This window comes from Gorilla gorilla, chromosome 4 (assembly GCF_029281585.2).
Source record: "Gorilla gorilla gorilla isolate KB3781 chromosome 4, NHGRI_mGorGor1-v2.1_pri, whole genome shotgun sequence".
In the NCBI taxonomy this organism is placed as follows: domain Eukaryota; kingdom Metazoa; phylum Chordata; class Mammalia; order Primates; family Hominidae; genus Gorilla; species Gorilla gorilla.
The window spans coordinates 188,280,568-188,352,656 of NC_073228.2; positions in this window are offsets into that span (position 1 = coordinate 188,280,568).

Genomic DNA, 72,089 nt, shown 5'->3' on the forward strand with positions numbered 1-72,089 from the left:
GAAGATATTTCCATGGTCATACAGATAGCGGTGTAGATATTTCCATGTTCGTACAGATAGCAGTGTAGGTATTTCCATGTTCATACAGATAGCGGTGTAGATATTTCCATGTTCATACAGATAACGGTGTAGATATTTCCATGTTCATGCAGATAGCGGTGTAGATATTTCCATGTTCATACAGTTAGCGGTGTAGATATTTCCATGTTCATACAGTTAGCGGTGTAGTTATTTCCATGTTCATACAGATGGCGGTGTAGATATTTACATGTTCATACAGATGGCGGTGTAGATATTTCCATGTTCATAGAGATGGCCGTGTAGATATTTCCATGATTATACAGATAGCAGTGTAGTTATTTCCATGTTTATAGAGATACCAGTGTGGATATTTCCATTGATATACAGATAGCTGTGTAGATATTTACATGTTCATACAGATAGCGGTGTAGATATTTAAATGTTCATACAGATACCGGTGTAGATATTTCCATGTTCATACAGATAGCGGTGTAGATATTTCCATGTTCATACAGATAGCGGTGTAGATATTTCCATGTTCATACAGATAGCGGTGTAGATATTTCCGTGTTCAAACAGTTAGCGGTGTAGGTATTTCCATGTTCATACAGATGGCGGTGTAGATATTTCCATGTTCATACAGATAGCGGTGTAGATATTTCCATGTTCATACCAATAGCGGTGTAGACATTTCCATGTTCATACATTTAGCGGTGTAAATATTTCCATGTTCATACAGATGGCGGTGAAGATATTTACATGTTCATACAGATGGCGGTGTAGATATTTCCATGTTTGTACGGATGGCAGTGTAGATATTTCCATGTTCATACAGGTGGCGGTGTAGATATTTCCATGTTTATACAGATAGCAGTGTAGTTATTTCCATGTTAATAGAGATAGCGGTGTAGATATTTCCATTGATATACAGATAGCTGTGTAGATATTTGCATGTTCATACAGAGAGCGGTGTAGATATTTCCATGTTCGTACAGATAGCGGTGTAGCTATTTCCATGTTCATACAGATAGCGGTGTAGATATTTCTATGTTCATACAGATAACGGTGTAGATATTTCCATGTTCATACAGACAGCGGTTTAGATATTTCCATGTTCATACAGTTAGCGGTGTAGATATTTCCATGTTCATACAGATGGCGGTGTAGATATTTACATGTTCATACAGATGGCGGTATAGATATTTCCATGTTCGTACAGATGGCGGTGTAGATATTTCCATGTTGATAGAGATGGCGGTGTAGATATTTACATGTTCATACAGATGGCGGTATAGATATTTCCATGTTCATACAGATGGCGGTGTAGATATTTCCATGTTCATAGAGATGGCGGTGTAGATATTTCCATGTTTATGCATATGGTGGTGTAGATATCTCCATGTTTATAGAGATGGCGGTCTAGATATTTCCATGTTTACAGAGATAGTGTTGTAGTTATTTCCAAGTTTATAGAGACAGCGTTGTAGATATTTCCATGTTTATACAGATAGTGGTGAAGATATTTCCATGTTTATACAGATAGCGGTGTAGATATTTCCATGTTTATACAGATAGCAGTGTAGATATTTCCATGTTTATAGAGATAGTGGTGTAGATAATTTCAATTTTATACAGAGAGCAGTGTAGATATTTCCAAGTTCATACAGATAGAGGTGTAGATATTTCCACGTTTATAGAGATGGCGGTGCAGATATTTCCATGTTCATACAGAGGACGGTGTAGATATTTCCATGTTTATAGGGATGGTGGTGTAGATATTTTCATGTTTACACAGATGGCGGTGTTGATATTTCCATGTTTACACAGATAGCTTTGTAGACATTTCCATGTTTACACAGATAGCGGTATGGATATTTCCATGTTTATGCAGATAGCAGTGTAGATATTTCCATGTTTGTACAGATAGCGGTGCGGATATTTCCATGTTTATTCAGATAGCGGTGCGGATATTTCCATGTTTATACAGATAGTTGGGCAGATATTTCCATGTTTATACAGATAGCGGTGTAGATATTTCAATCTTAATACAGATGGCGGTGTAGATATGTCCATGTTTGTACAGATGGCGGTGTAGATATTTCCATGTTCATACAGATGGCGGTGTAGATATTTCGAAGTTTATAGAGATAGCGCTGTAGTTATTTCCATATTTATAGAGAAATCTGTGGATATTTCCATGTATATTCAGATAGCTGTGTAGATAGATCCATGTTCATGCAGATAGCGGTGTAGATATTTCCATGTTCATCCAGATGCCGGTGTACATATATGCATGTTCATATAGATGGCGGTGAAGATATTTCCATGTTCATACAGATGGTGTTGTAGATATTTCCATGTTCATACAAATGGCGGTGTAGATATTTCCATGTTAATAGAGATGGCGGTGTAGATATTTCCATGTTCATACAAATGGCGGTGTAGATATTTCCATGTTCATAGAGATGGCGGTGTTATTTCCATATTTATAGAGATAGGAGTGTAGTTATTTCCATGTTTATAGAGATAGTAGTGTAGATATTTCCATTGATATACAGATAGCTGTGTAGATATTTCCATGTTCATAGAGTTAGCGGTGCAGATATTTCCATGTTCATACAGATAGCGGTGTAGATATTTCCATGATCATACAGATAGCGGTGTAGATATTTCCATGTTCATACAGATAGCGGTGTAGATATTTCCATGTTCATACAGATAGCGGTGTAGATATTTCCATGTTCATACAGTTAGCGGTTTAGATATTTCCATATTCATACAGATGGCGGTGTAGACATTTCCATGTTCATATATTTAGCGGTGTAGATATTTCCATGTTCATACAGATGCCGAAGATATTTCCATGGTCATACAGATAGCGGTGTAGATATTTCCATGTTCGTACAGATAGCGGTGTAGGTATTTCCATGTTCATACAGATAGCGGTGTAGATATTTCCATGTTCATACAGATAACGGTGTAGATATTTCCATGTTCATGCAGATAGCGGTGTAGATATTTCCATGTTCATACAGTTAGCGGTGTAGATATTTCCATGTTCATACAGTTAGCGGTGTAGATATTTCCATGTTCATACAGATGGCGGTGTAGATATTTACATGTTCATACAGATGGCGGTGTAGATATTTCCATGTTCATAGAGATGGCCGTGTAGATATTTCCATGATTATACAGATAGCAGTGTAGTTATTTCCATGTTTATAGAGATACCAGTGTGGATATTTCCATTGATATACAGATAGCTGTGTAGATATTTACATGTTCATACAGATAGCGGTGTATATATTTAAATGTTCATACAGATAGCGGTGTAGATATTTCCATGTTCATACAGATAGCGGTGTAGATATTTCCATGTTCATACAGATAGCGGTGTAGATATTTCCATGTTCATACAGATAGCGGTGTAGATATTTCCGTGTTCAAACAGTTAGCGGTGTAGATATTTCCATGTTCATACAGATGGTGGTGTAGATATTTCCATGTTCATACAGATAGCGGTGTAGATATTTCCATGTTCATACCAATAGCGGTGTAGACATTTCCATGTTCATACATTTAGCGGTGTAAATATTTCCATGTTCATACAGATGGCGGTGAAGATATTTACATGTTCATACAGATGGCGGTGTAGATATTTCCATGTTTGTACGGATGGCAGTGTAGATATTTCCATGTTCATACAGGTGGCGGTGTAGATATTTCCATGTTTATACAGATAGCAGTGTAGTTATTTCCATTTTAATAGAGATAGCGGTGTAGATATTTCCATTGATATACAGATAGCTGTGTAGATATTTGCATGTTCATACAGAGAGCGGTGTAGATATTTCCATGTTCGTACAGATAGCGGTGTAGCTATTTCCATGTTCATACAGATAGCGGTGTAGATATTTCTATGTTCATACAGATAACGGTGTAGATATTTCCATGTTCATACAGACAGCGGTTTAGATATTTCCATGTTCATACAGTTAGCGGTGTAGATATTTCCATGTTCATACAGATGGCGGTGTAGATATTTACATGTTGATAGAGATGGCGGTGTAGATATTTACATGTTCATACAGATGGCGGTATAGATATTTCCATGTTCGTACAGATGGCGGTGTAGATATTTAAATGTTCATAGAGATGGCGGTGTAGATATTTCCATGTTTATGCAGATGGTGGTGTAGATATTTCCATGTTTATAGAGATGGCGGTCTAGATATTTCCATGTTTACAGAGATAGTGGTGTAGTTATTTCCAAGTTTATAGAGACAGCGTTGTAGATATTTCCATGTTTATACAGATAGCGGTGAAGATATTTCCATGTTTATACAGATAGCGGTGTAGATATTTCCATGTTTATACAGATAGCAGTGTAGATATTTCCATGTTTATAGAGATAGTGGTGTAAATAATTTCAATTTTATACAGAGAGCAGTGTAGATATTTCCAAGTTCATACAGATAGAGGTGTAGATATTTCCACGTTTATAGAGATGGCGGTGCAGATATTTCCATGTTCATACAGAGGACGGTGTAGATATTTCCATGTTTATAGGGATGGCGGTGTAGATATTTTCATGTTTACACAGATGGCGGTGTAGATATTTCCATGTTTACACAGATAGCTTTGTAGACATTTCCATGTTTACACAGATAGCGGTGTGGATATTTCCATGTTTATGCAGATAGCAGTGTAGATATTTCCATGTTTATACAGATATCGGTGCGGATATTTCCATGTTTATTCAGAAAGCGGTGCGGATATTTCCATGTTTATACAGATAGTTGGGCAGATATTTCCATGTTTATACAGATAGCGGTGTAGATATTTCAATCTTAATACAGATGGCGGTGTAGATATGTCCATGTTTGTACAGATGGCGGTGTAGATATTTCCATGTTCATACAGATGGCGGTGTAGATATTTCGAAGTTTATAGAGATAGCGCTGTAGTTATTTCCATATTTATAGAGAAATCTGTATAGATATTTCCATGTATATTCAGATAGCTGTGCAGATAGATCCATGTTCATGCAGATAGCGGTGTAGATATTTCCATGTTCATCCAGATGCCGGTGTACATATATGCATGTTCATATAGATGGCGGTGAAGATATTTCCATGTTCATACAGATGGTGTTGTAGATATTTCCATGTTCATACAAATATCGGAGTAGATATTTCCATGTTCATAGAGATGGCGGTGTAGATATTTCCATGTTCATACAAATGGCGGTGTAGATATTTCCATGTTCATAGAGATGGCGGTGTTATTTCCATATTTATAGAGATAGCAGTGTAGTTATTTCCATGTTTATAGAGATAGTAGTGTAGATATTTCCATTGATATACAGATAGCTGTGTAGATATTTCCATGTTCATAGAGTTAGCGGTGCAGATATTTCCATGTTCATACAGATAGCGGTGTAGATATTTCCATGATCATACAGATAGCGGTGTAGATATTTCCATGTTCATACAGATAGCGGTGTAGATATTTCCATGTTCATACAGATAGCGGTGTAGATATTTCCATGTTCATACAGTTAGCGGTTTAGATATTTCCATATTCATACAGATGGCGGTGTAGACATTTCCATGTTCATATATTTAGCAGTGTAGATATTTCCATGTTCATACAGATGCCGAAGATATTTCCATGGTCATACAGATAGCGGTGTAGATATTTCCATGTTCGTACAGATAGCGGTGTAGGTATTTCCATGTTCATACAGATAGCGGTGTAGATATTTCCATGTTCATACAGATAACGGTGTAGATATTTCCATGTTCATGCAGATAGCGGTGTAGATATTTCCATGTTCATACAGTTAGCGGTGTAGATATTTCCATGTTCATACAGTTAGCGGTGTAGATATTTCCATGTTCATACAGATGGCGGTGTAGATATTTACATGTTCATACAGATGGCGGTGTAGTTATTTCCATGTTCATAGAGATGGCCGTGTAGATATTTCCATGATTATACAGATAGCAGTGTAGTTATTTCCATGTTTATAGAGATACCAGTGTGGATATTTCCATTGATATACAGATAGCTGTGTAGATATTTACATGTTCATACAGATAGCGGTGTAGATATTTAAATGTTCATACAGATAGCGGTGTAGATATTTCCATGTTCATACAGATAGCGGTGTAGATATTTCCATGTTCATACAGATAGCGGTGTAGATATTTCCATGTTCATACAGATGGCGGTGTAGATATTTCCATGTTCATACAGATAGCGGTGTAGATATTTCCATGTTCATACCAATAGCGGTGTAGACATTTCCATGTTCATACATTTAGCGGTGTAAATATTTCCATGTTCATACAGATGGCGGTGAAGATATTTACATGTTCATACAGATGGCGGTGTAGATATTTCCATGTTTGTACGGATGGCAGTGTAGATATTTCCATGTTCATACAGGTGGCGGTGTAGATATTTCCATGTTCATACAGATAGCAGTGTAGTTATTTCCATTTTAATAGAGATAGCGGTGTAGATATTTCCATTGATATACAGATAGCTGTGTAGATATTTGCATGTTCATACAGAGAGCGGTGTAGATATTTCCATGTTCGTACAGATAGCGGTGTAGCTATTTCCATGTTCATACAGATAGCGGTGTAGATATTTCTATGTTCATACAGATAACGGTGTAGATATTTCCATGTTCATACAGACAGCGGTTTAGATATTTCCATGTTCATACAGTTAGCGGTGTAGATATTTCCATGTTCATACAGATGGCGGTGTAGATATTTACATGTTGATAGAGATGGCGGTGTAGATATTTACATGTTCATACAGATGGCGGTATAGATATTTCCATGTTCGTACAGATGGCGGTGTAGATATTTAAATGTTCATAGAGATGGCGGTGTAGATATTTCCATGTTTATGCAGATGGTGGTGTAGATATTTCCATGTTTATAGAGATGGCGGTCTAGATATTTCCATGTTTACAGAGATAGTGGTGTAGTTATTTCCAAGTTTATAGAGACAGCGTTGTAGATATTTCCATGTTTATACAGATAGCGGTGAAGATATTTCCATGTTTATACAGATAGCGGTGTAGATATTTCCATGTTTATACAGATAGCAGTGTAGATATTTCCATGTTTATAGAGATAGTGGTGTAAATAATTTCAATTTTATACAGAGAGCAATGTAGATATTTCCAAGTTCATACAGATAGAGGTGTAGATATTTCCATGTTTCATAGAGATGGCGGTGCAGATATTTCCATGTTCATAGAGATGGCGGTGTTATTTCCATATTTATAGAGATAGCAGTGTAGTTATTTCCATGTTTATAGAGATAGTAGTGTAGATATTTCCATTGATATACAGATAGCTGTGTAGATATTTCCATGTTCATAGAGTTAGCGGTGCAGATATTTCCATGTTCATACAGATAGCGGTGTAGATATTTCCATGATCATACAGATAGCGGTGTAGATATTTCCATGTTCATACAGATAGCGGTGTAGATATTTCCATGTTCATACAGATAGCGGTGTAGATATTTCCATGTTCATACAGTTAGCGGTTTAGATATTTCCATATTCATACAGATGGCGGTGTAGACATTTCCATGTTCATATATTTAGCAGTGTAGATATTTCCATGTTCATACAGATGCCGAAGATATTTCCATGGTCATACAGATAGCGGTGTAGATATTTCCATGTTCGTACAGATAGCGGTGTAGGTATTTCCATGTTCATACAGATAGCGGTGTAGATATTTCCATGTTCATACAGATAACGGTGTAGATATTTCCATGTTCATGCAGATAGCGGTGTAGATATTTCCATGTTCATACAGTTAGCGGTGTAGATATTTCCATGTTCATACAGTTAGCGGTGTAGATATTTCCATGTTCATACAGATGGCGGTGTAGATATTTACATGTTCATACAGATGGCGGTGTAGTTATTTCCATGTTCATAGAGATGGCCGTGTAGATATTTCCATGATTATACAGATAGCAGTGTAGTTATTTCCATGTTTATAGAGATACCAGTGTGGATATTTCCATTGATATACAGATAGCTGTGTAGATATTTACATGTTCATACAGATAGCGGTGTAGATATTTAAATGTTCATACAGATAGCGGTGTAGATATTTCCATGTTCATACAGATAGCGGTGTAGATATTTCCATGTTCATACAGATAGCGGTGTAGATATTTCCATGTTCATACAGATGGCGGTGTAGATATTTCCATGTTCATACAGATAGCGGTGTAGATATTTCCATGTTCATACCAATAGCGGTGTAGACATTTCCATGTTCATACATTTAGCGGTGTAAATATTTCCATGTTCATACAGATGGCGGTGAAGATATTTACATGTTCATACAGATGGCGGTGTAGATATTTCCATGTTTGTACGGATGGCAGTGTAGATATTTCCATGTTCATACAGGTGGCGGTGTAGATATTTCCATGTTCATACAGATAGCAGTGTAGTTATTTCCATTTTAATAGAGATAGCGGTGTAGATATTTCCATTGATATACAGATAGCTGTGTAGATATTTGCATGTTCATACAGAGAGCGGTGTAGATATTTCCATGTTCGTACAGATAGCGGTGTAGCTATTTCCATGTTCATACAGATAGCGGTGTAGATATTTCTATGTTCATACAGATAACGGTGTAGATATTTCCATGTTCATACAGACAGCGGTTTAGATATTTCCATGTTCATACAGTTAGCGGTGTAGATATTTCCATGTTCATACAGATGGCGGTGTAGATATTTACATGTTGATAGAGATGGCGGTGTAGATATTTACATGTTCATACAGATGGCGGTATAGATATTTCCATGTTCGTACAGATGGCGGTGTAGATATTTAAATGTTCATAGAGATGGCGGTGTAGATATTTCCATGTTTATGCAGATGGTGGTGTAGATATTTCCATGTTTATAGAGATGGCGGTCTAGATATTTCCATGTTTACAGAGATAGTGGTGTAGTTATTTCCAAGTTTATAGAGACAGCGTTGTAGATATTTCCATGTTTATACAGATAGCGGTGAAGATATTTCCATGTTTATACAGATAGCGGTGTAGATATTTCCATGTTTATACAGATAGCAGTGTAGATATTTCCATGTTTATAGAGATAGTGGTGTAAATAATTTCAATTTTATACAGAGAGCAATGTAGATATTTCCAAGTTCATACAGATAGAGGTGTAGATATTTCCACGTTTATAGAGATGGCGGTGCAGATATTTCCATGTTCATACAGAGGACGGTGTAGATATTTCCATGTTTATAGGGATGGCGGTGTAGATATTTTCATGTTTACACAGATGGCGGTGTAGATATTTCCATGTTTACACAGATAGCTTTGTAGACATTTCCATGTTTACACAGATAGCGGTGTGGATATTTCCATGTTTATGCAGATAGCAGTGTAGATATTTCCATGTTTATACAGATATCGGTGCGGATATTTCCATGTTTATTCAGAAAGCGGTGCGGATATTTCCATGTTTATACAGATAGTTGGGCAGATATTTCCATGTTTATACAGATAGCGGTGTAGATATTTCAATCTTAATACAGATGGCGGTGTAGATATGTCCATGTTTGTACAGATGGCGGTGTAGATATTTCCATGTTCATACAGATGGCGGTGTAGATATTTCGAAGTTTATAGAGATAGCGCTGTAGTTATTTCCATATTTATAGGGAAATCTGTGTAGATATTTCCATGTATATTCAGATAGCTGTGCAGATAGATCCATGTTCATGCGGATAGCGGTGTAGATATTTCCATGTTCATCCAGATGCCGGTGTACATATATGCATGTTCATATAGATGGCGGTGAAGATATTTCCATGTTCATACAGATGGTGTTGTAGATATTTCCATGTTCATACAAATATCGGTGTAGATATTTCCATGTTCATAGAGATGGCGGTGTAGATATTTCCATGTTCATACAAATGGCGGTGTAGATATTTCCATGTTCATAGAGATGGCGGTGTTATTTCCATATTTATAGAGATAGCAGTGTAGTTATTTCCATGTTTATAGAGATAGTAGTGTAGATATTTCCATTGATATACAGATAGCTGTGTAGATATTTCCATGTTCATAGAGTTAGCGGTGCAGATATTTCCATGTTCATACAGATAGCGGTGTAGATATTTCCATGATCATACAGATAGCGGTGTAGATATTTCCATGTTCATACAGATAGCGGTGTAGATATTTCCATGTTCATACAGATAGCGGTGTAGATATTTCCATGTTCATACAGTTAGCGGTTTAGATATTTCCATATTCATACAGATGGCGGTGTAGACATTTCCATGTTCATATATTTAGCAGTGTAGATATTTCCATGTTCATACAGATGCCGAAGATATTTCCATGGTCATACAGATAGCGGTGTAGATATTTCCATGTTCGTACAGATAGCGGTGTAGGTATTTCCATGTTCATACAGATAGCGGTGTAGATATTTCCATGTTCATACAGATAACGGTGTAGATATTTCCATGTTCATGCAGATAGCGGTGTAGATATTTCCATGTTCATACAGTTAGCGGTGTAGATATTTCCATGTTCATACAGTTAGCGGTGTAGATATTTCCATGTTCATACAGATGGCGGTGTAGATATTTACATGTTCATACAGATGGCGGTGTAGATATTTCCATGTTCATAGAGATGGCCGTGTAGATATTTCCATGATTATACAGATAGCAGTGTAGTTATTTCCATGTTTATAGAGATACCAGTGTGGATATTTCCATTGATATACAGATAGCTGTGTAGATATTTACATGTTCATACAGATAGCGGTGTAGATATTTAAATGTTCATACAGATAGCGGTGTAGATATTTCCATGTTCATACAGATAGCGGTGTAGATATTTCCATGTTCATACAGATAGCGGTGTAGATATTTCCATGTTCATACAGATGGCGGTGTAGATATTTCCATGTTCATACAGATAGCGGTGTAGATATTTCCATGTTCATACCAATAGCGGTGTAGACATTTCCATGTTCATACATTTAGCGGTGTAAATATTTCCATGTTCATACAGATGGCGGTGAAGATATTTACATGTTCATACAGATGGCGGTGTAGATATTTCCATGTTTGTACGGATGGCAGTGTAGATATTTCCATGTTCATACAGGTGGCGGTGTAGATATTTCCATGTTTATACAGATAGCAGTGTAGTTATTTCCATTTTAATAGAGATAGCGGTGTAGATATTTCCATTGATATACAGATAGCTGTGTAGATATTTGCATGTTCATACAGAGAGCGGTGTAGATATTTCCATGTTCGTACAGATAGCGGTGTAGCTATTTCCATGTTCATACAGATAGCGGTGTAGATATTTCTATGTTCATACAGATAACGGTGTAGATATTTCCATGTTCATACAGACAGCGGTTTAGATATTTCCATGTTCATACAGTTAGCGGTGTAGATATTTCCATGTTCATACAGATGGCAGTGTAGATATTTCCATGTTGATAGAGATGGCGGTGTAGATATTTACATGTTCATACAGATGGCGGTATAGATATTTCCATGTTCGTACAGATGGCGGTGTAGATATTTAAATGTTCATAGAGATGGCGGTGTAGATATTTCCATGTTTATGCAGATGGTGGTGTAGATATTTCCATGTTTATAGAGATGGCGGTCTAGATATTTCCATGTTTACAGAGATAGTGGTGTAGTTATTTCCAAGTTTATAGAGACAGCGTTGTAGATATTTCCATGTTTATACAGATAGCGGTGAAGATATTTCCATGTTTATACAGATAGCGGTGTAGATATTTCCATGTTTATACAGATAGCAGTGTAGATATTTCCATGTTTATAGAGATAGTGGTGTAAATAATTTCAATTTTATACAGAGAGCAATGTAGATATTTCCAAGTTCATACAGATAGAGGTGTAGATATTTCCACGTTTATAGAGATGGCGGTGCAGATATTTCCATGTTCATACAGAGGACGGTGTAGATATTTCCATGTTTATAGGGATGGCGGTGTAGATATTTTCATGTTTACACAGATGGCGGTGTAGATATTTCCATGTTTACACAGATAGCTTTGTAGACATTTCCATGTTTACACAGATAGCGGTGTGGATATTTCCATGTTTATGCAGATAGCAGTGTAGATATTTCCATGTTTATACAGATATCGGTGCGGATATTTCCATGTTTATTCAGAAAGCGGTGCGGATATTTCCATGTTTATACAGATAGTTGGGCAGATATTTCCATGTTTATACAGATAGCGGTGTAGATATTTCAATCTTAATACAGATGGCGGTGTAGATATGTCCATGTTTGTACAGATGGCGGTGTAGATATTTCCATGTTCATACAGATGGCGGTGTAGATATTTCGAAGTTTATAGAGATAGCGCTGTAGTTATTTCCATATTTATAGGGAAATCTGTGTAGATATTTCCATGTATATTCAGATAGCTGTGCAGATAGATCCATGTTCATGCAGATAGCGGTGTAGATATTTCCATGTTCATCCAGATGCCGGTGTACATATATGCATGTTCATATAGATGGCGGTGAAGATATTTCCATGTTCATACAGATGGTGTTGTAGATATTTCCATGTTCATACAAATATCGGTGTAGATATTTCCATGTTCATAGAGATGGCGGTGTAGATATTTCCATGTTCATACAAATGGCGGTGTAGATATTTCCATGTTCATAGAGATGGCGGTGTTATTTCCATATTTATATAGATAGCAGTGTAGTTATTTCCATGTTTATAGAGATAGTAGTGTAGATATTTCCATTGATATACAGATAGCTGTGTAGATATTTCCATGTTCATAGAGTTAGCGGTGCAGATATTTCCATGTTCATACAGATAGCGGTGTAGATATTTCCATGATCATACAGATAGCGGTGTAGATATTTCCATGTTCATACAGATAGCGGTGTAGATATTTCCATGTTCATACAGATAGCGGTGTAGATATTTCCATGTTCATACAGTTAGCGGTTTAGATATTTCCATATTCATACAGATGGCGGTGTAGACATTTCCATGTTCATATATTTAGCAGTGTAGATATTTCCATGTTCATACAGATGCCGAAGATATTTCCATGGTCATACAGATAGCGGTGTAGATATTTCCATGTTCGTACAGATAGCGGTGTAGGTATTTCCATGTTCATACAGATAGCGGTGTAGATATTTCCATGTTCATACAGATAACGGTGTAGATATTTCCATGTTCATGCAGATAGCGGTGTAGATATTTCCATGTTCATACAGTTAGCGGTGTAGATATTTCCATGTTCATACAGTTAGCGGTGTAGATATTTCCATGTTCATACAGATGGCGGTGTAGATATTTACATGTTCATACAGATGGCGGTGTAGATATTTCCATGTTCATAGAGATGGCCGTGTAGATATTTCCATGATTATACAGATAGCAGTGTAGTTATTTCCATGTTTATAGAGATACCAGTGTGGATATTTCCATTGATATACAGATAGCTGTGTAGATATTTACATGTTCATACAGATAGCGGTGTAGATATTTAAATGTTCATACAGATAGCGGTGTAGATATTTCCATGTTCATACAGATAGCGGTGTAGATATTTCCATGTTCATACAGATAGCGGTGTAGATATTTCCATGTTCATACAGATGGCGGTGTAGATATTTCCATGTTCATACAGATAGCGGTGTAGATATTTCCATGTTCATACCGATAGCGGTGTAGACATTTCCATGTTCATACATTTAGCGGTGTAAATATTTCCATGTTCATACAGATGGCGGTGAAGATATTTACATGTTCATACAGATGGCGGTGTAGATATTTCCATGTTTGTACGGATGGCAGTGTAGATATTTCCATGTTCATACAGGTGGCGGTGTAGATATTTCCATGTTTATACAGATAGCAGTGTAGTTATTTCCATTTTAATAGAGATAGCGGTGTAGATATTTCCATTGATATACAGATAGCTGTGTAGATATTTGCATGTTCATACAGAGAGCGGTGTAGATATTTCCATGTTCGTACAGATAGCGGTGTAGCTATTTCCATGTTCATACAGATAGCGGTGTAGATATTTCTATGTTCATACAGATAACGGTGTAGATATTTCCATGTTCATACAGACAGCGGTTTAGATATTTCCATGTTCATACAGTTAGCGGTGTAGATATTTCCATGTTCATACAGATGGCGGTGTAGATATTTACATGTTGATAGAGATGGCGGTGTAGATATTTACATGTTCATACAGATGGCGGTATAGATATTTCCATGTTCGTACAGATGGCGGTGTAGATATTTAAATGTTCATAGAGATGGCGGTGTAGATATTTCCATGTTTATGCAGATGGTGGTGTAGATATTTCCATGTTTATAGAGATGGCGGTCTAGATATTTCCATGTTTACAGAGATAGTGGTGTAGTTATTTCCAAGTTTATAGAGACAGCGTTGTAGATATTTCCATGTTTATACAGATAGCGGTGAAGATATTTCCATGTTTATACAGATAGCGGTGTAGATATTTCCATGTTTATACAGATAGCAGTGTAGATATTTCCATGTTTATAGAGATAGTGGTGTAAATAATTTCAATTTTATACAGAGAGCAATGTAGATATTTCCAAGTTCATACAGATAGAGGTGTAGATATTTCCACGTTTATAGAGATGGCGGTGCAGATATTTCCATGTTCATACAGAGGACGGTGTAGATATTTCCATGTTTATAGGGATGGCGGTGTAGATATTTTCATGTTTACACAGATGGCGGTGTAGATATTTCCATGTTTACACAGATAGCTTTGTAGACATTTCCATGTTTACACAGATAGCGGTGTGGATATTTCCATGTTTATGCAGATAGCAGTGTAGATATTTCCATGTTTATACAGATATCGGTGCGGATATTTCCATGTTTATTCAGAAAGCGGTGCGGATATTTCCATGTTTATACAGATAGTTGGGCAGATATTTCCATGTTTATACAGATAGCGGTGTAGATATTTCAATCTTAATACAGATGGCGGTGTAGATATGTCCATGTTTGTACAGATGGCGGTGTAGATATTTCCATGTTCATACAGATGGCGGTGTAGATATTTCGAAGTTTATAGAGATAGCGCTGTAGTTATTTCCATATTTATAGGGAAATCTGTGTAGATATTTCCATGTATATTCAGATAGCTGTGCAGATAGATCCATGTTCATGCAGATAGCGGTGTAGATATTTCCATGTTCATCTAGATGCCGGTGTACATATATGCATGTTCATATAGATGGCGGTGAAGATATTTCCATGTTCATACAGATGGTGTTGTAGATATTTCCATGTTCATACAAATATCGGTGTAGATATTTCCATGTTCATAGAGATGGCGGTGTAGATATTTCCATGTTCATACAAATGGCGGTGTAGATATTTCCATGTTCATAGAGATGGCGGTGTTATTTCCATATTTATAGAGATAGCAGTGTAGTTATTTCCATGTTTATAGAGATAGTAGTGTAGATATTTCCATTGATATACAGATAGCTGTGTAGATATTTCCATGTTCATAGAGTTAGCGGTGCAGATATTTCCATGTTCATACAGATAGCGGTGTAGATATTTCCATGATCATACAGATAGCGGTGTAGATATTTCCATGTTCATACAGATAGCGGTGTAGATATTTCCATGTTCATACAGATAGCGGTGTAGATATTTCCATGTTCATACAGTTAGCGGTTTAGATATTTCCATATTCATACAGATGGCGGTGTAGACATTTCCATGTTCATATATTTAGCAGTGTAGATATTTCCATGTTCATACAGATGCCGAAGATATTTCCATGGTCATACAGATAGCGGTGTAGATATTTCCATGTTCGTACAGATAGCGGTGTAGGTATTTCCATGTTCATACAGATAGCGGTGTAGATATTTCCATGTTCATACAGATAACGGTGTAGATATTTCCATGTTCATGCAGATAGCGGTGTAGATATTTCCATGTTCATACAGTTAGCGGTGTAGATATTTCCATGTTCATACAGTTAGCGGTGTAGATATTTCCATGTTCATACAGATGGCGGTGTAGATATTTACATGTTCATACAGATGGCGGTGTAGTTATTTCCATGTTCATAGAGATGGCCGTGTAGATATTTCCATGATTATACAGATAGCAGTGTAGTTATTTCCATGTTTATAGAGATACCAGTGTGGATATTTCCATTGATATACAGATAGCTGTGTAGATATTTACATGTTCATACAGATAGCGGTGTAGATATTTAAATGTTCATACAGATAGCGGTGTAGATATTTCCATGTTCATACAGATAGCGGTGTAGATATTTCCATGTTCATACAGATAGCGGTGTAGATATTTCCATGTTCATACAGATGGCGGTGTAGATATTTCCATGTTCATACAGATAGCGGTGTAGATATTTCCATGTTCATACCAATAGCGGTGTAGACATTTCCATGTTCATACATTTAGCGGTGTAAATATTTCCATGTTCATACAGATGGCGGTGAAGATATTTACATGTTCATACAGATGGCGGTGTAGATATTTCCATGTTTGTACGGATGGCAGTGTAGATATTTCCATGTTCATACAGGTGGCGGTGTAGATATTTCCATGTTTATACAGATAGCAGTGTAGTTATTTCCATTTTAATAGAGATAGCGGTGTAGATATTTCCATTGATATACAGATAGCTGTGTAGATATTTGCATGTTCATACAGAGAGCGGTGTAGATATTTCCATGTTCGTACAGATAGCGGTGTAGCTATTTCCATGTTCATACAGATAGCGGTGTAGATATTTCTATGTTCATACAGATAACGGTGTAGATATTTCCATGTTCATACAGACAGCGGTTTAGATATTTCCATGTTCATACAGTTAGCGGTGTAGATATTTCCATGTTCATACAGATGGCAGTGTAGATATTTCCATGTTGATAGAGATGGCGGTGTAGATATTTACATGTTCATACAGATGGCGGTATAGATATTTCCATGTTCGTACAGATGGCGGTGTAGATATTTAAATGTTCATAGAGATGGCGGTGTAGATATTTCCATGTTTATGCAGATGGTGGTGTAGATATTTCCATGTTTATAGAGATGGCGGTCTAGATATTTCCATGTTTACAGAGATAGTGGTGTAGTTATTTCCAAGTTTATAGAGACAGCGTTGTAGATATTTCCATGTTTATACAGATAGCGGTGAAGATATTTCCATGTTTATACAGATAGCGGTGTAGATATTTCCATGTTTATACAGATAGCAGTGTAGATATTTCCATGTTTATAGAGATAGTGGTGTAAATAATTTCAATTTTATACAGAGAGCAATGTAGATATTTCCAAGTTCATACAGATAGAGGTGTAGATATTTCCACGTTTATAGAGATGGCGGTGCAGATATTTCCATGTTCATACAGAGGACGGTGTAGATATTTCCATGTTTATAGGGATGGCGGTGTAGATATTTTCATGTTTACACAGATGGCGGTGTAGATATTTCCATGTTTACACAGATAGCTTTGTAGACATTTCAATGTTTACACAGATAGCGGTGTGGATATTTCCATGTTTATGCAGATAGCAGTGTAGATATTTCCATGTTTATACAGATATCGGTGCGGATATTTCCATGTTTATTCAGAAAGCGGTGCGGATATTTCCATGTTTATACAGATAGTTGGGCAGATATTTCCATGTTTATACAGATAGCGGTGTAGATATTTCAATCTTAATACAGATGGCGGTGTAGATATGTCCATGTTTGTACAGATGGCGGTGTAGATATTTCCATGTTCATACAGATGGCGGTGTAGATATTTCGAAGTTTATAGAGATAGCGCTGTAGTTATTTCCATATTTATAGGGAAATCTGTGTAGATATTTCCATGTATATTCAGATAGCTGTGCAGATAGATCCATGTTCATGCAGATAGCGGTGTAGATATTTCCATGTTCATCCAGATGCCGGTGTACATATATGCATGTTCATATAGATGGCGGTGAAGATATTTCCATGTTCATACAGATGGTGTTGTAGATATTTCCATGTTCATACAAATATCGGTGTAGATATTTCCATGTTCATAGAGATGGCGGTGTAGATATTTCCATGTTCATACAAATGGCGGTGTAGATATTTCCATGTTCATAGAGATGGCGGTGTTATTTCCATATTTATAGAGATAGCAGTGTAGTTATTTCCATGTTTATAGAGATAGTAGTGTAGATATTTCCATTGATATACAGATAGCTGTGTAGATATTTCCATGTTCATAGAGTTAGCGGTGCAGATATTTCCATGTTCATACAGATAGCGGTGTAGATATTTCCATGATCATACAGATAGCGGTGTAGATATTTCCATGTTCATACAGATAGCGGTGTAGATATTTCCATGTTCATACAGATAGCGGTGTAGATATTTCCATGTTCATACAGTTAGCGGTTTAGATATTTCCATATTCATACAGATGGCGGTGTAGACATTTCCATGTTCATATATTTAGCAGTGTAGATATTTCCATGTTCATACAGATGCCGAAGATATTTCCATGGTCATACAGATAGCGGTGTAGATATTTCCATGTTCGTACAGATAGCGGTGTAGGTATTTCCATGTTCATACAGATAGCGGTGTAGATATTTCCATGTTCATACAGATAACGGTGTAGATATTTCCATGTTCATGCAGATAGCGGTGTAGATATTTCCATGTTCATACAGTTAGCGGTGTAGATATTTCCATGTTCATACAGTTAGCGGTGTAGATATTTCCATGTTCATACAGATGGCGGTGTAGATATTTACATGTTCATACAGATGGCGGTGTAGATATTTCCATGTTCATAGAGATGGCCGTGTAGATATTTCCATGATTATACAGATAGCAGTGTAGTTATTTCCATGTTTATAGAGATACCAGTGTGGATATTTCCATTGATATACAGATAGCTGTGTAGATATTTACATGTTCATACAGATAGCGGTGTAGATATTTAAATGTTCATACAGATAGCGGTGTAGATATTTCCATGTTCATACAGATAGCGGTGTAGATATTTCCATGTTCATACAGATAGCGGTGTAGATATTTCCATGTTCATACAGATGGCGGTGTAGATATTTCCATGTTCATACAGATAGCGGTGTAGATATTTCCATGTTCATACCGATAGCGGTGTAGACATTTCCATGTTCATACATTTAGCGGTGTAAATATTTCCATGTTCATACAGATGGCGGTGAAGATATTTACATGTTCATACAGATGGCGGTGTAGATATTTCCATGTTTGTACGGATGGCAGTGTAGATATTTCCATGTTCATACAGGTGGCGGTGTAGATATTTCCATGTTTATACAGATAGCAGTGTAGTTATTTCCATTTTAATAGAGATAGCGGTGTAGATATTTCCATTGATATACAGATAGCTGTGTAGATATTTGCATGTTCATACAGAGAGCGGTGTAGATATTTCCATGTTCGTACAGATAGCGGTGTAGCTATTTCCATGTTCATACAGATAGCGGTGTAGATATTTCTATGTTCATACAGATAACGGTGTAGATATTTCCATGTTCATACAGACAGCGGTTTAGATATTTCCATGTTCATACAGTTAGCGGTGTAGATATTTCCATGTTCATACAGATGGCGGTGTAGATATTTACATGTTGATAGAGATGGCGGTGTAGATATTTACATGTTCATACAGATGGCGGTATAGATATTTCCATGTTCGTACAGATGGCGGTGTAGATATTTAAATGTTCATAGAGATGGCGGTGTAGATATTTCCATGTTTATGCAGATGGTGGTGTAGATATTTCCATGTTTATAGAGATGGCGGTCTAGATATTTCCATGTTTACAGAGATAGTGGTGTAGTTATTTCCAAGTTTATAGAGACAGCGTTGTAGATATTTCCATGTTTATACAGATAGCGGTGAAGATATTTCCATGTTTATACAGATAGCGGTGTAGATATTTCCATGTTTATACAGATAGCAGTGTAGATATTTCCATGTTTATAGAGATAGTGGTGTAAATAATTTCAATTTTATACAGAGAGCAATGTAGATATTTCCAAGTTCATACAGATAGAGGTGTAGATATTTCCACGTTTATAGAGATGGCGGTGCAGATATTTCCATGTTCATACAGAGGACGGTGTAGATATTTCCATGTTTATAGGGATGGCGGTGTAGATATTTTCATGTTTACACAGATGGCGGTGTAGATATTTCCATGTTTACACAGATAGCTTTGTAGACATTTCCATGTTTACACAGATAGCGGTGTGGATATTTCCATGTTTATGCAGATAGCAGTGTAGATATTTCCATGTTTATACAGATATCGGTGCGGATATTTCCATGTTTATTCAGAAAGCGGTGCGGATATTTCCATGTTTATACAGATAGTTGGGCAGATATTTCCATGTTTATACAGATAGCGGTGTAGATATTTCAATCTTAATACAGATGGCGGTGTAGATATGTCCATGTTTGTACAGATGGCGGTGTAGATATTTCCATGTTCATACAGATGGCGGTGTAGATATTTCGAAGTTTATAGAGATAGCGCTGTAGTTATTTCCATATTTATAGGGAAATCTGTGTAGATATTTCCATGTATATTCAGATAGCTGTGCAGATAGATCCATGTTCATGCAGATAGCGGTGTAGATATTTACATGTTCATCCAGATGCCGGTGTACATATATGCATGTTCATATAGATGGCGGTGAAGATATTTCCATGTTCATACAGATGGTGTTGTAGATATTTCCATGTTCATACAAATATCGGTGTAGATATTTCCATGTTCATAGAGATGGCGGTGTAGATATTTCCATGTTCATGCAAATGGCGGTGTAGATATTTCCATGTTCATAGAGATGGCGGTGTTATTTCCATATTTATAGAGATAGCAGTGTAGTTATTTCCATGTTTATAGAGATAGTAGTGTAGATATTTCCATTGATATACAGATAGCTGTGTAGATATTTCCATGTTCATAGAGTTAGCGGTGCAGATATTTCCATGTTCATACAGATAGCGGTGTAGATATTTCCATGATCATACAGATAGCGGTGTAGATATTTCCATGTTCATACAGATAGCGGTGTAGATATTTCCATGTTCATAAAGATAGCGGTGTAGATATTTCCATGTTCATACAGTTAGCGGTTTAGATATTTCCATATTCATACAGATGGCGGTGTAGACATTTCCATGTTCATATATTTAGCAGTGTAGATATTTCCATGTTCATACAGATGCCGAAGATATTTCCATGGTCATACAGATAGCGGTGTAGATATTTCCATGTTCGTACAGATAGCGGTGTAGGTATTTCCATGTTCATACAGATAGCGGTGTAGATATTTCCATGTTCATACAGATAACGGTGTAGATATTTCCATGTTCATGCAGATAGCGGTGTAGATATTTCCATGTTCATACAGTTAGCGGTGTAGATATTTCCATGTTCATACAGTTAGCGGTGTAGATATTTCCATGTTCATACAGATGGCGGTGTAGATATTTACATGTTCATACAGATGGCGGTGTAGTTATTTCCATGTTCATAGAGATGGCCGTGTAGATATTTCCATGATTATACAGATAGCAGTGTAGTTATTTCCATGTTTATAGAGATACCAGTGTGGATATTTCCATTGATATACAGATAGCTGTGTAGATATTTACATGTTCATACAGATAGCGGTGTAGATATTTAAATGTTCATACAGATAGCGGTGTAGATATTTCCATGTTCATACAGATAGCGGTGTAGATATTTCCATGTTCATACAGATAGCGGTGTAGATATTTCCATGTTCATACAGATGGCGGTGTAGATATTTCCATGTTCATACAGATAGCGGTGTAGATATTTCCATGTTCATACCAATAGCGGTGTAGACATTTCCATGTTCATACATTTAGCGGTGTAAATATTTCCATCTTCATACAGATGGCGGTGAAGATATTTACATGTTCATACAGATGGCGGTGTAGATATTTCCATGTTTGTACGGATGGCAGTGTAGATATTTCCATGTTCATACAGGTGGCGGTGTAGATATTTCCATGTTTATACAGATAGCAGTGTAGTTATTTCCATTTTAATAGAGATAGCGGTGTAGATATTTCCATTGATATACAGATAGCTGTGTAGATATTTGCATGTTCATACAGAGAGCGGTGTAGATATTTCCATGTTCGTACAGATAGCGGTGTAGCTATTTCCATGTTCATACAGATAGCGGTGTAGATATTTCTATGTTCATACAGATAACGGTGTAGATATTTCCATGTTCATACAGACAGCGGTTTAGATATTTCCATGTTCATACAGTTAGCGGTGTAGATATTTCCATGTTCATACAGATGGCGGTGTAGATATTTACATGTTGATAGAGATGGCGGTGTAGATATTTACATGTTCATACAGATGGCGGTATAGATATTTCCATGTTCGTACAGATGGCGGTGTAGATATTTAAATGTTCATAGAGATGGCGGTGTAGATATTTCCATGTTTATGCAGATGGTGGTGTAGATATTTCCATGTTTATAGAGATGGCGGTCTAGATATTTCCATGTTTACAGAGATAGTGGTGTAGTTATTTCCAAGTTTATAGAGACAGGGTTGTAGATATTTCCATGTTTATACAGATAGCGGTGTAGATATTTCCATGTTTATACAGATAGCAGTGTAGATATTTCCATGTTTATAGAGATAGTGGTGTAAATAATTTCAATTTTATACAGAGAGCAGTGTAGATATTTCCAAGTTCATACAGATAGAGGTGTAGATATTTCCACGTTTATAAAGATGGCGGTGCAGATATTTCCATGTTCATACAGAGGACGGTGTAGATATTTCCATGTTTATAGGGATGGCGGTGTAGATATTTTCATGTTTACACAGATGGCGGTGTAGATATTTCCATGTTTACACAGATAGCTTTGTAGACATTTCCATGTTTACACAGATAGCGGTGTGGATATTTCCATGTTTATGCAGATAGCAGTGTAGATATTTCCATGTTTATACAGATATCGGTGCGGATATTTCCATGTTTATTCAGAAAGCGGTGCGGATATTTCCATGTTTATACAGATAGTTGGGCAGATATTTCCATGTTTATACAGATAGCGGTGTAGATATTTCAATCTTAATACAGATGGCGGTGTAGATATGTCCATGTTTGTACAGATGGCGGTGTAGATATTTCCATGTTCATACAGATGGCGGTGTAGATATTTCGAAGTTTATAGAGATAGCGCTGTAGTTATTTCCATATTTATAGAGAAATCTGTGTAGATATTTCCATGTATATTCAGATAGCTGTGCAGATAGATCCATGTTCATGCAGATAGCGGTGTAGATATTTCCATGTTCATCCAGATGCCGGTGTACATATATGCATGTTCATATAGATGGCGGTGAAGATATTTCCATGTTCATACAGATGGTGTTGTAGATATTTCCATGTTCATACAAATGGCGGTGTAGATATTTCCATGTTCATAGAGATGGCGGTGTAGATATTTCCATGTTCATACAAATGGCGGTGTAGATATTTCCATGTTCATAGAGATGGCGGTGTTATTTCCATATTTATAGAGATAGCAGTGTAGTTATTTCCATGTTTATAGAGATAGTAGTGTAGATATTTCCATTGATATACAGATAGCTGTGTAGATATTTCCATGTTCATAGAGTTAGCGGTGCAGATATTTCCATGTTCATACAGATAGCGGTGTAGATATTTCCATGATCATACAGATAGCGGTGTAGATATTTCCATGTTCATACAGATAGCGGTGTAGATATTTCCATGTTCATACAGATAGCGGTGTAGATATTTCCATGTTCATACAGTTAGCGGTTTAGATATTTCCATATTCATACAGATGGCGGTGTAGACATTTCCATGTTCATATATTTAGCAGTGTAGATATTTCCATGTTCATACAGATGCCGAAGATATTTCCATGGTCATACAGATAGCGGTGTAGATATTTCCATGTTCGTACAGATAGCGGTGTAGGTATTTCCATGTTCATACAGATAGCGGTGTAGATATTTCCATGTTCATACAGATAACGGTGTAGATATTTCCATGTTCATGCAGATAGCGGTGTAGATATTTCCATGTTCATACAGTTAGCGGTGTAGATATTTCCATGTTCATACAGTTAGCGGTGTAGATATTTCCATGTTCATACAGATGGCGGTGTAGATATTTACATGTTCATACAGATGGCGGTGTAGATATTTCCATGTTCATAGAGATGGCCGTGTAGATATTTCCATGATTATACAGATAGCAGTGTAGTTATTTCCATGTTTATAGAGATACCAGTGTGGATATTTCCATTGATATACAGATAGCTGTGTAGATATTTACATGTTCATACAGATAGCGGTGTAGATATTTAAATGTTCATACAGATAGCGGTGTAGATATTTCCATGTTCATACAGATAGCGGTGTAGATATTTCCATGTTCATACAGATAGCGGTGTAGATATTTCCATGTTCATACAGATGGCGGTGTAGATATTTCCATGTTCATACAGATAGCGGTGTAGATATTTCCATGTTCATACCGATAGCGGTGTAGACATTTCCATGTTCATACATTTAGCGGTGTAAATATTTCCATGTTCATACAGATGGCGGTGAAGATATTTACATGTTCATACAGATGGCGGTGTAGATATTTCCATGTTTGTACGGATGGCAGTGTAGATATTTCCATGTTCATACAGGTGGCGGTGTAGATATTTCCATGTTTATACAGATAGCAGTGTAGTTATTTCCATTTTAATAGAGATAGCGGTGTAGATATTTCCATTGATATACAGATAGCTGTGTAGATATTTGCATGTTCATACAGAGAGCGGTGTAGATATTTCCATGTTCGTACAGATAGCGGTGTAGCTATTTCCATGTTCATACAGATAGCGGTGTAGATATTTCTATGTTCATACAGATAACGGTGTAGATATTTCCATGTTCATACAGACAGCGGTTTAGATATTTCCATGTTCATACAGTTAGCGGTGTAGATATTTCCATGTTCATACAGATGGCGGTGTAGATATTTACATGTTGATAGAGATGGCGGTGTAGATATTTACATGTTCATACAGATGGCGGTATAGATATTTCCATGTTCGTACAGATGGCGGTGTAGATATTTAAATGTTCATAGAGATGGCGGTGTAGATATTTCCATGTTTATGCAGATGGTGGTGTAGATATTTCCATGTTTATAGAGATGGCGGTCTAGATATTTCCATGTTTACAGAGATAGTGGTGTAGTTATTTCCAAGTTTATAGAGACAGCGTTGTAGATATTTCCATGTTTATACAGATAGCGGTGAAGATATTTCCATGTTTATACAGATAGCGGTGAAGATATTTCCATGTTTATACAGATAGCGGTGTAGATATTTCCATGTTTATACAGATAGCAGTGTAGATATTTCCATGTTTATAGAGGTAGTGGTGTAAATAATTTCAATTTTATACAGAGAGCAATGTAGATATTTCCAAGTTCATACAGATAGAGGTGTAGATATTTCCACGTTTATAGAGATGGCGGTGCAGATATTTCCATGTTCATACAGAGGACGGTGTAGATATTTCCATGTTTATAGGGATGGCGGTGTAGATATTTTCATGTTTACACAGATGGCGGTGTAGATATTTCCATGTTTACACAGATAGCTTTGTAGACATTTCCATGTTTACACAGATAGCGGTGTGGATATTTCCATGTTTATGCAGATAGCAGTGTAGATATTTCCATGTTTATACAGATATCGGTGCGGATATTTCCATGTTTATTCAGAAAGCGGTGCGGATATTTCCATGTTTATACAGATAGTTGGGCAGATATTTCCATGTTTATACAGATAGCGGTGTAGATATTTCAATCTTAATACAGATGGCGGTGTAGATATGTCCATGTTTGTACAGATGGCGGTGTAGATATTTCCATGTTCATACAGATGGCGGTGTAGATATTTCGAAGTTTATAGAGATAGCGCTGTAGTTATTTCCATATTTATAGGGAAATCTGTGTAGATATTTCCATGTATATTCAGATATCTGTGCAGATAGATCCATGTTCATGCAGATAGCGGTGTAGATATTTCCATGTTCATCCAGATGCCGGTGTACATATATGCATGTTCATATAGATGGCGGTGAAGATATTTCCATGTTCATACAGATGGTGTTGTAGATATTTCCATGTTCATACAAATATCGGTGTAGATATTTCCATGTTCATAGAGATGGCGGTGTAGATATTTCCATGTTCATACAAATGGCGGTGTAGATATTTCCATGTTCATAGAGATGGCGGTGTTATTTCCATATTTATAGAGATAGCAGTGTAGTTATTTCCATGTTTATAGAGATAGTAGTGTAGATATTTCCATTGATATACAGATAGCTGTGTAGATATTTCCATGTTCATAGAGTTAGCGGTGCAGATATTTCCATGTTCATACAGATAGCGGTGTAGATATTTCCATGATCATACAGATAGCGGTGTAGATATTTCCATGTTCATACAGATAGCGGTGTAGATATTTCCATGTTCATACAGATAGCGGTGTAGATATTTCCATGTTCATACAGTTAGCGGTTTAGATATTTCCATATTCATACAGATGGCGGTGTAGACATTTCCATGTTCATATATTTAGCAGTGTAGATATTTCCATGTTCATACAGATGCCGAAGATATTTCCATGGTCATACAGATAGCGGTGTAGATATTTCCATGTTCGTACAGATAGCGGTGTAGGTATTTCCATGTTCATACAGATAGCGGTGTAGATATTTCCATGTTCATACAGATAACGGTGTAGATATTTCCATGTTCATGCAGATAGCGGTGTAGATATTTCCATGTTCATACAGTTAGCGGTGTAGATATTTCCATGTTCATACAGTTAGCGGTGTAGATATTTCCATGTTCATACAGATGGCGGTGTAGATATTTACATGTTCATACAGATGGCGGTGTAGATATTTCCATGTTCATAGAGATGGCCGTGTAGATATTTCCATGATTATACAGATAGCAGTGTAGTTATTTCCATGTTTATAGAGATACCAGTGTGGATATTTCCATTGATATACAGATAGCTGTGTAGATATTTACATGTTCATACAGATAGCGGTGTAGATATTTAAATGTTCATACAGATAGCGGTGTAGATATTTCCATGTTCATACAGATAGCGGTGTAGATATTTCCATGTTCATACAGATAGCGGTGTAGATATTTCCATGTTCATACAGATGGCGGTGTAGATATTTCCATGTTCATACAGATAGCGGTGTAGATATTTCCATGTTCATACCAATAGCGGTGTAGACATTTCCATGTTCATACATTTAGCGGTGTAAATATTTCCATCTTCATACAGATGGCGGTGAAGATATTTACATGTTCATACAGATGGCGGTGTAGATATTTCCATGTTTGTACGGATGGCAGTGTAGATATTTCCATGTTCATACAGGTGGCGGTGTAGATATTTCCATGTTTATACAGATAGCAGTGTAGTTATTTCCATTTTAATAGAGATAGCGGTGTAGATATTTCCATTGATATACAGATAGCTGTGTAGATATTTGCATGTTCATACAGAGAGCGGTGTAGATATTTCCATGTTCGTACAGATAGCGGTGTAGCTATTTCCATGTTCATACAGATAGCGGTGTAGATATTTCTATGTTCATACAGATAACGGTGTAGATATTTCCATGTTCATACAGACAGCGGTTTAGATATTTCCATGTTCATACAGTTAGCGGTGTAGATATTTCCATGTTCATACAGATGGCGGTGTAGATATTTACATGTTGATAGAGATGGCGGTGTAGATATTTACATGTTCATACAGATGGCGGTATAGATATTTCCATGTTCGTACAGATGGCGGTGTAGATATTTAAATGTTCATAGAGATGGCGGTGTAGATATTTCCATGTTTATGCAGATGGTGGTGTAGATATTTCCATGTTTATAGAGATGGCGGTCTAGATATTTCCATGTTTACAGAGATAGTGGTGTAGTTATTTCCAAGTTTATAGAGACAGCGTTGTAGATATTTCCATGTTTATACAGATAGCGGTGAAGATATTTCCATGTTTATACAGATAGCGGTGTAGATATTTCCATGTTTATACAGATAGCAGTGTAGATATTTCCATGTTTATAGAGATAGTGGTGTAAATAATTTCAATTTTATACAGAGAGCAGTGTAGATATTTCCAAGTTCATACAGATAGAGGTGTAGATATTTCCACGTTTATAGAGATGGCGGTGCAGATATTTCCATGTTCATACAGAGGACGGTGTAGATATTTCCATGTTTATAGGGATGGCGGTGTAGATATTTTCATGTTTACACAGATGGCGGTGTAGATATTTCCATGTTTACACAGATAGCTTTGTAGACATTTCCATGTTTACACAGATAGCGGTGTGGATATTTCCATGTTTATGCAGATAGCAGTGTAGATATTTCCATGTTTATACAGATATCGGTGTGGATATTTCCATGTTTATTCAGAAAGCGGTGCGGATATTTCCATGTTTATACAGATAGTTGGGCAGATATTTCCATGTTTATACAGATAGCGGTGTAGATATTTCAATCTTAATACAGATGGCGGTGTAGATATGTCCATGTTTGTACAGATGGCGGTGTAGATATTTCCATGTTCATACAGATGGCGGTGTAGATATTTCGAAGTTTATAGAGATAGCGCTGTAGTTATTTCCATATTTATAGAGAAATCTGTGTAGATATTTCCATGTATATTCAGATAGCTGTGCAGATAGATCCATGTTCATGCAGATAGCGGTGTAGATATTTCCATGTTCATCCAGATGCCGGTGTACATATATGCATGTTCATATAGATGGCGGTGAAGATATTTCCATGTTCATACAGATGGTGTTGTAGATATTTCCATGTTCATACAAATGGCGGTGTAGATATTTCCATGTTCATAGAGATGGCGGTGTAGATATTTCCATGTTCATACAAATGGCGGTGTAGATATTTCCATGTTCATAGAGATGGCGGTGTTATTTCCATATTTATAGAGATAGCAGTGTAGTTATTTCCATGTTTATAGAGATAGTAGTGTAGATATTTCCATTGATATACAGATAGCTGTGTAGATATTTCCATGTTCATAGAGTTAGCGGTGTAGATATTTCCATGTTCATACAGATAGCGGTGTAGATATTTCCATGATCATACAGATAGCGGTGTAGATATTTCCATGTTCATACAGATAGCGGTGTAGATATTTCCATGTTCATACAGATAGCGGTGTAGATATTTCCATGTTCATACAGTTAGCGGTTTAGATATTTCCATGTTCATACAGATGGCGGTGTAGACATTTCCATGTTCATATATTTAGCGGTGTAGATATTTCCATGTTCATACAGATGCCGAAGATATTTCCATGGTCATACAGATAGCGGTGTAGATATTTCCATGTTCGTACTGATAGCGGTGTAGATATTTCCATGTTCATACAGATAGCGGTGTAGATATTTCCATGTTCATACAGATAACGGTGTAGATATTTCCGTGTTCATGCAGATAGCGGTGTAGATATTTCCGTGTTCATACAGTTAGCGGTGTAGATATTTCCATGTTCATACAGTTAGCGGTGTAGATATTTCCATGTTCATACAGATGGCGGTGTAGATATTTACATGTTCATACAGATTGCGGTGTAGATATTTCCATGTTCATAGAGATGGCCGTGTAGATATTTCCATGATTATACAGATAGCAGTGTAGTTATTTCCATGTTTATAGAGATACCAGTGTGGATATTTCCATTGATATACAGATAGCTGTGTAGATATTTACATGTTCGTACAGATAGCGGTGTAGATATTTAAATGTTCATACAGATAGCGGTGTAGATATTTCCATGTTCATACAGATAGCGGTGTAGATATTTCCGTGTTCAAACAGTTAGCGGTGTAGATATTTCCATGTTCATACAGATGGCGGTGTAGATATTTCCATGTTCATACAGATAGCGGTGTAGATATTTCCATGTTCATACCAATAGCGGTGTAGATATTTCCATGTTCATACATTTAGCGGTGTAAATATTTCCATGTTCATACAGATGGCGGTGAAGATATTTACATGTTCATACAGATGGCGGTGTAGATATTTCCATGTTTGTACGGATGGCAGTGTAGATATTTCCATGTTCATACAGGTGGCGGTGTAGATATTTCCATGTTTATACAGATAGCAGTGTAGTTATTTCCATGTTAATAGAGATAGCGGTGTAGATATTTCCATTGATATACAGATAGCTGTGTAGATATTTGCATGTTCATACAGAGAGCGGTGTAGATATTTCCATGTTCGTACAGATAGCGGTGTAGCTATTTCCATGTTCATACAGTTAGCGGTGTAGATATTTCTATGTTCATACAGATAACGGAGTAGATATTTCCATGTTCATACAGACAGCGGTTTAGATATTTCCATGTTCATACAGTTAGCGGTGTAGATATTTCCATGTTCATACAGATGGCGGTGTAGATATTTACATGTTCATACAGATGGCGGTATAGGTATTTCCATGTTCGTACAGATGGCGTTGTAGATATTTCCATGTTGATAGAGATGGCGGTGTAGATATTTACATGTTCATACAGATGGCGGTATAGATATTTCCATGTTTGTACAGATGGCGGTGCAGATATTTCCATGTTCATAGAGATGGCGGTGTAGATATTTCCATGTTTATTCAGATGGTGGTGTAGATATTTCCATGTTTATAGAGATGGCGGTCTAGATATTTCCATGTTTACAGAGATAGTGGTGTAGTTATTTCCAAGTTTATAGAAACAGCGTTGTAGATATTTCCATGTTTATACAGATAGCGGTGAAGATATTTCCATGTTTATACAGATAGCGGTGTAGATATTTCCATGTTTATACAGATAGCAGTGTAGATATTTCCATGTTTATAGAGATAATGGTGTAGATAATTTGAATTTTATACAGAGATAGTGTAGATATTTCCAAGTTCATACAGATAGCGGTGTAGATATTTCCACGTTTATAGAGATGGCGGTGTAGATATTTCCATGTTCATACAGATGGCGGTGTAGATATTTCCATGTTTATAGGGATGGCGGTCTAGATATTTTCATGTTAACACGGATGGCGGTGTAGATATTTCCCTGTTTACACAGATAGCGGTGTAGACATTTCCATGTTTACAGAGATAGCGGTGTGGATATTTCCATGTTTATGCAGATAGCAGTGTAGATATTTCCATGTTTATACAGATAGCGGTGCGGATATTTCCATGTTTATACAGATAGTTGGGCAGATATTTCCATGTTTATACAGATAGCGGTGTAGATATTTCCATCTTAATACAGATGGCGGTGTAGATATATCCATGTTTGTACAGATGGCGGTGTAGATATTTCCATGTTCATACAGATGACGGTGTAGATATTTCGAAGTTTATAGAGATAGCTCTTTAGTTATTTCCGTATTTATAGAGAAATCTGTGTAGATATTTCCATGTATATTCAGATAGCTGTGTAGATATTTCCATGTTCATGCAGATAGCGGTGTAGATATTTCCATGTTCATCCAGATGCCTGTGTACATATATCCATGTTCATACAGATGGCGGTGAAGATATTTCCGTGTTCATACAGATGGTGGTGTAGATATTTCCATGTTCATACAAATGGCGGTGTAGATATTTCCATGTTGATAGAGATGGCATTGTAGATATTTCCATGTTCATACAAATGGCGGTGTAGATATTTCCATGTTCATAGAGATGGCGGTGTAGATATTTCCATATTTATTGAGATTGCAGTGTAGTTATTTCCAAGTTTATAGAGATTGCAGTGTAGCTATTTCCATTGATATACAGATAGCTGTGTAGATATTTGCATGTTCATAGAGATAGCAGTGTAGATATTTGCATGTTCATAGAGATAGCGGTGTAGATATTTCCATGTTCATACAGATAGCGGTGTAGATATTTCCATGTTCATACAGATAGCGGTGTAGATATTTCCATGTTCATACAGATAGCGGTGTAGTTATTTCCATGTTCATACAGTTAGCGGTGTAGGTATTCCCATGTTCATACTGATGGCGGTGTAGATATTTACATGTTCATACAGATGGCGGTGTAGATATTTCCATGTTCATACAGATGGCGGTGTAGATATTTCCATGTTCATACAGATAGCGGTGTAGATATTTCCATGTTCATACAGATAGCGGTGTAGATATTTCCATGTTCATACCAATAGCGGTGTAGACATTTCCATGTTCATATATTTAGCGGTGTAGATATTAACATGTTCATACAGATGGCGGTGAAGATATTTATATGTTCATAAAGATGGCGGTGTAGACATTTCCATGTTTTTACGGATGGCAGTGTAGATATTTCCATGTTCATACAGGTGGCGGTGTAGATATTTCCATGTTTATTCAGATAGCAGTGAAGTTGTTTCCATGTTTATAGAGATAGCTGTGCAGATATTTCCATGTTCGTACAGATAGCGGTGTAGATACTTCCATGTTCCTACAGATAGCGGTGTAGATATTTCCATGTTCATACAGATAACGGTGTAGATATTTCCATGTTCATACAGATAGCGGTGTAGATATTTCCGTGTTCATACCGTTAGCGGTGTTGATATTTCCATGTTCATTCAGATGGCGGTGTAGATATTTACATGTTCATACAGATGGCGGTATAGATATTTCCATGTTCGTACAGATGGCGGTGTAGATATTTCCATGTTCATAGAGGTGGCGGTTTAGATATTTCCATGTTAATGCAGGTAGCGGTATAGATATTTCCATGTTTATACAGATGGTGGTGTAGATATTTCCATGTTTATAGAGATGGCGGTCTAGATATTTCCATGTTTACAGAGATAGTGGTGTAGTTATTTCCAAGTTTGTAGAGACAGCGTTGTAGATATTTCCATGTTTATACAGATAGCGGTGAATATATTTCCATGTTTATACAGATAGCGGTGTAGATATTTCCATGTTTATACAGATAGCAGTGTAGATATTTCCATGTTTATAGAGATAGTGGTGTAGATAATTTCAATTTTATACAGAGAGCAGTGTAGATATTTCCATGTTTATACAGATAGCGGTGCGGATATTTCCATGTTTATTCAGATAGCGGTGCGGATATTCCCATGTTTATACAGATAGTTGGGCAGATATTTCCATGTTTATACAGATAGCGGTGTAGATATTTCCATCTTAATACAGATGGCGGTGTAGATATGTCCATGTTTGTACAGATGGCGGTGTAGATATTTCCATGTTCATACAGATGGCGGTGTAGATATATCGAAGTTTATAGAGATAGCGCTGTAGTTATTTCCATATTTATAGAGAAATCTGTGTAGATATTTCCATGTATATTCAGATAGCTGTGTAGATAGATCCATGTTCATGCAGATAGCGGTGTAGATATTTCGAAGTTCATCCAGATGCCGGTGTACATATATCCATGTTCATATAGATGGCGGTGAAGATATTTCCATGTTCATACAGATGGCGGTGAAGATATTTCCATGTTCATACAAATGGCGGTGTAGATATTTCCATGTTCATAGAGATGGCGGTGTAGATATTTCCATGTTCATACAAATGGCGGTGTAGATATTTCCATGTTCATAGAGATGGCGGTGATGATATTTCCATATTTATAGAGATAGCAGTGTAGTTATTTCCATGTTTATAGAGATAGTAGTGTAGATATTTCCATTGATATACAGATAGCTGTGTAGATATTTCCATGTTCATAGAGATAGCGGTATAGATATTTCCATGTTCATACAGATGGCGGTGTAGATATTTCCATGTTCATGCAGATAGCGGTGTACATATTTCCATGTGCATACAGATAGCGGTGTAGATATTTCCATGTTCATACAGATAGCGGTGTAGATATTTCCATGTTCATACAGTTAGCGGTTTAGATATTTCCATGTTCATACAGATGGCGGTGTAGATATTTACATGTTCATACAGATGGCGGTGTAGTTATTTCCATGTTCATACAGATAGCGGTGTACATATTTCCATGTTTATACAGATAGCGGTGTAGATATTTCCATTTTCATACAGATAGCGGTGTAGGTATTTCCATGTTCATACCAATAGCGGTGTAGACATTTCTCTGTTCATATATTTAGCGGTGAAGATATTTCCATGTTCATACAGATGGCGAAGATATTTCCATGTTCATACAGATAGCGGTGTAGATATTTCCATGTTCATACAGTTAGCGGTGTAGATATTTCCATGTTCATACACATGGCGGTGTAGATATTTCCATGTTGATAGAGATGGCGGTGTAGATATTTCCATGTTCATAGAGATGGCGGTGTAGACATTTCCATGTTCATACTGATAGCGGTGTAGATATTTCTATGTTCATACCGATAACGGTGTAGATATTTCCATGTTCATATAGATAGCGGTGTAGATATTTCCATGTTCATATAGTTAGCAGTGAAGATATTTCCATGTTCATACAGTTAGCGGTGTAGATATTTCCATGTTCATACAGATGGCGGTGTAGATATTTACATGTTCATACAGATGGCGGTGTAGATATTTCCATGTACATAGAGATGGCCGTTTAGATATTTCCATGATTATACAGATAGCAGTGTAGTTATTTCCATGTTTATAGAGATACCAGTGTGGATATTTCCACTGATATACAGATAGCTGTGTAGATATTTACATGTTCATACAGATAGCGGAGTAGATATTTCCATGTTCATACAGTTAGCGGTGTAGATATTTCCATGTTCATGCCAATAGCGGTGTAGACATTTCCATGTTCATATATTTAGCGGTGAAGATATTTCCATGTTCATACAGATGGCGAAGATATTTCCATGTTCATACAGATAGCGGTGTAGATATTTCCATGTTCATACAGTTAGCGGTGTAGATATTTCCATGTTCATACAGATGGCGGTGTAGATATTTCCATGTTGATAGAGATGGCGGTGTAGATATTTCCATATTTATACAGATGGCAGTGTAGTTATTTCCATGTTTATAGAGATAGCAGTGTAGATATTTCCATTGATATACAGATAGCTGTGTAGATATTTCCATGTTCGTACAGATAGCGGTGTAGATATTTCCATGTTCATACAGAAAGCGGTGTAGATATTTCTATGTTCATACAGATAACGGTGTAGATATTTCCATGTTCATACAGATAGCGGTGTGGATATTTCCATGATCATATAGTTAGCGGTGTAGATATTTCCATGTTCATACAGTTAGCGGTGTAGACATTTCCATGTTCATACAGATGGCGGTGTAGATATTTACATGTTCATACATATGGCGGTGTAGATATTTCCATGTTCATAGAGATGGCCGTGTAGATATTTCCATGATTATACAGATAGCAGTGTAGTTATTTCCATGTTTATAGAGATACCAGTGTGGATATTTCCATTGATATACAGATAGCTGTGTAGATATTTACATGTTCATACATATAGCGGTGTAGATATTTCCATGTTCATACAGATAGCGGTGTAGATATTTCCATGTTCATACAGTTAGCGGAGTAGATATTTCCATGTTCATACAGATGGCGGTGTAGATATTTACATGTTCATACAGATAGCGGTGTAGATATTTCCATGTTCATACAGTTAGCGGTGTAGATATTTCCATGTTCATACAGATGGCGGTGTAGATATTTACAAGTTCATACAGATGGCTTTGTAGATATTTCCATGTTCATACAGATGGCGGTGTAGATATTTCGAAGTTTATAGAGATAGCGCTGTAGTTTTTTCCATATTTATAGAGAAATCTCTGTAGATATTTCCATGTATATTCAGATAGCTGTGTAGATATTTCCATGTTCATGCAGATAGCGGTGTAGATATTTCCATGTTCATCCAGATGCTGGTATACATATATCCATGTTCATACAGATGGCGGTGAAGATATTTCCATGTTCATACAGATGGCGGTGTAGATATTTCCATGTTCATAGAGATGGCGGTGTAGATATTTCCAGGTTCATACAAATGGCGGTGTAGATATTTCCGTGTTCATAGAGATGGCGGTGTAGATATTTCCATATTTATACAGATAGCAGTGTAGTTATTTCCATGTTTATAGAGATAGCAGTGTAGATTTTTCCATTTATATACAGATAGCTGTGTAGATATTTGCATGTTCATACAGATAGCGGTGTAGATATTTCCATGTTCATTCAGATAGCGGTGTAGATATTTCCATCTTCATACAGATAGCGGTGTAGATATTTCCATGTTAATACAGATAGCGGTGTAGATATTTCCATGTTCATACAGATGGCTGTGTAGATATTTCCATGTTCATACAGATAGCGGTGTAGATATTTCCATGTTCATACAGATAGCGGTGTAGATATTTCCATGTTAATACAGATAGCGATGTAGATATTTCCATGTTCTTACCGATAGCGGTGTAGATATTTCCATGTTCATACAGTTAGCGGTGTAGATATTTCCATGTTCATACAGATGGCGGTGTAGATATTTACATGTTCATACAGATGGCGGTGTAGATATTTCCATGTTCCTACGGATGGCAGTGTAGATATTTCCATGTTCATACAGGTGGCGGTGTAGATATTTCCATGTTTATACAGATAGCAGTGTGGTTATTTCCATGTTTATAGAGATGGCAGTGTTGATATTTCCATTGATATACAGATAGCTGTGTATATATTTGCATGTTCATACAGATAGAGGTGTAGATATTTCCATATTCGTACAGATAGCGGTGTAGATATTTCCATGTTCATACAGAGAGCGGTGTAGATATTTCCATGTTCATACAGATAGCGGTGTATATATTTCCATGTTCATACAGATAGCGGTGTATGTATTTCCATGTTTATACAGATGGCGGTCTGGATATGTCCATGTTTATAGAGATAGTGGTGTAGTTATTTCAAAGCTTATAGAGACAGCATTGTAGATATTTCCATGATTATACAGATAGCGGTGAAGTTATTTCCATGTTTATACAGATAGCGGTGTAGATATTTCAATCTTAAAACAGATGGCGGTGTAGATATGTCCATGTTTGTACAGATGGCGGTGTAGATATTTCCATGTTCATACAGATGGCGGTGAAGATATTTCGAAGTTTATAGAGATAGCGCTGTAGTTATTTCCATATTTATAGAGAAATCTGTGTAGATATTTCCATGTATATCCAGATAGCTGTGTTGATAGATCCATGTTCATGCAGATAGCGGTGTAGATATTTCCATGTTCATCCAGATGCCGGTGTACATATATGCATGTTCATATAGATGGCGGTGAAGATATTTCCATGTTCATACAGATGGTGTTGTAGATATTTCCATGTTCATACAAATGGCGGTGTAGATATTTCCATGTTCATAGAGATGGCGGTGTAGATATTTCCATGTTCATACAAATGGCGGTGTAGATATTTCCATGTTCATAGAGATGGCGGTGTTATTTCCATGTTTATAGAGATAGCAGTGTAGTTATTTCCATGTTTATAGAGATAGTAGTGTAGATATTTCCATTGATATACAGATAGCTGTGTAGATATTTCCATGTTCATAGAGATAGCGGTGTAGATATTTCCATGTTCATACAGATAGCGATGTAGATATTTCCATGATCATACAGATAGCGGTGTAGATATTTCCATGTTCATACAGATAGCGGTGTAGATATTTCCATGTTCATACAGATAGCGGTGTAGATATTTCCATGTTCATACAGTTAGCGGTTTAGATATTTCCATGTTCATACAGATGGCGGTGTAGACATTTCCATGTTCATATATTTAGCGGTGTAGATATTTCCATGTTCATACAGATGCCGAAGATATTTCCATGGTCATACAGATAGCGGTGTAGATATTTCCATGTTCGTACAGATAGCGGTGTAGATATTTCCATGTTCATACAGATAGCGGTGTAGATATTTCCATGTTCATACAGATAACGGTGTAGATATTTCCGTGTTCATGCAGATAGCGGTGTAGACATTTCCATGTTCATACAGTTAGCGGTGTAGATATTTCCATGTTCATACAGTTAGCGGTGTAGATATTTCCATGCTCATACAGATGGCGGTGTAGATATTTCCATGTTCATAGAGATGGCCGTGTAGATATTTCCATGATTATACAGATAGCAGTGTAGTTATTTCCATGTTTATAGAGATACCAGTGTGGATATTTCCATTGATATACAGATAGCTGTGTAGATATTTACATGTTCATACAGATAGCGGTGTAGATATTTAAATGTTCATACAGATAGCGGTGTAGATATTTCCATGTTCATACAGATAGCGGTGTAGATATTTCCATGTTCATACAGATTGCGGTGTAGATATTTCCATGTTCATACAGATAGCGGTGTAGATATTTCCGTGTTCAAACAGTTAGCGGTGTAGATATTTCCATGTTCATACAGATGGCGGTGTAGATATTTCCATGTTCATACAGATAGCGGTGTAGATATTTCCATGTTCATACCAATAGCGGTGTAGACATTTCCATGTTCATACATTTAGCGGTGTAAATATTTCCATGTTCATACAGATGGCGGTGAAGATATTTACATGTTCATACAGATGGCGGTGTAGATATTTCCATGTTTTTACGGATGGCAGTGTAGATATTTCCATGTTCATACAGGTGGCGGTGTAGATATTTCCATGTTTATACAGATAGCAGTGTAGTTATTTCCATGTTAATAGAGATAGCGGTGTAGATATTTCCATTGATATACAGATAGCTGTGTAGATATTTGCATGTTCATACAGAGAGCGGTGTAGATATTTCCATGTTCGTACAGATAGCGGTGTAGCTATTTCCATGTTCATACAGATAGCGGTGTAGATATTTCTATGTTCATACAGATAACGGTGTAGATATTTCCATGTTCATACAGAGAGCTGTTTAGATATTTCCATGTTCATACAGTTAGCGGTGTAGATATTTCCATGTTCATACAGATGGCGGTGTAGATATTTACATGTTCATACAGATGGCGGTATAGATATTTCCATGTTCGTACAGATGGCGGTGTAGATATTTCCATGTTGATAGAGATGGCGGTGTAGATATTTACATGTTCATACAGATGGCGGTATAGATATTTCCATGTTCGTACAGATGGCGGTGTAGATATTTCCATGTTCATAGAGATGGCGGTGTAGATATTTCCATGTTTATGCAGATGGTGGTGTAGATATTTCCATGTTTATAGAGATGGCGGTCTAGATATTTCCATGTTTACAGAGATAGTGTTGTAGTTATTTCCAAGTTTATAGAGACAGCGTTGTAGATATTTCCTTGTTTATACAGATAGCGGTGAAGATATTTCCATGTTTATACAGATAGCGGTGTAGATATTTCCATGTTTATACAGATAGCAGTGTTGATATTTCCATGTTTATAGAGATAGTGGTGTAGATAATTTCAATTTTATACAGAGAGCAGTGTAGATATTTCCAAGTTCATACAGATAGAGGTGTAGATATTTCCACGTTTATAGAGATGGCGGTGCAGATATTTCCATGTTCATACAGAGGACGGTGTAGATATTTCCATGTTTATAGGGATGGTGGTGTAGATATTTTCATGTTTACAGAGATGGCGGTGTAGATATTTCCATGTTTACACAGATAGCTTTGTAGACATTTCCATGTTTACAGAGATAGCGGTGTGGATATTTCCATGTTTATGCAGATAGCAGTGTAGATATTTCCATGTTTATACAGATAGTTGGGCAGATATTTCCATGTTTATTCAGATAGCGGTGCGGATATTTCCATGTTTATTCAGATAGCGGTGCGGATATTTCCATGTTTATACAGATAGTTGGGCAGATATTTCCATGTTTATACAGATAGCGGTGTAGATATTTCAATCTTAATACAGATGGCGGTGTAGATATGTCCATGTTTGTACAGATGGCGGTGTAGATATTTCCATGCTCATACAGATGGCGGTGTAGATATTTCGAAGTTTATAGAGATAGCGCTGTAGTTATTTCCATATTTATAGAGAAATCTGTGTAGATATTTCCATGTATATTCAGATAGCTGTGTAGATAGATCCATGTTCATGCAGATAGCGGTGTAGATATTTCCATGTTCATCCAGATGCCGGTGTACATATATGCATGTTCATATAGATGGCGGTGAAGATATTTCCATGTTCATACAGATGGTGTTGTAGATATTTCCATGTTCATACAAATGGCGGTGTAGATATTTCCATGTTCATAGAGATGGCGGTGTAGATATTTCCATGTTCATACAAATGGCGGTGTAGATATTTCCATGTTCATAGAGATGGCGGTGTTATTTCCATATTTATAGAGATAGCAGTGTAGTTATTTCCATGTTTATAGAGATAGTAGTGTAGATATTTCCATTGATATACAGATAGCTGTGTAGATATTTCCATGTTCATAGAGTTAGCGGTGTAGATATTTCCATGTTCATACAGATAGCGGTGTAGATATTTCCATGATCATACAGATAGCGGTGTAGATATTTCCATGTTCATACAGATAGCGGTGTAGATATTTCCATGTTCATACAGATAGCGGTGTAGATATTTCCATGTTCATACAGTTAGCGGTTTAGATATTTCCATGTTCATACAGATGGCGGTGTAGACATTTCCATGTTCATATATTTAGCGGTGTAGATATTTCTATGTTCATACAGATGCCGAAGATATTTCCATGGTCATACAGATAGCGGTGTAGATATTTCCATGTTCGTACAGATAGCGGTGTAGATATTTCCATGTTCATACAGATAGCGGTGTAGATATTTCCATGTTCATACAGATAACGGTGTAGATATTTCCATGTTCATGCAGATAGCGGTGTAGATATTTCCATGTTCATACAGTTAGCGGTGTAGATATTTCCATGTTCATACAGTTAGCGGTGTAGATATTTCCATGTTCATACAGATGGCGGTGTAGATATTTACATGTTCATACAGATGGCGGTGTAGATATTTCCATGTTCATAGAGATGGCCGTGTAGATATTTCCATGATTATACAGATAGCAGTGTAGTTATTTCCATGTTTATAGAGATACCAGTGTGGATATTTCCATTGATATACAGATAGCTGTGTAGATATTTACAGGTTCATACAGATAGCGGTGTAGATATTTAAATGTTCATACAGGTAGCGGTGTAGATATTTCCATGTTCATACAGATAGCGGTGTAGATATTTCCATGTTCATACAGATAGCGGTGTAGATATTTCCATGTTCATACAGATAGCGGTGTAGGTATTTCCGTGTTCAAACAGTTAGCGGTGTAGATATTTCCATGTTCATACAGATGGCGGTGTAGATATTTCCATGTTCATACAGATAGCGGTGTAGATATTTCCATGTTCATACCAATAGCGGTGTAGACATTTCCATGTTCATACATTTAGCGGTGTAAATATTTCCATGTTCATACAGATGGCGGTGAAGATATTTACATGTTCATACTGATGGCGGTGTAGATATTTCCATGTTTGTACGGATGGCAGTGTAGATATTTCCATGTTCATACAGGTGGCGGTGTAGATATTTCCATGTTTATACAGATAGCAGTGTAGTTATTTCCATGTTAATAGAGATAGCGGTGTAGATATTTCCATTGATATACAGATAGCTGTGTAGATATTTGCATGTTCATACAGAGAGCGGTGTAGATATTTCCATGTTCGTACAGATAGCGGAGTAGCTATTTCCATGTTCATACAGATAGCGGTGTAGATATTTCCATGTTCATACAGATAGCGGTGTAGATATTTCCGTGTTCAAACAGTTAGCGGTGTAGATATTTCCATGTTCATACAGATGGCGGTGTAGATATTTCCATGTTCATACAGATAGCGGTGTAGATATTTCCATGTTCATACCAATAGCGGTGTAGACATTTCCATGTTCATACATTTAGCGGTGTAAATATTTCCATGTTCATACAGATGGCGGTGAAGATATTTACATGTTCATACAGATGGCGGTGTAGATATTTCCATGTTTGTACGGATGGCAGTGTAGATATTTCCATGTTCATACAGGTGGCGGTGTAGATATTTCCATGTTTATACAGATAGCAGTGTAGTTATTTCCATGTTAATAGAGATAGCGGTGTAGATATTTCCATTGATATACAGATAGCTGTGTAGATATTTGCATGTTCATACAGAGAGCGGTGTAGATATTTCCATGTTCGTACAGATAGCGGTGTAGCTATTTCCATGTTCATACAGATAGCGGTGTAGATATTTCTATGTTCATACAGATAACGGTGTAGATATTTCCATGTTCATACAGAGAGCTGTTTAGATATTTCCATGTTCATACAGTTAGCGGTGTAGATATTTCCATGTTCATACAGATGGCGGTGTAGATATTTACATGTTCATACAGATGGCGGTATAGATATTTCCATGTTCGTACAGATGGCGGTGTAGATATTTCCATGTTGATAGAGATGGCGGTGTAGATATTTACATGTTCATACAGATGGCGGTATAGATATTTCCATGTTCGTACAGATGGCGGTGTAGATATTTCCATGTTCATAGAGATGGCGGTGTAGATATTTCCATGTTTATGCAGATGGTGGTGTAGATATTTCCATGTTTATAGAGATGGCGGTCTAGATATTTCCATGTTTACAGAGATAGTGTTGTAGTTATTTCCAAGTTTATAGAGACAGCGTTGTAGATATTTCCATGTTTATACAGATAGCGGTGAAGATATTTCCATGTTTATACAGATAGCGGTGTAGATATTTCCATGTTTATACAGATAGCAGTGTTGATATTTCCATGTTTATAGAGATAGTGGTGTAGATAATTTCAATTTTATACAGAGAGCAGTGTAGATATTTCCAAGTTCATACAGATAGAGGTGTAGATATTTCCACGTTTATAGATATGGCGGTGCAGATATTTCCATGTTCATACAGAGGACGGTGTAGATATTTCCATGTTTATAGGGATGGTGGTGTAGATATTTTCATGTTTACAGAGATGGCGGTGTAGATATTTCCATGTTTACACAGATAGCTTTGTAGACATTTCCATGTTTACAGAGATAGCGGTGTGGATATTTCCATGTTTATGCAGATAGCAGTGTAGATATTTCCATGTTTATACAGATAGTTGGGCAGATATTTCCATGTTTATTCAGATAGCGGTGCGGATATTTCCATGTTTATTCAGATAGCGGTGCGGATATTTCCATGTTTATACAGATAGTTGGGCAGATATTTCCATGTTTATACAGATAGCGGTGTAGATATTTCAATCTTAATACAGATGGCGGTGTAGATATGTCCATGTTTGTACAGATGGCGGTGTAGATATTTCCATGTTCATACAGATGGCGGTGTAGATATTTCGAAGTTTATAGAGATAGCGCTGTAGTTATTTCCATATTTATAGAGAAATCTGTGTAGATATTTCCATGTATATTCAGATAGCTGTGTAGATAGATCCATGTTCATGCAGATAGCGGTGTAGATATTTCCATGTTCATCCAGATGCCGGTGTACATATATGCATGTTCATATAGATGGCGGTGAAGATATTTCCATGTTCATACAGATGGTGTTGTAGATATTTCCATGTTCATACAAATGGCGGTGTAGATATTTCCATGTTCATAGAGATGGCGGTGTAGATATTTCCATGTTCATACAAATGGCGGTGTAGATATTTCCATGTTCATAGAGATGGCGGTGTTATTTCCATATTTATAGAGATAGCAGTGTAGTTATTTCCATGTTTATAGAGATAGTAGTGTAGATATTTCCATTGATATACAGATAGCTGTGTAGATATTTCCATGTTCATAGAGTTAGCGGTGTAGATATTTCCATGTTCATACAGATAGCGGTGTAGATATTTCCATGATCATACAGATAGCGGTGTAGATATTTCCATGTTCATACAGATAGCGGTGTAGATATTTCCATGTTCATACAGATAGCGGTGTAGATATTTCCATGTTCATACAGTTAGCGGTTTAGATATTTCCATGTTCATACAGATGGCGGTGTAGACATTTCCATGTTCATATATTTAGCGGTGTAGATATTTCTATGTTCATACAGATGCCGAAGATATTTCCATGGTCATACAGATAGCGGTGTAGATATTTCCATGTTCGTACAGATAGCGGTGTAGATATTTCCATGTTCATACAGATAGCGGTGTAGATATTTCCATGTTCATACAGATAACGGTGTAGATATTTCCATGTTCATGCAGATAGCGGTGTAGATATTTCCATGTTCATACAGTTAGCGGTGTAGATATTTCCATGTTCATACAGTTAGCGGTGTAGATATTTCCATGTTCATACAGATGGCGGTGTAGATATTTACATGTTCATACAGATGGCGGTGTAGATATTTCCATGTTCATAGAGATGGCCGTGTAGATATTTCCATGATTATACAGATAGCAGTGTAGTTATTTCCATGTTTATAGAGATACCAGTGTGGATATTTCCATTGATATACAGATAGCTGTGTAGATATTTACAGGTTCATACAGATAGCGGTGTAGATATTTAAATGTTCATACAGATAGCGGTGTAGATATTTCCATGTTCATACAGATAGCGGTGTAGATATTTCCATGTTCATACAGATAGCGGTGTAGATATTTCCATGTTCATACAGATAGCGGTGTAGATATTTACGTGTTCAAACAGTTAGCGGTGTAGATATTTCCATGTTCATACAGATGGCGGTGTAGATATTTCCATGTTCATACAGATAGCGGTGTAGATATTTCCATGTTCATACCAGTAGCGGTGTAGACATTTCCATGTTCATACATTTAGCGGTGTAAATATTTCCATGTTCATACAGATGGCGGTGAAGATATTTACATGTTCATACTGATGGCGGTGTAGATATTTCCATGTTTGTACGGATGGCAGTGTAGATATTTCCATGTTCATACAGGTGGCGGTGTAGATATTTCCATGTTTATACAGATAGCAGTGTAGTTATTTCCATGTTAATAGAGATAGCGGTGTAGATATTTCCATTGATATACAGATAGCTGTGTAGATATTTGCATGTTCATACAGAGAGCGGTGTAGATATTTCCATGTTCGTACAGATAGCGGAGTAGCTATTTCCATGTTCATACAGATAGCGGTGTAGATATTTCCATGTTCATACAGATAGCGGTGTAGATATTTCCGTGTTCAAACAGTTAGCGGTGTAGATATTTCCATGTTCATACAGATGGCGGTGTAGATATTTCCATGTTCATACAGATAGCGGTGTAGATATTTCCATGTTCATACCAATAGCGGTGTAGACATTTCCATGTTCATACATTTAGCGGTGTAAATATTTCCATGTTCATACAGATGGCGGTGAAGATATTTACATGTTCATACAGATGGCGGTGTAGATATTTCCATGTTTGTACGGATGGCAGTGTAGATATTTCCATGTTCATACAGGTGGCGGTGTAGATATTTCCATGTTTATACAGATAGCAGTGTAGTTATTTCCATGTTAATAGAGATAGCGGTGTAGATATTTCCATTGATATACAGATAGCTGTGTAGATATTTCCATGTTCAAACAGATAGCGGTGTAGATATTTGCATGTTCATACAGATAGCGGTGCGGATATTTCCATGTTTATTCAGATAGCGGTGCGGATATTTCCATGTTCATACAGATAGCGGTGTAGATATTTCTATGTTCATACAGATAACGGTGTAGATATTTCCATCTTCATACAGACAGCGGTTTAGATATTTCCATGTTCATACAGTTAGCGGTGTAGATATTTCCATGTTCATACAGATGGCGGTGTAGATATTTACTTGTTCATACAGATGGCGGTATAGATATTTCCATGTTCGTACAGATGGCGGTGTAGATATTTCCATGTTGATAGAGATGGCGGTGTAGATATTTACATGTTCATACAGATGGCGGTATAGATATTTCCATGTTCGTACAGATGGCGGTGTAGATATTTCCATGTTCATAGAGATGGCGGTGTAGATATTTCCATGTTTATGCAGATGGTGGTGTAGATATTTCCATGTTTATAGAGATGGCGGTCTAGATATTTCCATGTTTACAGAGATAGTGTTGTAGTTATTTCCAAGTTTATAGAGACAGCGTTGTAGATATTTCCATGTTTATACAGATAGCGGTGAAGATATTTCCATGTTTATACAGATAGCGGTGTAGATATTTCCATGTTTATACAGATAGCAGTGTAGATATTTCCATGTTTATAGAGATAGTGGTGTACATAATTTCAATTTTATACAGAGAGCAGTGTAGATATTTCCAAGTTCATACAGATAGAGGTGTAGATATTTCCACGTTTATAGAGATGGCGATGCAGATATTTCCATGTTCATACAGAGGACGGTGTAGATATTTCCATGTTTATAGGGATGGTGGTGTAGATATTTTCTTGTTTACACAGATGGCGGTGTAGATATTTCCATGTTTACACAGATAGCTTTGTAGACATTTCCATGCTTACACAGATAGCGGTGTGGATATTTCCATGTTTATGCAGATAGCAGTGTAGATATTTCCATGTTTATACAGATAGCGGTGCGGATATTTCCATGTTTATTCAGATAGCGGTGCGGATATTTCCATGTTTATACAGATAGTTGGGCAGATATTTCCATGTTTATACAGACAGCGGTGTAGATATTTCAATCTTAATACAGATGGCGGTGTATATATGTCCATGTTTGTACAGATGGCGGTGTAGATATTTCCATGTTCATGCAGATGGCGGTGTAGATATTTCGAAGTTTATAGAGATTGCTCTTTAGTTATTTCCGTATTTATAGAGAAATCTGTGTAGATATTTCCATGTATATTCAGATAGCTGTGTAGATATTTCCATGTTCATGCAGATAGCGGTGTAGATATTTCCATGTTCATGCAGATGCCTGTGTACATATATCCATGTTCATACTGATGGCGGTGAAGATATTTCCATGTTCATACAGATGGTGGTGTAGATATTTCCATGTTCATACAAATGGCGGTGTAGATATTCCCATGTTCATACTGATGGCGGTGTAGATATTTCCATGTTCATACAGATGGCGGTGTAGATATTTCCATGTTCATACAGATGGCGGTGTAGATATTTCCATGTTCATACAGATAGCGGTGTAGATATTTCCATGTTCATACAGATGGCGGTGTAGATATTTCCATGTTCATACCAATAGCGGTGTAGACATTTCCATGTTCATATATTTAGCGGTTTAGATATTAACATGTTCATACAGATGGCGGTGAAGATATTTATATGTTCATAAAGATGGCGGTGTAGACATTTCCATGTTTGTACGGATGGCAGTGTAGATATTTCCATGTTCATACAGGTGGCGGTGTAGATATTTCCTTGTTTATACAGATAGCAGTGAAGTTTTTTCCATGTTTATAGAGATAGCTGTGCAGATATTTCCATGTTCGTACAGATAGCGGTGTAGATACTTCCATGTTCCTACAGATAGCGGTGTAGATATTTCCATGTTCATACAGATAACGGTGTAGATATTTCCATGTTCATACAGATAGCGGTGTAGATATTTCCATGTTCATACCGTTAGCGGTGTAGATATTTCCATGTTGATAGAGATGGCGGTGTAGATATTTACATGTTCATACAGATGGCGGTATAGATATTTCCATGTTCGTACAGATGGCGGTGTAGATATTTCCATGTTCATAGAGGTGGCGGTGTAGATATTTCAATGTTTATGCAGGTAGCGGTATAGATATTTCCATGTTTATACAGATGGTGGTGTAGATATTTCCATGTTTATAGAGATGGCGGTCTAGATATTTCCATGTTTACAGAGATAGTGGTGTAGTTATTTCCAAGTTTGTAGAGACAGCGTTGTAGATATTTCCATGTTTATACAGATAGCGGTGAAGATATTTCCATGTTTATACAGATAGCGGTGTGGATATTTCCATGTTTATACAGATAGCGGTGCGGATATTTCCATGTTTATACAGATAGTTGGGCAGATATTTCCATGTTTATACAGATAGCGGTGTAGATATTTCCATCTTAATACAGATGGCGGTGTAGATATGTCCATGTTTGTACAGATGGCGGTGTATATATTTCCATGTTCATACAGATGGCGGTGTAGATATATCGAAGTTTATAGAGATAGCGCTGTAGTTATTTCCATATTTATACAGAAATCTGTGTAGATATTTCCATGTATATTCAGATAGCTGTGTAGATAGATCCATGTTCATGCAGATAGCGGTGTAGATATTTCGAAATTCATCCAGATGAAGGTGTACCTATATCCATGTTCATATAGATGGCGGTGAAGATATTTCCATGTTCATACAGATGGCGGTGTAGATATTTCCATGTTCATACAAATGGCGGTGTAGATATTTCCATGTTCATACAAATGGCGGTGAAGATATTTCCATGTTCATAGAGATGGCGGTGTTGATATTTCCATATTTATAGAGATAGCAGTGTAGTTATTTCCATGTTTATAGAGATAGTAGTGTAGATATTTCCATTGATATACAGATAGCTGTGTAGATATTTCCATGTTCATAGAGATAGCGGTATAGATATTTCCATGTTCATACAGATGGCGGTGTAGATATTTCCATGTTCATACAGATAGCGGTGTACATATTTCCATGTGCATACAGATAGCGGTGTAGATATTTCCATGTTCATACAGATAGCGGTGTAGATATTTCCATGTTCATACAGTTAGCGGTTTAGATATTTCCATGTTCATACAGATGGCGGTGTAGATATTTACATGTTCAAACAGATGGCGGTGTAGTTATTTCCATGTTCATACAGATAGCGGTGTACATATTTCCATGTTTATACAGATAGCGGTGTAGATATTTCCATTTTCATACAGATAGCGGTGTAGGTATTTCCATGTTCATACCAATAGCGGTGTAGACATTTCCATGTTCATATATTTAGCGGTGAAGATATTTCCATGTTCATACAGATGGCGAAGATATTTCCATGTTCATACAGATAGCGGTGTAGATATTTCCATGTTCATACAGTTAGCGGTGTAGATATTTCCATGTTCATACACATGGCGGTGTAGATATTTCCATGTTGATAGAGATGGCGGTGTAGATATTTCCATATTTATACAGATAGCAGTGTAGTTATTTCCATGTTTATAGAGATACCAGTGTGGATATTTCCATTGATATACAGATAGCAGTGTAGATATTTACATGTTCATACAGATAGCGGTGTAGATATTTAAATGTTCATACAGATAGCGGTGTAGATATTTCCATGTTCATACAGATAGCGGTGTAGATATTTCCATGTTCATACAGATAGCGGTGTAGATATTTCCATGTTCATACAGATAGCGGTGTAGATATTTCCATGTTCATACAGTTAGCGGTGTAGATATTTCCATGTTCATACAGATGGCGGTGTAGATATTTACATGTTCATACACATGGCGGTGTAGATATTTCCATGTTCATACAGATGGCGGTGTAGATATTTCGAAGTTTATAGAGATAGCGCTGTAGTTATTTCCATATTTATAGAGAAATCTCTGTAGATATTTCCATGTATATTCAGATAGCTGTGTAGATATTTCCATGTTCATGCAGATAGCGGTGTAGATATTTCCATGTTCATACAGATAGCGGTGTAGATATTTCCATGTTCATACAGAGAGCGGTGTAGATATTTCCATGTTCTTACAGATAGCGGTGTAGATATTTCCATGTTCATACAGATAGCGGTGTAGATATTTCCATGTTTATACAGATGGTTGTGTAGATATTTCCATCTTTATAGAGATGGAGGTCTAGATATTTCCATGTTTACAGAGATAATGGTGTAGTTATTTCCAAGTTTATAGAGACTGCATTGTAGATATTTCCATGCTTATACAATAGCGGTGAAGATATTTCCATGTTTATACAGATAGCTGTGTAGATATTTCCATGTTTATACAGATAGCAGTGTAGATATTTCCATGTTTATAGAGACAGTGGTGTAGATAATTTCAATTTCATACAGAGAGCAGTGTAGATATTTCGAAGTTCATACAGATAGAGGTGCAGATATTTCCACGTTTATACAGATGGCTGTGTAGATATTTCCATGTTCATACAGATGGCGGTGTAGATATTTCCATGTTTATGGGGATGGCGGTGTATTTTCATGTTTACACAGATGGCGGTGTAGATATTTCCATGTTTAGACAGATAGCGGTGTAGACATTTCCATCTTTACACAGATAGCGGTGTGGATATTTCCATGTTCATACAAATGTCGGTGTAGATATTTCCATGTTCATAGAGATGACGGAGCAGATATTTCCATGTTTATACAGATAGCAGTGTAGTTATTACCGTGTTTATAGAGATAGCAGTGTAGATATTTCCATTGATGTACAGATAGCTGTGTAGATATTTGCATGTTCTTACAGATAGCAGTGTAGATATTTCCATGTTCATACAGATAGCGGTGTAGATATTTCCATGTTCATACAGATAGCGGTGTAGATATTTCCATGTTCATACTGATAGCGGTGTAGATATTTCCATGTTCATACAGATAGCGGTGTTTATATTTCCATGTTCATACAGTTAGCGGTGTAGATATTTCCATGTTCATACAGATGGCGCTTTAGATATTTACATGTTCATACAGATGGCGGTGTAGATATTTCCATGTTCCTACAGATGGCGGTGTAGATATTTCCACGTTCCTACAGATGGCGGTGTGGATATTTCCATGTTCATACAGATAGCGGTGTACATATTTCTATGTTCATACAGATAACGGTGTAGATATTTCCATGTTCATACAGATAGCGGTGCAGATATTTCCATGTTCATACAGTTAGCGGTGTAGATATTTCCATGTTCATACAAATGGCTGTTTAGATATTTCCATGTTGATACAGATAGCAGTGTAGAGATTTCCATGTTTATAGAGATATCAGTGTAGATATATCCATTGATATACGGATATCTGTGTAGATATTTGCATGTTCATACACATAGCCGTGTAGATATTTCCATGTTCATACAGATAGCTGTGTAGATATTTCCATGTTCGTACAGAGATCGGTGTAGATATTTCCATGTTCATACAGATAGCGGTGTAGGTATTTGCCTGTTCATACACTTAGCGGTGTAGATATTTCCATGTTCATACAGAAGGCGGTGTAGATATTTCCATGTTCGTATGGATGGCAGTGTAGATATTTCCATGTTCATACAGGTGGCGGTGTAGATATTTCCGTGTTTATACAGATAGCAGTGTAGTTATTTCCATGTTTATAGAGATAGCAGTGTAGATATTTCCATTGATATACAGATAGCTGTGTAAATATTGGCATGTTCATACAGATAGCGGTGTAGATATTTCCATGTTCATACAGATGGCGGTGTAGATATTTACATGTTCGTACAGATGGTGGTGTAAATATTTCCATGTTCATACAGATGGCAGTGTAGATATCTCCATGTTCATAGAGATGGCAGTGTAGATATTTCCATGTTTATGCAGATGGCGGTATAGATATTTCCATGTTTATACAGATGGTGTTGTAGATATTTCCATGTTTATAGAGATGGCAGTCTAGATATTTCCATCTTTATAGAGACAGTGGTGTAGTTATTTCCAAGTTTATAGAGACAGCGTTGTAGATATTTCCATGTTTATACAGATAGCGGTGAAGATATTTCCATGTTTATACAGATAGCGGTGTAGATATTTCCATGTTTGTACAGATGGCAGTGTAGATATTTCCATGTTTATAGAGATAGTGGTGTAGATAATTTCAATTTTATACCGAGAGCAGTGTAGAAATTTCCAAGTTCATACAGATAGCAGTGTACATATTTTCACGTTTATAGAGATAGCGGTGTAGATATTTCCATGTTCATACAGATAGCGGTGTAGATATTTCTTTGTTCATACAGATAGCGGTGTAGATATTTCCATGTTCATACAGTAAGCGGTGTAGATATTTCCATGTTCATACAGATGGCGGTGTAGATATTTACATGTTCATACAGATGGCGGTGTAGATATTTCCATGTTCGTACGGATGGCAGTGTAGATATTTCCATGTTCATACAGGTGGCGGTGTATATATTTCCATGTTTATACTGATAGCAGTGTAGTTATTTCCATGTTCATAGAGATAGCAGTGTAGATATTTCCATTGACATACAGATAGCTGTGAAGATATTTGCATGTTCATACAGATAGCAGTGTAGATATTTCCATGTTCATACAGATAACGGTGTAGATATTTCCATGTTCATTCAGATAGCGGTGTAGATATTTCCAGGTTCATACAGTTAGGGGTATAAATATTTCCATGTTCATACAAATGGCGGTGTAGATATTTCCATGTTTATACAGATAGCAGTGTAGATATTTCCATGTTTATAGAGATAGCAGTGTAGATATTTCCATTGAAATACAGATAGCTGTGTAGATATTTGCATGTTCATACACATAGCGGTGTAGATATTTCCATGTTCATAGAGATAGCGGTGTAGATATTTCCATTTTCTTACAGATAGCGGTGTAGTAATTTCCATGTTCATACAGTTAGCGGTGTAGATATTTCCATGTTCATACAGATGGCGGTTTAGATATTTACATGTTCATACAGATGGCGGTGTAAATATTTCCAAGTTCTTACAGATGGCGGTGTAGATATTTCCATGTTCATAGAGATGGCGGTGTAGATATTTCCATGTTTATGCAGATAGCGGTATAGGTATTTCCATGTTTATACAGATGGTGGTGTAGACATTTCCATGTTTATAGAGATGGCGTTCTAGATATTTCCATGTTTATAGAGATAGTGGTGTAGTTATTTCCAAGTTTATAGAGACAGCGTTGTAGATATTTCCATGTTTATACAGATAGCGTTGTAGATATTTCCATGTTCATACAGATAGCAGTGTAGATATTTCCATGTTCATACAGATAGCAGTGTAGATATTTCCATTTTCTTACAGATAGCGGTGTAGGTATTTCCATGTTCATACACTTAGCTGTGTAGATATTTCCATGTTCATACAGATGGCGGTTTAGATATTTACATGTTCATACAGATGGCGGTGTAAATATTTCCAAGTTCTTACAGATGGCGGTGTAGATATTTCCATGTTCATAGAGATGGCGGTGTAGATATTTCCATGTTTATGCAGATAGCGGTATAGATATTTCCATGTTTATACAGATGGTGGTGTAGATATTTCCATGTTTATAGAGATGGCGGTCTAGATATTTCCATGTATATAGAGATAGTGGTGTAGTTATTTCAAAGTTTATAGAGACAGCATTGTAGATATTTCCATGTTTATTCAGATAGCGGTGAAGATATTTCCATGTTTATACAGATAACGGTGTAGATATTTCCATGTTTATACAGATCACGGGGTAGATATTTCGATGTTTATAGAGATAGTGGTGTAGATAATTCCAATTTTATACAGATAGCAGTGTAGATATTTCCAAGTTCATACAGATAGCGGTGTAGATATTTCCACGTTTATAGAGATGGCTTTGTAGATATTTCCATGTTCATACAAATGGCAGTGTAGATATTTCCATGTTTATAGAGATGGCGGTGTAGATATTTTCAGGTTTACTCAGATGGCAGTGTAGATATTTCCATCTTTATACAGATAGCGGTGTAGACATTTCCATGTTTACACAGATAGCGGTGTGGATATTTCCATGTTTATGCAGATAGCAGTGTAGATATTTCCATGTTCATACCAATAGCGGTGTAGATATTTCCATGTTCGTACAGTTAGCGGTGTAGATATTTCCATGTTTATACAGATGGCGGTGTAGATATTTCCATGTTTATGCAGATGGCGGTATAGATATTTCCGTGTTTATTCAAATGGTGGTGTAGATATTTCCATGTTCATACAGATGGCGGTGTAGATATTTCGAAGTTTATAGAGATAGCGCTGTAGTTATTTCTATATTTATATAGAAATCTGTGTAGATATTTCCATGTATATGCAGATAGCTGTGGAGATATTTCCATGTTCATGCAGATAGCGGTTTAGTTATTTCCATGTTCATCCAGATGCCGGTGTAGATACATGCATGTTCATAGAGATCGCGGTGAAGCTATTTCCATGTTCATACAGATGGCTGTGTAGATATTTCAATGTTCATAGAGATGGCGGTGTAGATATTTCCATGTTGATACAGATAGCAGTGTAGTTATTTCCATGTTTATAGAGATAGCAGTGTAGATATTTCCATTGATATACAGATAGCGGTGTAGATATTCTATGTTCATTCAGATAGCGGTGCAGATATTTCCATGTTCATACAGAGAGCGGTGTAGATATTTCCATGTTCATACAGATAGCTGTGTAGATATTTCCATGTTCATACAGATAGCTGTGTAGGTATTTCCATATTCATACAGATTGCGGTGTAGATATTTCCATGTTCATACAGTTAGCGGTGTAGATATTTCCATGTTCATACAGATGGCGGTGTAGATATTTACATGTTCATACAGATGGCGGTGTAGATATTTCCATGTTCGTACGGATGGCAGTGTAGATATTTCCATGTTCATACAGGTGGCGGTGTAGATTTTTCCATGTTTATACAGATAGCAGTGTAGTTATTTCCATGTTTACAGAGATAGCAGTGTAGATATTTCCATTGATATACAGATAGCTGTGTAGATATTTGCATGTTTATACAGATAGCAGTGTAGATATTTCCATGTTCATACAGATAGCGGTGTAGATATTTCCATGTTCATACAGAGAGTGGTGTAGATATTTCCATGTTCATACAGATAGCGGTGTAGATATTTCCATGTTCATACAGATAGCGGTGTAGGTATTTCCATGTTCATACAGTTAGCAGTGTAGATATTTCCATGTTCATACAGATGGCGGTTTAGATATTTACATGTTCATACAGATGGCGGTGTAAATATTTCCAAGTTCTTACAGATGGCGGTGTAGATATTTCCATGTTCATAGAGATGGCGGTGTAGATATTTCCATGTTTATGCAGATAGCGGTATAGGTATTTCCATGTTTATACAGATGGTGGTGTAGACATTTCCATGTTTATAGAGATGGCGTTCTAGATATTTCCATGTTTATAGAGATAGTGGTGTAGTTATTTCCAAGTTTATAGAGACAGCGTTGTAGATATTTCCATGTTTATACAGATAGCGTTGTAGATATTTCCATGTTCATACAGATAGCAGTGTAGATATTTCCATGTTCATACAGATAGCAGTGTAGATATTTCCATTTTCTTACAGATAGCGGTGTAGGTATTTCCATGTTCATACACTTAGCTGTGTAGATATTTCCATGTTCATACAGATGGCGGTTTAGATATTTACATGTTCATACAGATGGCGGTGTAAATATTTCCAAGTTCTTACAGATGGCGGTGTAGATATTTCCATGTTCATAGAGATGGCGGTGTAGATATTTCCATGTTTATGCAGATAGCGGTATAGATATTTCCATGTTTATACAGATGGTGGTGTAGATATTTCCATGTTTATAGAGATGGCGGTCTAGATATTTCCATGTATATAGAGATAGTGGTGTAGTTATTTCAAAGTTTATAGAGACAGCATTGTAGATATTTCCATGTTTATTCAGATAGCGGTGAAGATATTTCCATGTTTATACAGATAACGGTGTAGATATTTCCATGTTTATACAGATCACGGGGTAGATATTTCCATGTTTATAGAGATAGTGGTGTAGATAATTCCAATTTTATACAGATAGCAGTGTAGATATTTCCAAGTTCATACAGATAGCGGTGTAGATATTTCCACGTTTATAGAGATGGCTTTGTAGATATTTCCATGTTCATACAAATGGCAGTGTAGATATTTCCATGTTTATAGAGATGGCGGTGTAGATATTTTCAGGTTTACTCAGATGGCAGTGTAGATATTTCCATCTTCATACAGATAGCGGTGTAGACATTTCCATGTTTACACAGATAGCGGTGTGGATATTTCCATGTTTATGCAGATAGCAGTGTAGATATTTCCATGTTCATACCAATAGCGGTGTAGATATTTCCATGTTCGTACAGTTAGCGGTGTAGATATTTCCATGTTTATACAGATGGCGGTGTAGATATTTCCATGTTTATGCAGATGGCGGTATAGATATTTCCGTGTTTATTCAAATGGTGGTGTAGATATTTCCATGTTCATACAGATGGCGGTGTAGATATTTCGAAGTTTATAGAGATAGCGCTGTAGTTATTTCTATATTTATATAGAAATCTGTGTAGATATTTCCATGTATATGCAGATAGCTGTGGAGATATTTCCATGTTCATGCAGATAGCGGTTTAGTTATTTCCATGTTCATCCAGATGCCGGTGTAGATACATGCATGTTCATAGAGATCGCGGTGAAGCTATTTCCATGTTCATACAGATGGCTGTGTAGATATTTCAATGTTCATAGAGATGGCGGTGTAGATATTTCCATGTTGATACAGATAGCAGTGTAGTTATTTCCATGTTTATAGAGATAGCAGTGTAGATATTTCCATTGATATACAGATAGCGGTGTAGATATTCTATGTTCATTCAGATAGCGGTGCAGATATTTCCATGTTCATACAGAGAGCGGTGTAGATATTTCCATGTTCATACAGATAGCTGTGTAGATATTTCCATGTTCATACAGATAGCTGTGTAGGTATTTCCATATTCATACAGATTGCGGTGTAGATATTTCCATGTTCATACAGTTAGCGGTGTAGATATTTCCATGTTCATACAGATGGCGGTGTAGATATTAACATGTTCATACAGATGGCGGTGTAGATATTTCCATGTTCGTACGGATGGCAGTGTAGATATTTCCATGTTCATACAGGTGGCGGTGTAGATTTTTCCATGTTTATACAGATAGCAGTGTAGTTATTTCCATGTTTACAGAGATAGCAGTGTAGATATTTCCATTGATATACAGATAGCTGTGTAGATATTTGCATGTTTATACAGATAGCAGTGTAGATATTTCCATGTTCATACAGATAGCGGTGTAGATATTTCCATGTTCATACAGAGAGTGGTGTAGATATTTCCATGTTCATACAGATAGCGGTGTAGATATTTCCATGTTCATACAGATAGCGGTGTAGGTATTTCCATTTTCATACAGTTAGCAGTGTAGATAGTTCCATGTTCATACAGATGGCCGTTTAGATATTTACATGTTCATACAGATGGCGGTGTAAATATTTCCAAGTTCTTACAGATGGCTGTGTAGATATTTCCATGTTCATAGAGATGGCGGTGTAGATATTTCCATGTTTATGCAGATAGCGGAATAGATATTTCCATGTTTATACAGATGGTGGTGTAGATATTTCCATGTTTATACAGATGGCGGTCTAGATATTTCCATGTTTATAGAGATAGTGGTGTAGTTATTTCAAAGCTTATAGAGACAGCATTGTAGAAATTTCCATGTTTATACAGATAGCGGTGAAGTTATTTCCATGTTTATACAGATAGCGGTGTAGATATTTCCATGTTTATACATATAGCGGGGTAGATATTTCCATGTTTATAGACATAGTGGGGTAGATAATTCCAATTTTATACAGATAGCTGTGTAGATATTTCCAAGTTCATATAGATAGCAGTGTAGATATTTCCACGTTTATAGAAATGGCGGTGTACATATTTCCATGTTCATACAGATGGCGGTGTAGATATTTCCATGTTTATAGAGTTTGCGGTGTAGATATTTTCATGCTTACACAGATGGCAGTGTAGATATTTCCATGTTTACACAGATAGCGGTGTAGACATTTCTATGTTTACACAGATAGCGGTGTGGATATTTAAATGTTTATGCAGATAGCGGTGTAGATATTTCCATGTTTATACAGATAGCGGTGCGGTTATTTCCATGTTTATACAGATAGTCGTGCAGATATTTCCATGTATATACAGATATCGGTGTAGATATTTCCATCTTAATACAGATGGAGGTGTAGATATGTCCATGTTCATACAGATGGCGGTGTAGATATTTTCATGTTCATACAGATGGCGGTGTAGATATTTCGAAGTTTATAGAGATAGCGCTGTAGTTATTTCCATATTTATAGAGAAATCTGTGTAGATATTTCCATGTATATGCAGATAGCTGTGTAGATATTTCCATGTTCATGCAGAAATCTGTGTAGATATTTCCATGTTTGTACAGATGGCGGTGTAGATATTTCCATGTTCATAGAGATGGCGGTGTAGATATTTCCATGTTTATGCAGATAGCGGTATAGATATTTCCATGTTTCTCAGGGATGGTGGTGTAGATATTTCCATGTTTATAGAGATGGCGGTCTAGATATTTCCATGTTTACAGAGATAGTGGTGTAGTTATTTCCAAGTTTATCGAGACAGCGTTTTAGATATTTCCATGTTTATACAGATAGCGGTGAAGATATTTCCATGTTTATACAGATAGCTGTGTAGATATTTCCATGTTAAAACAGATAGCAGTGTAGATATTTCCATGTTTATAGAGATAGTGGTGTAGATAATTTCAATTTTATACAGAGAGCAGTGTAGATATTTCCAAGTACATACATATAGCGGGGTAGATATTTCCACGTTTATAGAGATGGCGGTGTAGATATTTCCATGTTCATACACACGGCGGTGTAGATATTTCCATGTTTATAGGGATGGCGGTGTAGATATTTTCATGTTTACACAGATGGCGGTGAAGATATTTCCATGTTTACACAGATAGCGGTGTAGACATTTCCATGTTTACACAGATAGCGGTGTGGATATTTCCATGTTCACACAAATGTCGGTGTAGATATTTCCATGTTCATAGAGATGACGGAGCAGATATTTCCATGTTTATGCAGATAGCAGTGTAGATATTTCCATGTTTATAGAGATAGTGGTGTAGATAATTTCAATTTTATACCGAGAGCAGTGTAGATATTTGCATGTTCATACAGATAGTGTTGTAGATATTTCCATGTTCATACAGATAGCGGTGTAGATATTTCCATGTTGATACAGAGAGCGGTGTAGATATTTCCATGTTCATAGAGATATCGGTGTAGATATTTCCATTTTCTTACAGATAGCGGTGTCGTTATTTCCATGTTCATACAGTTAGCGGTGTAGATATTTCCATGTTCATACAGATGGCGGTTTAGATATTTACATGTTCATACAGATGGCGGTGTAAATATTTCCAAGTTCTTACAGATGGCGGTGTAGATATTTCCAAGTTCATAGAGATGGCGGTGTAGATATTTCCATGTTTATGCAGATAGTGGTATAGATATTTCCATGTTTATACAGATGGTTGTGTAGATATTTCCATCTTTATAGAGATGGTGTTCTAGATATTTCCATGTTTATAGAGATAGTGGTGTAGTTATTTCCAAGTTTATAGAGACAGCCTTGTAGATATTTCCATGTTTATACAGATAGCGGTGTAGATATTTCCATGTTCATACAGAGAGCGGTGTAGATATTTCCATGTTCATACAGATAGCGGTGTAGATATTTCCCTTTTCTTACAGATAGCGGTGTAGTTATTTCCATGTTCATACAGTTAGCGGTGTAGATATTTCCATGTTCATACAGATGGTGGTTTAGATGTTTACATGTTCATACAGATGGCGGTGTAAATATTTCCAAGTTCTTACAGATGGCCGTGTAGATATTTCCATGTTCATAGAGATGGCGGTGTAGATATTTCCATGTTTATGCAGATAGCGGTATAGATATTTCCATGTTTATACAGATGGTGGTGTAGATGTTTCCATGTTTATAGAGATGGCAGTCTAGATATTTCCATGTTTATAGAGATAGTGGTGTAGTTATTTCCAAGTTTATAGAGACAGCATTGTAGATATTTCCATGTTTATACAGATAGCAGTGAAGATATTTCCATGTTTATACAGATAGCGGTGTAGATATTTCCATCTTTATACAGATCACGGTGTAGATATTTCCATGTTTATAGAGATAGTGGTGTAGATAATTCCAATTTTATACAGATAGCAGTGTAGATATTTCCAAGTTCATACAGATAGCGGTGTAGATATTTCCACGTTTATAGAGATGGCTGTGTAGATATTTCCTTGTTCATACAGATGGCAGTGTAGATATTTCCATGTTCATAGAGATGGCGGTGTAGATATTTTCAGGTTTACTCAGATGGCAGTGTAGATATTTCCATGTTTATACATATAGCGGTGTAGACATTTCCATGTTTACACAGATAGCGGTGTGGATATTTCCATGTTTATGCAGATAGCAGTGTAGATATTTCCATGTTCATACACATAGCGGTGTAGATATTTCCATGTTCATACCAATAGCGGTGTAGATATTTCCATGTTCATACAGTTAGCGGTATAGATATTTCCATGTTTATACAGATGGCGGTGTAGATATTTCCATGTTTATGCAGATGGCGGTATAGATATTTCCATGTTCATACAGATGGCCGTGTAGATATTTCGAAGTTTATAGAGATAGCGCTGTAGTTATTTCTATATTTATATAGAAATCTGTGTAGATATTTCCATGTATATGCAGATAGCTGTGGAGATATTTCCATGTTCATGCAGATAGCGGTTTAGTTATTTCCATGTTCATCCAGATGGCGTTGTAGATACATGCATGTTCATAGAGATGACGGTGAAGATATTTCCATGTTCATACAGATGGCTGTGTAGATATTTCAATGTTCATAGAGATGGCGGTGTAGATATTTCCATGTTGATACAGATAGCAGTGTAGTTATTTCCATGTTTATAGAGATAGCAGTGTAGATATTTCCATTGATATACAGATAGCGGTGTAGATATTTGTATGTTCTTTCAGATAGCGGTGCAGATATTTCCATGTTCATACAGAGAGCGGTGTAGATATTTCCATGTTCATACAGATAGCTGTGTAGATATTTCCATGTTCATACAGATAGCTGTGTAGGTATTTCCATATTCATACAGATTGCGGTGTAGATATTTCCATGTTCATACAGTTAGCGGTGTACATATTTCCATGTTCATACAGATGGCGGTGTAGATATTTACATGTTCATACAGATGGCGGTGTAGATATTTCCATGTTCGTACGGATGGCAGTGTAGATATTTCCATGTTCATACAGGTGGCGGTGTAGATTTTTCCATGTTTATACAGATAGCAGTGTAGTTATTTCCATGTTTACAGAGATAGTAGTGTAGATATTTCCATTGATATACAGATAGCTGTGTAGATATTTGCATGTTTATACAGATAGCAGTTTAGATATTTTCATGTTCATACAGATAGCAGTGTAGATATTTCCATGTTCTTACAGATAGCGGTGTAGATATTTCCATGTTCATACAGATAGTGGTGTAGATATTTCCATGTTCATACAGATAGCGGTGTAGATATTTCCATGTTCATACAGTTAGCGGTGTAGATATTTCCATGTTCATACTGATGGCGGTGTAGATATTTACATGTTCATACAGATGGCGGTGTAGATATTTCCATGTTCATACAGATAGCAGTGTACATATTTTCATGTTCATACAGATGGCGGTGTAGATATTTCCATGTACATACAGATAGCGGTGTAGATATTTCCATGTTCATACCAATAGCGGTGTAGATATTTCCATGTTCATACAGTTAGCTGTGTAGATATTTCCATGTTCATGCAGATGGCGGTGTAGATATTTACATGTTCATACAGATGGCGGTGTAGATATTTCCATGTTCGTACGGATGGCAGTGTAGATATTTCCTTGTTCATACAGGTGGCGGTGTAGATATTTCCATGTTTATGCAGATAGCAGTGTAGTTATTTCCATGTTTATAGAGACAGTTGTGTAGATATTTCCATTGATATACAGATAGCTGTGCAGATATTTGCATGTTCATACAGATAGCGGTGTAGATATTTCCATGTTCGTACAGATAGCTGTGTAGATATTTCCATGTTCATACAGATAGCGGTGTGGATATTTCCATGTTCCAACAGATAACGTTGTAGATATTTCCATGTTCATACAGATAGCAGTGTAGATATTTCCATGTTCATACAGTTAGCGGTGTAGATATTTCCATGTTCATACAGATAGCGGTGTAGATATTTCCATGTTCATACAGTTAGCGGTGTAGATATTTCCATGTTCATACAGATGGCGGTGTAGATATTTACATGTTCATACAGATGGCGGTGTAGATATTTCCATCTTCGTACAGATGTCAGTGTAGATATTTCCATGTTCATACAGGTGGCGGTGTAGATATTTCCATGTTTATACAGATAGCAGTGTAGATATTTCCATGTTTATAGAGATAGCTGTGTAGATATTTCCATTGATATACAGATAGCTCTGTAGTTATTTGCATGTTCATACAGATAGCGGTGTAGATATTTCCATGTTCGTGCAGATAGCGGTGTAGATATTTCCATGTTCATACAGATAGCGGTGTAGATATTTCCATGTTCATACAGATAACGTTGTAGATATTTACATGTTCATACAGATGTTTGTATAGATATTTCCATGTTTGTACAGATGGCGGTGTAGATATTTCCATGTTCATAGAGAAGGCGGTGTAGATATTTCCATGTTTATGCAGATAGCGGTATAGATATTTCCATGTTTCTACAGATGGTGGTGTAGATATTTCCATGTTTATAGAGATGGCGGTCTAGATATTTCCATGTTTACAGAGATAGTGGTGTAGTTATTTCCAAGTTTATAGAGACAGCGTTTTAGATATTTCCATGTTTATACAGATAGCTGTGTAGATATTTCCATGTTAAAACAGATAGCAGTGTAGATATTTCCATGTTTATAGAGATATTGGTGTAGATTATTTCAATTTTATACAGAGAGCAGTGTAGATATTTCCAAGTACATACAGATAGCGGTGTAGATATTTCCACGTTTATAGAGATGGCGGTGTAGATATTTCCATGTTCATACAGACGGCGGTGTAGATATTTCCATGTTTATAGGGATGGCGGTGTAGATATTTTCATGTTTACACAGATGGCGGTGAAGATATTTCCATGTTTACACAGATAGCGGTGTAGACATTTCCATGTTTACACAGATAGCGGTGTGGATATTTCCATGTTCATACAAATGTCGGTGTAGATATTTCCATGTTCATAGAGATGACGGAGCAGATATTTCCATGTTTATGCAGATAGCAGTGTAGATATTACCATGTTTATAGAGATAGCAGTGTAGATATTTCCACTGATATACAGATAGCTGTGTAGATATTTGCATGTTCATACACATAGCGGTGTAGATATTTCCATGTTCATACAGATAGCGGTGTAGATATTTCCAATTTCGTACAGAGATCGTTGTAGATATTTCCATGTTCATACAGATAGCGGTGTAGGTATTTCCCTGTTCATACACTTAGCTGTGTAGATATTTCCATGTTCATACAGAAGGCAGTGTAGATATTTACATGTTCATACAGATGGCGGTGTAGATATTTCCATGTTCGTACGGATGGCAGTGTAGATATTTCCATGTTCATACAGGTGGCGGTGTAGATATTTCCGTGTTTATACAGATAGCAGTGTAGTTATTTCCATGTTTATAGAGATAGCAGTGTAGATATTTCCATTAATATACAGATAGCTGTGTAGATATTTGCATGTTCATACAGATAGCGGTGTAGATATTTCCATGTTCATACAGATGGCGGTGTAGATATTTACATGTTCGTACAGATGGCGGTGTAAATATTTCCATGTTCATACAGATGGCAGTGTACATATTTCCATGTTCATAGAGATGGCAGTGTAGATATTTCCATGTTTATGTAGATAGCGGTATAGTTATTTCCATGTTTATACAGATGGTGTTGTAGATATTTCCATGTTTATAGAGATGGCAGTCAAGATATTTCCATCTTTATAGAGACAGTGTTGTAGTTATTTCCAAGTTAATAGAGATAGCGTTGTAGATATTTCCATGTTTATACAGATAGCGGTGAACATATTTCCATGTTTATACAGATAGCGGTGTAGATATTTTCATGTTTATACAGATAGCAGTGTAGATATTTCCATGTTTATACAGATAGTGGTGTAGATAATTTCAATTTTATACCGAGAGCAGTGTAGATATTTGCATGTTCATACAGATAGCGGTGTAGATATTTCCACGTTTATAGAGATGGCAGTGTTGATATTTCCATGTTCATACTGATGGCGGTGTAGATATTTCCATGTTCATACAAATGGCAGTGTAGATATTTCCATGTTCATAGAGAAGGCGGTGTAGATATTTCCATGTTCAAACAAATGGCGGTGTAGATATTTCCATGTTCATAGAGATGGCGGTGTAGATATTTCCATGTTTATACAGATAGCAGTGTAGTTATTTCCATGTTTATAGAGATAGCAGTGTAGATATTTTCATTGATATACAGATAGCGGTGTAGATATTTGCATGTTCATACAGATAGCCGTGTGGACATTTCCATGTTCATACACATAGAGGTGTAGATATTTCCATGTTCATACAGATAGCGGTGTAGATATTTCCATGTTCATACACATAGCGGTGTAGATATTTCTTTGTTCATACAGATAGCGGTGTAGATATTTCCATGTTCATACAGTTAGCGGTGTAGATATTTCCATGTTCATACAGATGGCGGTGTAGATATTTACATGTTCATACAGATGGCGGTGTAGATATTTCCATGTTCGTACGGATGGCAGTGTAGATATTTCCATGTTCATACAGGTGGCGGTGTATATATTTCCATCTTTATACTGATAGAAGTGTAGTTATTTCCATGTTTATAGAGATAGCAGTGTAGATATTTCCATTGATATACAGATAGCTGTGTAGATATTTCCTTGTTCATACAGATAGCGTTGTAGATATTTCCATGTTCATACAGATAATGGTGTATATATTTCCATGTTCATTCAGATAGCGGTGTAGATATTTCCATGTTCATACAGTTAGGGGTGTATATATTTCCATGTTCATACAAATGGCGGTGTAGATATTTCCATGTTTATACAGATAGCAGTGTAGATATTTCCATGTTTATAGAGATAGCAGTGTAGATATTTCCATTGATATACAGATAGCTGTGTAGATATTTGCATGTTCATACACATAGCGGTGTAGATATTTCCATGTTCATACAGATAGCGGTATAGATATTTCCATGTTCGTAGAGATGGCGGTGTAGATATTTCCATGTTTACACAGATAGCGGTGTAGACATTTCCATGTTTACACAGATAGCGGTGTGGATATTTCCATGTTTATGCAGATGGCGGTGGAGATATTTCCATGTTTATACAGATAGCGGTGCTGTTATTTCCATGTTTATACAGATAGTGGTGGAGATATTTCCATGTTTATACAGATAGCGGTGTAGATATTTCCATCTTATTACAGATGGCGGTGTAGATATGTCCATGTTCGTACAGATGGCGGTGTAGATATATCCATGTTCATACAGATGGCGGTGTAGATATTTCGAAATTTATAGACATAGCTCTGTAGTTATTTCCATAGTTATAGAGAAATCTGTGTAGTTATTTCCATGTATATGCAGAGAGCTGTGTAGATATTTCCATGTTCATACAGATAGCGGTGTAGATATTTCCATGTTCATAGAGATAACGGTGTAGATATTTACATCTTCATAGAGATAGCGGTACAGATATTTCCATGTTCATACAGTAAGCGGTGTAGATATTTCCATGTTCATACAGATGGCAGTGTAGATATTTACATGTTCATACAGATGTCGGTGTGGATATTTCCATGTTTATAGAGATAGTAGTGTAGTTATTTCAAAGTTTATAGTGACAGCGTTGCAGATATTTCCATGTTTATAGAGACAGCGTTGTAGATATTTCAATGTTTATAGAGATACCGGTGAAGATATTTCCATGTTTATACAGATAGCGGTGTAGATATTTCCATGTTTATACAGATAGCGGTGTAGATATTTCCATGTTGATAGAGATAGTGGTGTAGATAATTCCAATTTTATACAGATAGCAGTGTAGATATTTCCAAGTTCATAGAAATAGCGGTGTAGATATTTCGACGTTTATAGAGATCGCGGTGTAGATATTTCCATGTTCATACAGATGGCGGTGTAGATATTTCCATGTTTATAGAGATGGCAGTGTACATATTTTCATGTTTACACAGATGGCGGTGTAGATATTTCAATGTTTACACAGATAGCGGTGTAGACATTTCCATGTTTACACAGATAGCGGTGTGGATATTTCCATGTTTATGCGGATAGCGGTGTAGATATTTCCATGTTTATACAGAAAGCGGTGCGGATATTTCCATGTTTATACAGAAAGTGGTGCAGATATTTCCATGTTTATACAGATAGCGGTGTAGATATTTCCATCTTAATACAGATGGTGGTGTAGATATTTCTATGTTTATGCAGATAGCGGTATAGATATTTCCATGTTTATACAGATGGTGGTGTAGATATTTCCATGTTTATGCAGATGGCGGTATAGATATTTCCATGTTTATACAGATGGTGGTTTAGATATTTCCATGTTCATACAGATGGCGGTGTAGATATTTCGAAGTTTATAGAGATAGCGCTGTAGTTATTTCTATATTTATATAGAAATCTGTGTAGATATTTCCATGTATATGCAGATAGCTGTGTAGATATTTCCATGTTCATGCAGATAGCGGTGTAGTTATTTCCATTTTCATCCAGATGCAGGTGTAGATACATGAATGTTCATAGAGATGGCGGTGAAGATATTTCCATGTTCATACAGATGTCTGTGTAGATATTTCCATGTTCATAGAGATGGCGGTGTAGATATTTCCATGTTGATACAGATAGCAGTGTAGTTATTTCCATATTTATAGAGATAGCAGTGTTGATATTTCCATTGATATACAGATAGCGGTGTAGATATTTCCATGTTCATACAGATAGCGGTGCAGATATTTCCATGTTCATACAGAGAGCGGTGTAGATATTTCCATGTTCATACCGATAGCTGTGTAGGTATTTCCATGTTCATACAAATAGCTGTGTAGGTATTTCCATTTTCATACAGATAGCGGTGTAGATATTTCCAAGTTCATACAGTTAGCGGTGTAGATATTTCCATGTTCATACAGATGGCGGTGTAGATATTTCCATGTTCATACCCATAGCAGTGTAGGTATTTCCATGTTCATACAGTTAGCAGTGTAGATATTTCCATGTTCATACAGATGGCGGTTTAGATATTTACATGTTCATACAGATGGCGGTGTAATATTTCCAAGTTCTTACAGATGGCGGTGTAGATATTTCCATGTTCATAGAGATGGCGGTGTAGATAGTTCCATGTTTATGCAGATAGCGGTATAGATTTTTCCATGTTTATACAGATGGTGGTGTAGATATTTCCATGTTTATACAGATGGCGGTCTAGATATTTCCATGTTTATAGAGATAGTGGTGTAGTTATTTCAAAGCTTATAGAGACAGCATTGTAGAAATTTCCATGTTTATACAGATAGCGGTGAAGTTATTTCCATGTTTATACAGATAGCGGTGTAGATATTTCCATGTTTATACAGATAGCGGGGTAGATATTTCCATGTTTATAGACATAGTGGGGTAGATAATTCCAATTTTATACAGATAGCACTGTAGATATTTCCAAGTTCATACAGATAGCAGTGTAGATATTTCCACGTTTATAGAGATGGCGGTGTAGATATTTCCATGTTCATACAGATGGAGGTGTAGATATTTCCATGTTTATAGAGATGGTGGTGTAGATATTTTCATGCTTACACAGATGGCAGTGTAGATATTTCCATGTTGACACAGATAGCGGTGTAGACATTTCTATGTTTACACAGATAGCGGTGTGGATATTTAAATGTTTATGCAGATAGCGGTGTAGATATTTCCATGTTTATACAGATAGCGGTGCGGTTATTTCCATGTTTATACACATAGTCGTGCAGATATTTCCATGTTTATACAGATATCGGTGTAGATATTTCCATCTTAAAACAGATGGAGGTGTAGATATGTCCATGTTCATACAGATGGCGGTGTAGCTATTTCCATGTTCATACAGATGGCGGTGTAGATATTTCGAAGTTTATAGAGATAGCGCTGTAGTTATTTCCATATTTATAGAGAAATCTGTGTAGATATTTCCATGTATATGCAGATAGCTGTGTAGATATTTCCATGTTCATGCAGAAAGCTGTGTAGATACTTCCATGTTCATCCAGATGCCGGTGTAGATATATCCATGTTCATAGAGATGGCGGTGAAGATATTTCCATGTTCATACATATGGCGGTGTAGATATTTCTATGTTCATACAAATGGCGGTGTAGATATTTCCATGTTCATAGAGATGGCGGTGTAGATATTTCCATGTTTATACAGATAGCAGTGTAGTTATTTCCATGTTTATACAGATAGCAGTGTAGTTATTTCCATTGATATACGGATAGCTGTGTAGATATTTGCATGTTCATACAGATAGCGGTGTAGATATTTCCATGTTCATACAGATAGCGGTGTAGATATTTCCATGTTCATACAGATAGCGGTGTAGATATTTCCATGTTCATACAGATAGCAGTGTAGATATTTCCATGTTCATACAGATGACGGTGTAGATATTTCCATCTTCATACAGATAGCGGTGTAGATATTTCCATGTTCATACAGTTAGCGGTGTAGATATTTCCATGTTCATACAGATGGTGTTGTAGATATTTACATGTTCATACAGATGGCGGTATAGATATTTCCATGCTCATACAGATGGCGGTGTAGTTATTTCCATGTTCATAGAGATGGCGGTGTAGATATTTCCTTGTTTATGCAGATAGCGGTATAGATATTTCCATGTTTATACAGATGGTGGTGTAGATATTTCCATCTTTATAGAGAAGGAGGTCTAGATATTTCCATGTTTACAGAGATAATCGTGTGGTTATTTCCCAGTTTATAGAGACTGCGTTGTAGATATTACCATGCTTATACAGATAGCGGTGAAGATATTTCCATGTTTATACAGAGAGCGGTGTAGATATTTCCATGTTTATACAGATAGCAGTGTAGATATTTCCATGTTTATAGAGACAGTGGTGTAGATAATTTCAATTTCATACAGAGAGCAGTGTAGATATTTCGAAGTTCATACAGATAGCGGTGCAGATATTTCCACGTTTATACAGATGGCTGTGTAGGTATTTCCATGTTCATGCAGATGGCGGTGTAGATATTTCCATGTTTATGGGGATGGCGGTGTAGATATTTTCATGTTTACACAGATGGCGGTGTAGATATTTCGATGTTTACACAGATAGCGGAGTAGACATTTCCATGTTTACACAGATAGCGGTGTGGATATTTCCATGTTCATACAAATGTCGGTGTAGATATTTCCATGTTCATAGAGATGACGGAGCAGATATTTCCATGTTTATACAGATAGCAGTGTAGTTATTACCGTGTTTATAGAGATAGCAGTGTAGATATTTCCATTGATGTACAGATAACTGTGTAGATATTTGCATGTTCATACAGATAGCAGTGTAGATATTTCCAGGTTCATACAGATAGCGGTGCAGATATTTCCATGTTCATACAGTTAGCGGTGTAGATATTTCCATGTTCATACAAATGGCGGTGTAGATATTTCCATGATTATACAGATAGCAGTGTAGATATTTCCGTGTTTATAGAGATATCAGTGTAGATATTTCCATTGATATACAGATATCTGTGTAGATATTTGCATGTTCATACACATAGCGGTGTAGATATTTCCATGTTCATACAGATAGCTGTGTAGATACTTCCATGTTCATACAGAGATCGGTGTAGATATTTCCATGTTCATACAGATAGCGGTGTAGGTATTTCCCTGTTCATACACTTAGCGGTGTAGATATTTCCATGTTCATAGAGAAGGCGGTGTAGATATTTCCATGTTCGTATGGATGGCAGTGTAGATATTTCCATGTTCATACAGGTGGCGGTGTAGATATTTCCGTGTTTTTACAGATAGCATTGTAGTTATTTCCATGTCTATAGAGATAGCAGTGTAGATATTTCCATTGATATACAGATAGCTGTGTAGATATTTGCATGTTCATACAGATAGCGGTGTAGATATTTCCATGTTCATACAGATGGCGGTGTAGATATTTACATGTTCGTACAGATGGCGGTGTAAATATTTACATGTTCATACAGATGGCAGTGTAGATATTTCCATGTTCATAGAGATGGCACTGTAGATATTTCCATGTTTATGCAGATAGCGGTACAGATATTTCCATGTTTATACAGATGGTGTTGTAGATATTTCCGTGTTTATAGAGATGGCAGTCTAGATATTTCCATCTTTATAGAGACAGTGGTGTAGTTATTTCCAAGTTTATAGAGACAGCGTTGTAGATATTTCCATGTTTATACAGATAGCGGTGAAGATATTTCCATGTTTATACAGATAGCAGTGTAGATATTTCCATGTTCATACAGATAGCGGTGTAGATATTTCCATTTTCATACAGAGAGCGGTGTAGATATTTCCATGTTCATACAGATGGTGGTGTAGATATTTCCATGTTCATACAGATGGCGGTGAAGATATTTCCATGTTCATACAGATGGTGGTGTAGATATTTCCATGTTCATACAAATGGCGGTGTAGATATTTCCGTGTTCATAGAGATGGCGGTGTAGATACTTCCATGTTCATACAAATGGCGTTGTAGACATTTCCATGTTCATAGAGATGGAGGTGTAGATATTTCCATATTTATACAGATAGCAGTGTAGTTATTTCCATGTTTATAGGGATAGCAGTATAGATATTTTCATTGATATACAGATAGCTGTGTATATATTTGCATTTTCATACAGATAGCGGTCTAGATATTTCCATGTTCATACAGATAGCAGTGTAGATATTTCCATGTTCTTACAGATAGCGGTGTAGATATTTCCATGTTCATACAGATAGCAGTGTAGATATTTTCATGTTCATACTGATGGCGGTGTAGATATTTCCATGTTCATACAGATAGTGGTGTAGATATTTCCATGTTCATACCAATAGCGGTGTAGATATTTCCATGTTCATGCAGATGGCGGTGTAGATATTTTTATGTTCATACAGAGGACGGTGTAGATATTTCCATGTTTATAGGGATGGGGGTGCAGATATTTTCATGTTTACACAGATGGCGGTGTAGATATTTCCATGTTTATGCAGATAGCAGTGTAGATATTTCCATGTTTATACAGATAGTGGTGCGGATATTTCCATGTTTATACAGATAGGTAGATATTTCCATGTTTATACAGATAGCGGTGTAGATATTTCCATCTTAATACAGATGGCGGTGTAGATATGTCCATGTTTGTACAGATGGCGGTGTAGATATTTCCATGTTCATACAGATGGCGGTGTAGATATTTCGAAGTTTAAAGACATAGCGCTGTAGTTATTTCCATATTTATAGAGAAATCTGTGTAGATATTTCCATGTATATGCAGATAGCTGTGTAGATATTTCCATGTTCATGCAGATGCCTGTGTACATATATCCATGTTCATACAGATGGCGGTGAA